This window comes from Equus quagga, chromosome 7, assembly GCF_021613505.1.
Source record: "Equus quagga isolate Etosha38 chromosome 7, UCLA_HA_Equagga_1.0, whole genome shotgun sequence".
Taxonomy (NCBI): Eukaryota; Metazoa; Chordata; class Mammalia; order Perissodactyla; family Equidae; genus Equus; species Equus quagga.
Genome location: NC_060273.1, coordinates 29,912,093 through 29,982,482, shown reverse-complemented (window position 1 = coordinate 29,982,482; position 70,390 = coordinate 29,912,093). Strand labels below are relative to the sequence as shown.

At 49.8% G+C, this 70,390-nt stretch overlaps 2 protein-coding genes across 8 annotated transcripts in view; both read left to right on the top strand.

Moving 5' to 3' along the window:
• Positions 1-43,921: 43,921 nt before the first annotated feature.
• On the top strand, positions 43,922-54,611 carry ZFAND2A (zinc finger AN1-type containing 2A). 6 transcript variants are annotated; one of them, XM_046668103.1, is made up of 7 exons: positions 43,946-44,153; positions 45,824-45,920; positions 46,390-46,484; positions 48,137-48,265; positions 51,769-51,920; positions 52,805-52,888; positions 53,223-54,611. In XM_046668103.1, the coding sequence occupies exons 2-7, from the start codon at positions 45,866-45,868 to the stop codon at positions 53,239-53,241; spliced, it is 534 nt and encodes a 177-aa protein (XP_046524059.1). In that variant the 5' UTR covers positions 43,946-44,153; positions 45,824-45,865; the 3' UTR covers positions 53,242-54,611. The 6 variants fall into 6 exon arrangements, 5 of the variants coding, with proteins under 5 accessions (XP_046524055.1, XP_046524057.1, XP_046524056.1 ...); XM_046668098.1 differs by lacking the exon at positions 45,824-45,920 and having other exon boundaries at positions 43,938-44,153; XM_046668099.1 differs by lacking the exons at positions 45,824-45,920; positions 51,769-51,920 and having other exon boundaries at positions 43,922-44,153.
• Positions 54,612-64,395: 9,784 nt separating this feature from the next.
• C7H7orf50 (chromosome 7 C7orf50 homolog) overlaps positions 64,396-70,390 on the top strand; it is a 148,345-nt gene continuing 142,350 nt past the window's right edge. Inside the window, exon 1 of one of the 2 annotated variants that reach the window (XM_046665788.1) lies at positions 64,396-64,435. The gene's annotated coding sequence lies outside the window, so the exon portion shown is untranslated. The remainder of the gene's footprint in view (positions 64,436-70,390) is intronic. The other variant, XM_046665787.1, reaches the window with a different exon arrangement.

Sequence of the window (70,390 nt, the reverse complement as noted above, 5' to 3'; positions counted from 1 at the left end):
GACCTACAACGAAGAATATACAACTATGTACTGGGGGGCTTTGGGGAGAAAAAGGAAAAGACAATAAAATCTTTTAAAAAAAAAAAAGTCACGTAAATAGGAAGGAAAGTACCAAACCCTACGAAGGATGGAGAAAATCAGAATAGGGTGTTCTGGTTCAAAACCGAGAGGGCGGCCAGGGAGGCCTCACAGGGGAGTGAATTTTGATGGGACATCCATGCGACAAGGGAGGCATCCACGTGTGGCTCGCGTGGCCCGCCACTGCAGGCAGCAGAAGTCAGGGAGGCAGGCCCAAGGGAGGAGCTCAGTTTCTGAACTCACGATCTGTAAACTGTAATGCATTCTGGGGGCTCCCCACCCCACCCCCACTGTCTCCTTCCTTCTCCAGTCCAGGAGGGGCAACTTTGGGAGAAAGTGGATTGGGAAATGTCAGCCACAGTCCAAGTCCCCTTACAGCATGTGGAATGTAGTCATAGGACACAACGATGGACCCCGGATTCAGCCATGAAATGGGAAAAGGCCCGCCAGCCGACCAGACCCTCCAGATTGGGTCGGTGATGCTGTGCGAGGGCAGGCCATGGGGCCCCACGGCTGGGCGCAATTCTGCGTCTGCCTCATCCTATTCTAGACACCTCGGACAGGTCCCTCGGCCCCTTGGAGCCTCAGTTTTCTTGCCCATCACGTCATGCCGACTTGCAGTTCTTGTAAAGGCTGGACAGAGTAAGGCGTTTAGGGCATGGAGCTCAGGCGGTTCAAGAAAAGGCAGGAATCATCGTTAGTATTATTAGACAAGTGTGAGGATTTAAATAAACAATTCCCCAACCAGACAAATTTCTTCCAGAAAATTTATTTAAGGTAAAGACCGCTTACCCAGGCTGAATGCTTCGCTCCATGAAGTGGTGAGCTCTGCAACCCATACGCCCTGATACGGCCCCGAGGAGCTGGTGGGAGACCCCCGGAGCCAGGGCCATCCAGGCGGGGTGCAGGGAGAAATGGGCCGCACCCACCCTCGCTCCCTGGACAGAGAGAGGAGCAACTGTTTGCTCCCCATGAAACTTGACTCGTTTGAGAACATGTTCCAGGGGCTCCACTTGGTTTTATCACATTCTCTGCATTTCCAAAACCAGACCCAGGAAACTCACTGACCAGATCAAAGATTTCAAAATGATATCTTCTACATCCAGCCCAGTTCCTGAAAGAAATTTCTAACTTTTGTTGTCAACCTACAACCATGTTGTTTTAAACTTAAAAATCTGTGCTGACCGAGACGCATTTGGAGGACCGACACCTGCATCCAGGCGCAGCGCCGACGCTGAGGCCAATGGCTTGCAAACAGTGCCACCCCATGGCACCCGGCTTGGAAATGCTCGACACGCCGGCTCTGCAAAGCCAGAACTCCTGAGTGAGTGGGATGGATGAATACCGCTCTGAGCTTCCATGCTTCCTACAAAATGCTGCCCAGACCGTGGGGGTGCTCGTCTGTGAGACAGCTGCTCCCGAGGCACAAGCCGGCTCTCTTTCTCCAGCTTACAGTTGTTCTCTGCCCGCAGCGTGGTCCCGAGTGTGGACACTCGGCACCTCGGGGACCCCTCACAGCAACCCTATGAGGGAGTCACCACTAGTATGATCTGTCTTTTGCTGATGAGGAAACGGAAGCAGACCAAGCTTACGCAGCGAGGCAGTGCAGAGACAGGATCCAAACCCAAGCATGTCTGACGCCAGAGGCCGTGCTCTGCCATGGAGGCCACAGTAGTTCCCGGGGAGAGATGCAGGGGGAGAGCCACCGCCTAAGGAGAGCAAGATGCTCTGTGGTGTCACTGTCGGCCCCTTCTTACTGTATGCGGGGTGTCTGGAAGGGAGATGCCAAGTGGGAAAGCTGATTAATTAATTACCCATCCATCCGTCCGTCCATCCATCTGTCAGTCCGTCCTTCCATCCGTCCGTCCATCCGTCTGTCCATCCATCCCTCTGTCCTTCCGTCCATCCAAACTTCTATCCTTCTATCCATCTATCCTTTCACCCACCCACTCACACTTCCTTCCTTCCATCCATCCATTCATCCATCCATCCTTCCAACCATCCATCCTTCCAACCATCCACACTTCCTTCTTTCCATCCATCCATCCATCCATCCATCTTTCCATCCATCCACACTTCCTTCCTCCCATTCATCCATCTGTCCATCCATCCATCCATCCATCTATCCACCCATCCGTCTGTCCATCCATCCATCCTTCCGTCCGTCCGTCCATCTATCCATCCATCCGTCTATCCAACTGCCCACAGCTCCCTGAGTGCCTATATGCGGGCACTGCCCTAGGTACTGGGGTGTAGCGGCCACAGTAGGGAATTGGGACTATCCTGACTGCCGCCCCGGCTTCCTCCTATTGTCCCTCTGGCCTAGAAGCGGCAACAGATTCTTGCTGATGTCACCTGGGTTGCCTCTCGATTGCCTCACCCCTGTGTAAACAGCTCCTCCCTTAGACTCCCCTGGCGATACTTGCTCCAAGTTGAGTCTGTTTTCTGGGTTAGCATTTGACCGACATAAAGCCACCAGGAAGTTTTAAACAGGCAAGTGACATGATCTGATTTCTGGTTTGGGCGGTTGCTGTTGGAAGATGGACTTTCCCAGGGCAAATGCAGAAACAGAAAGTCCAGTGAGGGGGCCTGGGAGAAGACGGTGGCCTGGACAAGGGTGTCACAGTGGTGACGGAGATGGAGAGCAGCCAACACGTCTGGGGGGTTGTCATTAGGACATGTCGATGGATGGAACTGGAGAGTCAGCGAGGAAAAGTTAGGAATCCACGTCTCCTGGGTGCGGGGTGTTGGCCCGAGCAGCCGGGCAGGTGGGGCTGCCATTTACCGAGATGGGTAAGAATGGGAAGCGGCAGCTTTGAGGAGGAAAAACAAGAATTCTGGTTTGGACACGCTTAGTCCAGGACGTCAAGGAAACCGCTGGATATTCAGGGCTCCCAATGGCCAAAGGGGAGGCCACGGGAGGCAATCTTCCCAAATTTGGGACTAAAGTTGACCCCTCCTTGAAAGGCACTTCTGAATTCTATGGGAAGAGTCTGTCCTTTTCAAAAGGCTCGCTCCCTGGATCATTGTGGAAACGTCCCAGAAGATGTCCCCGAGATGGTACATCCACTGTCTTCCAGTGAATACCAAGTGTGCTCAGATAGCAGAGCCTTTGGAATATAGCAATGGAGCAAAATCATGATGATTTTGTTAAACTATGAATATATTTTATTCCGTCGTAGGTACCCAGAACAATTTTACAGCAGGAAAGACTATTATGTGCGTATAGTTCTCTGCACTTAAAAAATGTAATATTTCAAGAAATCACATTTTAGCTAGACAGAAATAAATTAGAGAAGCTTATTTACTAAGTCTAATGTGCAGGCTGAGACGCGGAAGGCGTGATGTGGAACACAGGCAGAGATGGGGCTGCGGGCTGCCGTCAGAACGTCTGCCCTCACCAGCAGCCGGTGGGCTTCCGGAGTCTAAGAAAACGCTATGAGGAAAAAACCTTAAATTAAACGCATTCTACCCGTCAACTTAATCTTCTTTCCCCCCGGGAAGTGTCCTCTTCCTTTGATTTGGGAGCAGCTTGGCTGAGTTCCCCAAACATGAACATTATTCCACCTGGGTCGTAGAGAACAACCCATCTGGTGGGGTCCCCGCGTGGACAGGTGACGGAGGTCAGGTCGGGTGACCGCACGGCCTCGCATTGGAGGCAAAAGGCCGGCCCAGTAACGTCTTTCTGTGCAAAGGCTCCTACCTATTTCTTTTGTGCCAAAGAAAGGAGCTTTGCTACAATTCTGTAAATGAAGGAGATTTATCCCCTGTGGTTTCCTAGACTGAACTGAAGGCATCTTTTCCCATATTTTCATTCAAAGGAGCATCTCCACAAGGTACAAATATAAAACGTCCCAGAAGAACTCATAATGAAAAGCAGCAGTCCCCCGCTCCCGTGGGCCCCCGACTTCCCACAGTCAACCACTTACCTGCTTCTGTTGCTTCTGTCTTTGGGGTTCCCGGTCGAAGGGCTTTCACCGCTGAATTGGTGTGACCCCACCGGAAGGTCCAACCGCTTCTCCTGACAGCTTTAAGAAGCCGTAAAACCGCTCAGCACACCGAGAGCCATCAGTGAAGACAAATGTGCCAAGAGGTCGTTAAGAAATAGCTTTTTAAAACCCAGACAGAGTTCAGAACTCGAGTCATTCCTCTCCCTGCAGAAGAGAAGTTTTGCACGAACACCCCCAAGTTCACCGCGTAAAACCGAGCTGAGCAGGAACATATAAGCAAAGCTTTTAGGGTACTGACGGGTCTTACAAGGTGGTTGGGACGAAGTAAATTTGTCAGTCTGTTTTCCTTCGTAACGCCGTGCTTGTGAGATAGAAAAAGAAATCTCAGCAGGACGGACACGTGGGTGACACCTCCAGAAGAGCATGATTCTGAAGTCAGCAGCCGAAAACCCCTGTGAGCAACAGGGGTCGATTCCACAGGGCTTGGCATAGCCACATGCAATAATACTGGGAAATTACACACTCTTCTCTTTAATTTGGTCATGGAGAAATATGCCCAATGTGATGTTAAGTGAAAAGCGTGGGCATCAAAACAGAAGATTTTTCTCACCCACGCACGACTCTTGTTAAAGGCAGGGAAATACTCCGAGATGCTCCCCGTGGGTTTCCTGGGGCAGCGGGAGAATGGGTGCTGTGCATTTCGTTTGCTTCCTCTGGCGTCTGCGTTTCCAGATGCTCAATGGCATGGGGTTTCCTGCGCCTCCGTCGAGCCAGCCCCTGTGCTGTGTTGGGGGGAAGACAACGATGAAGAAGACGCACCTGCCCCATGGAGCTGGGTGTCATGGGAAGAACGGAGGACCACCCACCTATCCTCCCCGTGAGCTCCACAGGCAGCACAATGCAGGCCGAGGCCAGCACCCAGCTGTGACCTGCGCCCCCAGCACCCCTTCTCTCCTCTCCCTTCCCTCCGTCAAGTAAGAACACGGCTTTGACCCGTGGCTTAGACGACCTCCTGGTTGGTACTCAAATACAAAACAAAGACAAAAACTAAAGCGGTGACAACAACATATGACAGTAAGGAAGCCGGACATGACGGCCAAAATGCCCCCCAGGGTAAGCCCTGAACTATCCCAGAGTAAGGGACGGCAGCCTGGACACTGACACAGTTAGCCTGGCCACTGGAAGACGTGTCCTCGGGCTGCCATCAGCCAAGGGCGTGACACCCGGGACCTTCTGCACACACAGGACAGCTGTGTCCCAAGGATCCACCCCTCGTGTGCTCCGGGAACAAAGCCTGAGGATTTGGGCTCAGCCTCCTGTCTGACCCTGGGCGGCCGTTGACGTGGGTGTCCAAGAGGCCTGGACGCCAAGGAGATTTTTTGCCTGCTTTTTTTTTTTCTTTGAAGATTGGCACCTGAGCTAACAACTGAGGGCCATCTTTTTTGGTTTTTTTTAATTGCTTTTTCTCTCCAAATACCCCCAGTACCTAGTTTTATATTTCAGTTGTGGGTCCTTCTAGTTGTGGCGTGTGGGACGCCGCCTCAACATGGCCTGATGAGTGGTGCCATGTCCACGCCCAGGATCCGAACCTGAGAAACCCTGGGCCACCAAAGCAGAGCGCGTGACCTTAACCACTCGGCCATGGGGCCGGCCCCTCCAGCTTTTTCTAAATTAAGCTTTTTGTTGTGAGATAATTGCAGACTCACCTTCCATTCTAAGAAATAATACAGAGGGAGCCCACGTACCATTTTCTCAGTTTCCTCCAAGAGTAACATCTTGCAAAACCCTAGTATAACATCTCAACTGGGCCATTGGCACACTCTACTGACATAGCGTCGTCGATACAACGCACCCGTCTCGCTCAGATCTCCCCAGTTTCATGTCGGTTCCTTTGTGCGTGTTTGTGAGCGTTTAGATCTGTGGGTTCATCACGCGTGCAGGTTCCACCACCGCAGTCAAGATACAGAACGCCCATCACGTAAGGATCCTCTCTGCAACCACCCCCGACTCCCTCCACCCTCCCTCCCTCCAATCCTAACCCTTGGCAACTATCCATCTGTTCTCCGTTTCTGTGATTTTCCGTTTCAAGAATGTTGTATAGACGGACTCACTGGCTTTTTTCACTCGGTAGGATTCTCTGGAGATTCATTCAAGTTGTTGTGGGCACCAACAGTTTGCTGTTTTCATTGCTAAATAGTATTTTGTTGGATGAGAGTTTCAAAGAAGTTTTAAAGACCGTTTGCCCCCTCTCGGATGAAGGGGGTTCGCCCTGCCAAAATCTGTGTCGCTCAAATGCAGAGAAAGTTTGCGTATCTCCAGAATCTTACAAATCTTCTGGAATGACACTCGCCTATTGCATCTTTCTTAAGCATCGAACTCAGCCCTGATCGTGCGAAACTTCAGCTAAACTTTCTATCTTTTATTTTACTGCAATTAAATAATCTCTCCCCAAATATATTAAAACTTATAGAAGTCATCTTTATTATTTCTCTTTAAGGTTATTTATACGCAGGCTGTAACTTACATCTAATTTCTATTTTATTTCCTTTTCCTTTGGCTAAAATACTGTTCATTTGTCTCTTATATTGGCTTGTTTTTTACTGTGCTCCTGCTATAATATATGGTCTTTAGTTTATTAGTTTGTGCCTTATATTAAATTATGTTCGTATAAGATTTGCAAGAAAAACGGCTTTTCAGCTTCCTTGGGAATTTGGGTGACTTCGTTCGGGGAGGCTGATTCTCAAGAAAGAAATTACAGTCTGAAAGGTAAAGGGTCGGGGAAGAAAAGGAGGGTCTTTGAGGATGCAAACCAGACACACGGGCTCCTGGGGCCTCGCCCTTTCTCTGAAGCTTAAAGGCACCTGAAGACATTGTCTTCATCAAGAAGAGCGACTGGTGAAGGCCGCTCAAGAGAGCGGCTGTCGGGTGCAGGGACCCCGGGGGGGAAGCAGGCATGGACCGAGGTGTCCCCCTGAAGACCCCGGGGCTCCCTCTTCTCTGACAGTCTCCCGGCGTCTGCACATTCATCTCCTCTTCACCACACAGGGCTCAGCCCAGCTCATCCCTGTGCCCCCTCTGCCTGGGGCATTGGCTCAGATTCTGCTGCCTGGCTCAGCCCCGCTCTGGACCCGGGGACCAAGAATCGAATTCCCTCGCCTCTGCCCGCTCTCACGGGCCCCCGCAGATCCCGCCCAGCTTGCAGACCGGCCGCCTGTGCCTTGGGTGCCCACTTCTCAGCTGGTCTGTTGTGCTGTGGGCTGACGGTGGGACGGGAAGGGTCAGGCCACAAGGCCCACAAGACGAAGTAAATCCCCGTGGACAGGGCTGCGGACATGGAGGCGGGCAACACGGCCACCTTGGGACACGTGACCACACTGAGAGGTGTCGTCCTCAGTGTTGCACGGCAGATAGGGAGACTGAGGCAGAAGAGAGGTGTGCAATGAGGTTACAGCTCCCGGGGTCCTCACCTGCCATTTCAGCGACGACCAGTGGAAGCTCCTACAAGGAGGACTCTGCGGTCGCTCTCTGCGTCCTCCCCCAGGACGGGGCCTCCACGCAGTGCATTTTCAATACAAGCCGACCAGAAGACCCGAATCTGTCACTCATCGCGGTCGATGTGGAAACAACCCCATGTCCCTCAGCATCAGGACTTCATATAACTTACACCTAAATTTCAAATAGTCGTGTGTTTTAGGGGGCCTCACACCCACAACAAACCTAAGTATAAGAGGAAACGAGGGTCAATATTTTCTCGACTCCACGAAATCATCAGGGGGCCTCAGGTCTTCCCGTGACATTCTCATTTAACAGGTTTTTGGGTTTGTGGGCCAGAGTGTCGGCTCAAAAGCCTGTGAGGAGCGACCTGCTGGGGTCCCCTTTCTCACAGGCTGGAGGGCAGGTGGTGGCAGTGACCAGAGCTCTAAGGGTCCGGTGAGGCTGTTCCAGAAGACCCCAGAGTCACGACCCCAAGGCCCTGCCAGTGGGCGGCAGACAGAGACGGCGACGCGGCCCGTGGCGAGTGCTGACGGGCAGCTCACCAGGACGAGCGGGCGCCCAGCTCTTTCGAGGAGGACCCTGGGCTACAGTATTGTTTTTGAGGCCGGAATCAAAGCAATTGGAAAAGCTTCAAACAAACAGTGCTTTCTGAAAAGAGGATGTGAGCCTTCCCCCAGGAGCTACATATCTGAGGCTGACTTCCGTGTTGCCGTGAGCATCACATGCGGCCAGCCACGCTCCTTCGTGTCATGGAAAAAGCGATGTGTAGGTTGGATCAAAGAACCCTCGAACGAGCGAGATCCGTGCTCCTCAGACTCCCGGGAAACAAGCCAGAGGGTGATCTCGTGTGGCAAAGCCGCTATTTCCTGGCTTTGCAAGGAGCGGTCTGTATTAAAACTGTTTTCCGTGTCTGTCCACACACGGATAAACAGACGTGGTCTCTCCCCACAACGGAGTATTATCCAGCCACAAAAAGGAATGGCATGCTGATACACGCCACAGAGTGGATGAACCTTGAAAACATGACGCTCGGTGAGAAGCCGGACCAGAAGGACGCGTGTTGTGAGACCCCAGAAGAGGCAAATCCACAGTGATCGCCAGGGCCTGCAGGGACCAGAGAATGGGGAGCAACTGCTTACTGGGGGTGGGGTCTCCTTTTGGGGTGATGGAAGTGTTTTGAAACTGCATAGAAGCAAGTGTCTGCACAACACTGTGAATGTGCTAAATGCCATCGAATAGTTCACTTTAAAACAGTGGATTTTTGAATTTCACCTCAATTCAAAAAAGCAGTTTTATAAAGATCTTTACAGTATTCAGCCATTCATTCATTCAGCGGATGCTTGTGTGCTTTTCGTGTGCGAGATGTGTGCCAGGAGCGGGCACTACGGTGGTGAGCAAGAGCCGCACGGCTCCTACCTGCCAGGAGCGAACAGCTCCGCATGGTGGTTTTTTCAACCCGTGGAGATTTTCTTTTTTTTTGAGGAAGACTAGCCCTGAGCTGACATCTGCTGCCAATCCTTCTATTTTTGCTGAGGAAGACTGGCCCTGAGCTCACATCCGTGCCCATCTTCCTCTACTTTATATGTGGGACGCCTGCCACAGCATGGCTTGCCAAGCGGTGCTGTGTCCACACCTGGGATCCAAACTGGCTAATCCCAGGCCGCCAAAGTGCGCACTTAACCACTGCGCCACCAGGCCAGCCCCCTCTTGGAGATTTTTAAAATATGGAGACCGGGGTGGCAACCCTGAGATTCTGACTCAGTAGGCTGAGATGGGGCCCTGGTATCTGTATTTTCAAAACACCCACAGGTAATTCCGATGACCAGCCTGGTGTATATATAAGTGGTTGAAAAAGCGGTTGAGATGACCTCTAAGCAAGCCCGTGAAAAGGCCAGCTCTGGGCTTCGAAATACCCTCAGTAAAAGCAGGCACGCCACGCTCTGAAGACGAGGTGATGTCCGTGCCCTTCACGCATGGGAACGGCAGACGTGACTCCGTCTCCTCATCCGTCGGGTCTGGGACATCCCCTTTGAATGGGCGTCGTGCTTGCCTCTTACCACTTGGTGGCAGGAGTAAAATGGGTTTGACCTCCGGGGGTGCCTGCCACTCCCCAGAGTCTTCCAGGAGCAAATCAAGCTGGAAAACCAACCCTAGGAAAAGGACGCCAGGAACGACAGTCTCTGGAGAATAAGTGGCTTAGTCCTTAGGATTTACGGAGAGAGCTGGGCGTCAACAGAGGGCCCACGGCGGTTTCCGGAATGGCAACGTGGTCCTGCGTCGGCCACCCTGGGTTTCCGTGCTCTGAGTCTGGGCAGATTAACAAAGGAGGTGAAATTCGAGCTGAGTTGGATAAAAGACGGTGGGCAGAACCAAGTGGTAGGGTGAGGAAGACAAGTGAAAAAGGGACAAAGGGCCGATGCTGCTGCACGAATGGACTTTGAACGTATCATGCCCGGTGAAAGCAGCTGGTCACAAAAGACCGAGGACTGCATGAGTCCATTCACAGGAATCCTGAGAGTCGGCAAGTGGATTAGCCGCTGCCTAGGGCTGAGACTTTGGGGGGAAATGGATATGACTGCCAATGGGTGGGGAGTCTCTTTTAGAGATAATAAAAGTGTTCTGGAATTAGATAGTGGTGAACAAGAAATAATAATCTTGCTCCCCATTGTGGTGGGAAACACATCCAGTATATGGGATCAGCAAATGAAAGAGGTAGTAGGTTAAATCGTGAGAATTGCTGCAGCTCACAATAAAGGGATGCAGGGAATGCTGTGAGGGCAGTGATTCTAGATGGGGAGGTCAAGGAAGGTTGGCCTTACTGAGAAGACAGCTTTTTAAAAAAATTGTGGTAAAATACAAGTAACACAAAATTTACCATCTTAAATTTTTTTTTTTTTTTTTTTGGTGAGGAGGATTGGCCCTGGGCTAACATCCGTTGCCTATCTACGTTTTTCTGTTTGAGGAAGATTGTCAGTGAGCTAACATCTGTGCCAAACCTCCTCTATTTTTTGTATGTGGGATGCCACCACAGCGTGGCTTGATGAGTGGTGTGCAGGTCCACACCCGGGAGCTGAACTTGTGAACCCCAGGCCACTGAATCAGAGCCTGTGAAGCTAACCACTACACCACCACGCTGGCCCCTATTTTTAATTTTTTGGTTTGCATTTCCCTGATGATTAGCGATGTCGCGCATCTTTTCGTGTGCTTCTTGGCCATCTGCATATCTTCTGCAAAGAAGTGTCCATTAAAGCCCTTTCCTCATTTTTAAATTAGGTTGTTTTTTCTGTTGTTAAGTTTGAGGCGTTCTCCATATATTCTGGATATTAATCTCTCATCAGATATATGATTTACAAATATTTTCTCCCATTCTGTGGGTCTCCTTTTTACTCTGTTTATATTGTCTTTTGATGCAGGAAATTTTAAAATTTTGTGAAGTCCAATTTATCTATTTTTTCTTTTGTTTCTTGTACCTTTGGTGTCATATCCAAGAATTCATTGCCAAATCCAACGTTGTGAAACTTTTACCCTATGTTTCCTTTTAACAGTTTTATGGTTTTAGGTCTTACGTTCAAATCTTTGATCTATGTTGAGTTAATTTTTGCATATGGTGTTATGTAAGAGTATAATTTCCTTCTTTTGCATGTGGATATCCAGTTTTTCCAGCACCATTTCTTTCTTTCTTTTTTTTTTTTTGAGGAAGATTAGCCCTGAGCTAACTGCTGCCAATCCTCCTCTTTTTGCTGAGGAAGACTGGCCCTGAGCTAACATCCATGCCCATCTTCCTCTACTTTATATGTGGGACGCCTGCCACAGCATGGCTTGCCAAGCGGTGCCATGTCCACACCCGGGATCCGAACTGGTGAACCCCGGGCCACTGAAGTGGAACATGTGCACTTAACCACTGTGCCACCGGGGCGGCCCCAAGCACCGTTTCTTGAAAGAACTGTCCTTTCCTCATTTAATGGCTTTTGGACCCTTATCAAAAATCATTTGACCGTATGTGTGAGGATTTATTTCTAGGCTCTCCTATTCTACTCTATTCCATTCTATTCCACTCCATCCATTCCGCTGCTCCATATGTCTGTCCTTATGCCAGCGCACACTATTTTGATTACCGTAGCTTTATAGTTTTGAAAGTTCTGAAATCATGAAGTGCGAGTCCTCTAGTTTTGGTCTTTTTCAAGATTGTTTTGGCTATTTGGGGTCCCTTGAGATTCCATAGGCATTTAGGATGAGTTTTTCTATTTTTGCAAAAATGTCATCGGCTTCTTGAGAAGGATCCCGTTGAATCTGTAGATTGGTTGTGGTCGTGTTGACACCTTGACAATTTTACGTCTTTCGATCCGTTTATTTACGTCGTCTTTAACTTCTCTCAGCAACATCTTGTAGTTTTCATTGTGCAAGTCTTCATCTCTTTGGTTAAATTAATTCCTAAGCATTTTATCCTTTTTGATGCCACTGTACGTGGAATTTTTTTTTTGGAATTTCCTTTTCAGATTGTTCGTTGTTAGTGCGCAGAAATGCAACTGGTTTTCGTGGGTTGACTTTGTATCCCGCTACTTTGCTGAATTCATTTGTTAGTAATAACAGTTTTTGTGTGATGTTTTTAGGGTTTTCTACACATAAAATCACATCACTTGCAAACAGAGGTAACTTTACTTCTTTCTTTCCAATTTGGATGCCTTTTATTTCTTTTTCTTGCCTGCTTTCTGTGGCTGGAACTTCAGTGCCGTGTTGAATGGAAGTGTTGCAAGTGAGCATCCTTGTCTTGTTCCAGATCTTAGAGGAAGAGCTTCAGTCTTTCCCCATTGAGAGTGATGTTTGCTGTGGGTTTTCCTGTGGGGCCTTTATCATGTGGAGGTAGTTTTCTTCGTTTCCTAGTTTGAGGAGTGTTTTCATCATGAAAGAGTGTTGAATTTTTTCAACTGCTTTTTTGTCATCAATTGAGATGATTATGTGGTTTTTTCCCATTCCTTCTGTTAACGTGGGGGTATTACATTGATCAGTTTTCATACGTTGAACCATCCTTCCAGTCGAGGAATAAATCCCACTTGATCATGAAGTATAATTCTTTGAATATATTGCTGAATTTGATTTGCTAGTATTTTCCTGAGGATTTTTGTATCAATGTTCGTAAGGGATGTTGGTCTGTAGTTTTCTTCTCTTGCAATGTTTTTGTCTGCCTTTGGTGTCAGGGTCATGTTCATCCCATAGAATGAGTTAGGAAGTGTCCCCTCCTCTTCAATTTTTGGAAAAAGTTTGAGAAGGATTGGTGCTAATTCCTTTTCGGATGCTTGGTAGAATTCACTAGTGAAGCTTTTCTTTCTCAGGAGATTGTTGAATACCGATTCAATCTCCTTACTAGCTATAGTCCTACTCAGATCTTCTATTTCTTCATGATTTATCCATTTCATCTAGGTTATTCAATTTGTTGGCATACAATTTTTTTTTGAAGAAGAAGATTAGCCCTGAGCTAACATCTGCTGCCAATCCTCCTCTTTTTGCTGAGGAAGACTGGCCCTGAGCTAACATCCGTGCCCATCTTCTTCTACTTTATATGTGGGACGCCTACCACAGCATGGCTCACCAAGAGGTGCCATGTCCACACCTGGGCGCACCCTGGGCCACCGAAGTGGAACGTGCAAACTTAACCACTGTGCCACTGGGCCAGCCCAGCATACAATTTTTTATAGCACTCTCATAATCCTTTTTATTTCTGTAGAATTGGTAGTAACGTCCCTCACTCTCATTTCTGATTTTACTAGTTTGAGTCTTTTCTCTTTTTTCCTTAATCCATGTAGTTAAAGGTTTGTCAATTTTGTTGATCTTTTTGAAGAACCAACTTTCAGTTTCATTGGTTGTCTCTTGTTTGTCTTTTCTCTATGTCATTTATTTCTCCTCTAGTCTTTAGTATTTCCTTTTGATAGCATTGGGTTTAGTTTGTTCTTCTTTTTCTAGTTCCTTAAGTTGTAAAGTTAGGTTGTTAATCGGAGATCCCCCCTTTTTTGTTAAATGTAAATGTTTACTGTTATAAATTTCCCCTTTGACACTGATTTTGCTGCACCCCATAAATTTTGTTATGTTGTGTTTTTGTTTTCAATCATCTCTAAGTATTTTTTAATTTCCCCTGTGGTTTCTTCTTCTTTTTTTTTTAAAAGATTGGCACCTGAGGGGCCCACCTGGTGGTGCAGCAGTTAAGTGTGCACTTTGGTGGCCCGGGATTCACTGGTTCAGGTCCCAGGTGTGGACATGGCACCGCTTGGCACGCCATGCTGTGGTAGGCGTCCCACATATAAAGTAGAGGAAGATGGGCACGGATGTTAGCTCAGGGCCAGTCTTCCTCAGCAAAAAGAGGAGGATTGGCAGCAGATGTTAGCTCAGGGCTAATCTTCCTCAAAAAAAAAAAAAAAAAAGATTGGCACCTGAGCTCACATCTGTTGCCAATCTTCCTTTTTTTTCTTCTTCTCCCCAAAGCCTCCCGCCCCCCCATACATAGCTGTATATTCTAGTTGTGAGTGCCTCTGGTTGTGCTATGTGGGACACCGCCTCAGCATGGCCTGACTGAGAGTGCCATGTCCGTGCCCAGGATCCGAACCGGTAAAACCTCGGGCTGTCAGAGCGGAGCATGTGTACTTAACCACTTGGCCATGAGACCGGCCCCGTGTGGTTTCTTTTTTGATCCATTGATTCTTTAAGAGTGTATGTTTAATTTCCACAGATCTGTGATTTTTCCAGTTTTCTTCTATTGTTGATTTCTAACTTCTTCTTGTGGTTAGAGAAGATGCTTTGTGTGATATCCATCTTTTTAAATCTATCGAGATTTAATCTGTGGCCTAATATATGGTCTATTCTGTAAAATGCCCCGCGTGTACTTGAGAAGAATGTGTATGTTGTTGAAATTGGGTATAGTGTTCTGTTAGACCTTGTTGGTTTCCTGTGTGGTTTGACTCCTTTATTTCCTTACTTATCTTCTGTCTGGTTGTCCGTTATTTAGAGTGGGGTGTTGAAGTCTCCAACTCTAGAACTGTCTATTTCTCCCTTCAATGCTATCAGTTTTTGCTTCATATACTTTGCAGTCTGTTATGAAATGTGTAAATGTTTATAATTGTTATATCTTCTTGCCATGTTGAGCGTTTTATTAATATATAATGTCCTTGTTTGTGTCTTGTAAACTTTTTTGATTTAAAGTCTGCTTTGTCTGATATTAGCATACCCACCTCTGCTCTCTTTTGGTTACTACTTGCATGGATATTTTTTCCATGTTTTCACTTTCAATCCATTTGTGTCTTTTATGTCCCTCATTTCCTGCATTAGTCTTCTTTTGTGTTTAGTTGATTTTTTTTTGTGGTGAAACGTATAAATCCTTTCTCATTTCCTTTTAGGTATATTTTCTAGCTATTTTCTTTGTGGTTACCATGGGGATTACATTTAGCATGCTAAAGCTATAACACTAATTTGAATTAACAACAGCCTAACTTCAATAACATACAAAAACTCTGCCCTTTTACGGTTCTGTCCCCACCCACCCCTTTCAGTTGTTGATGTCACAAAATTACATCTTTATACAGTGTGTGCCCCAAAACATAAACTAATAATTCTCTTAAATGCATTAGTCTCTTAAATCATGCAGAGAAAAAGGAAACCATTGTTCCTGTAATACTAGCTTTTATAATCGCCCATGTGTTGACCTTTATTGAGATTTTAATTTCTTCACATGGTTTCCAGTTACTGGCTAGTTTCATCATTCCCTTTCACCTGGCAAGACTTCCTTGAACATTCTTGAAGGGCGATTCTCGTGGTAATGAACTCCCTCTGCTTTTGTTCATTTGAGAATGTCTTGATTTCCCCCTTACTCTTAAAGGGTAGTTCCGCTGGATATAGGATTCTTGGTCGACAATATTTTCTTTTAGTACTTGGAATACATCAGCCCCCTGCCTTCCGGCCTTCAAAGTTTCCAATGAGAAATCTGCTTATAATCGTATTGAGGATTCCTTGTATGTGACGAGTCACTTCTCTCTTGCTGCTTTCAAGATTCTTTGTCTTTGTCTTTTGAAACTTTGATTATAACATGTCTTGACATGGGTCTCTTGGAGTTCATCTTATTTTGAGTTCATTGAGCTTCTTGGATGTTTATATTCATGTCTTTCATCAAATGTGGGAAGTTTTCAGCTATTATTTCTACAAATATTCTCTCTACTCCTTTCTCCTTTCTCTTTGTTGGACCCCCATAACGCATACATTGGTCTGTTTGATGGTGTCCCACAGGTCCTTTAGGCTCCATTCACTTTTCTTGACTCTTTTTTACGTTCTGTTCCTCAGACTCAACGATTTCCATAGTCCGATCTTCTAGTTTGATGATTCCTTCTTCTCCCTGCTCAAATCTGCCTTTGAATCCCTCTAGTGAATTTTTCATTTCAGTTACCATGTTTTTCAGCTCCAGAATTTCTTTTTGGTTTCCTATCTCTTTATTAATAATCCCCTTTTGTCCAAACACTCTTTTCTTGACTTTCTCAACATCTTCCTTTAACCGCTGTGTCACCGGGCTGGACCCCCCTTTTGTTTTCTTGAGGAAGATTAGTCCTGAGCTAACTACTGCCAGTCTTCCTCTTTTTGCTGAGGAAGACTGGCCCTGAGCTAACATGCATGCCCATCTTCCTCTACTTTATATGTGGGATGCCTACCACAGCATGGCTTGCCGAGTGGTGCCATGTCCGCACCCGGGATCTGAACTGGTGAACCCCGGGCCCTTCCTTTAGTTTTATGAACATCTTTAAGACAGTTGTTTTAAAGTCTTTATCTAGTAGAGCTTTCATGGGGTCTTTTTCAGTAACAGTTTCTGCTGATTGATTTTTCTCCCTTTAAATGGGCCATACTTTCCTGTTTCTTTGTATAGTCTGTGATTTTGTCGTTGTTAAAAACTGGACATTTGAATCTAATAATGTGGTAACTCTGGAATTCAGATTGTCTGCTTATCAAGAGCTTGCTGGGTTTTGTTATGGTTTTTGTTTATTTTTTTTCTTTTGCTGCAGCCTGTCTGTGCCAAGGATCAGCCTGGGATGTAAACTGAAGGTCTTCTCGGGTCTTTTCCGAGCCCGTGTCTTTCCCTGAGGATGCACACTCACTTTTTATTTTTCCCCTGTACATGCAGTTGCTTTTGAATGTCTTAGTCTTTAATAGCTGCTTCCCAAGTGGGGAAAAAGAGAAAAAATGAAGGTGGGGAGGAAGGATGTCATCCCATTAAATCCCCTTGAATTCATTTCAGCTGGGGGTGGGGGAGTTACAAAAATGGGGAGAGTGCAACAACAATGGCCACTCTCCTCTTTGCACCTCTGTGATCAGAAACAGCAATCAGCAATCAGAGGACGTATCCTTGATATCTGGTGGATATCCACCCTGTCTGTCTCCTGCAAGCTGCATGCAAGCTGCTCCAGAAACCCTGCACGAGTACCTGCCACTGGGCTGGGGGTAAGGAATGGGTAGCTGCTACTGTGCTAAGAGCTGAAATTGACCCAAATGAACCACATTTTACTGTGTAAGCCTTCCCCTGGAAGTTGCAAGCCTTCAACAGACTCCAGAGTTCCAAAATAGTTACATGAGACAGAGTCGGCTGGTGCCATTGCTGTCTCGGTCTGGGGAAAGATCCCTGGTGCTTCCTCCTCTGCCATATTCCCACAATCCTCCAAGAATAAAGCTTTCTGAGAGAAGATTTGAAGGCAGTGGAGGAGAGATCTGTGTGGACACCTGGAAGACAAGTTTCCTAGACAGAGAGAACAGCCATTGCAAAGGCTCCAGGTGGGAGTTGGAGGTTCAGCTGCATGGTTCCCTTTGTAAATGCTGTTATGTTTTTAACTTCAAATCCTAATTACTCATCACTGGTGTATAGGAAAACAGTTAACTTCTGTCTATTAACCCTGTATCCTGCCGCCTTGCCATAATTGCTTATTAGTTCCAGGAGTTTTTCTGTCAGTTCCTTGGGATTTTCTACAATCATGTTATCTGCCAACACAGACAGTTTTGTTTCTCCCTTCCCAACCTGTATACCTTGTATTTCCTTTTCCTGTCATACTGCATTAGCTAAGACTTTCAGTATGATGTCAAACGGGAGTTGTGAGAGGGGACAGTCTTGTCTTGTTTCTGATCATGATTCAAATGGGTGGTATTCATTTCTTCCATGACTGTCTACTCCTGACACCTGGGCCACCTGACCATGTCCACTTGGAGATCTGGTTCTGCTCCTGGGCCCCATATTTCTCTAATGGGAACCAGAGAGTGCTGGATTTGTGAGTCAGAGAAGCTCCTACCACATGTGTCTTCTTGGCAGCACTGCCCTGATGTCCTGACTTAGGGACTTCGGACCACCTGCTGAGTGTCCCAGCTCCTGAAAGCCCAGATCCCTAGTCACTGTCCTGATTTGCCCAACGGACCACATTCCTGCCTCTTTCCATCCACCGATACCTGCTAGGATGAAGGTTCGCATACTCCTCGGTGAAGGTTCCCATCGCCCATCAGTGGCTCTTTCTGCCCAGGGCACATTCACCAGCTGTTTCTGCAAGAGACCCCATCGTTGGGCTAAGGATTCAGTAAGGACTCTGCAAAGATGCTCATCCCTCATGGAAAGAAGTCTTTGTTCTTTCCAATCAAAAGGAAGGGTGAGGAGAGTCATTTTAGCAACAAGTAGGAGTCATTCCTCCCTGCTTGCACTTCCTGTTTAAGTAGGTATCGGCAAAACAAGATTAATCTATCTGCTCACGCACAGATGAGTCAACAAGCCCCCGCTCTGTGCCAGGCTCCACGCATGGCGTGGGGGATGATCCATGATTCCTTCTCACTTTGCTGCCAACGTAGCTGGCATGAGCATCTGTGGAAGACGCACTGCTTTGGAAATACAGTATTTCTTTTTACATCTTTCCCCACTTCCCACCTTCAGAATATATCTTTAAGTAGAGCATTATCCAATTCTCCACAGATGCCGGAGACACGAGGCATTCTCGTTGTCTGTCATAAAACGTAATATCTTTTAAAATCTCCAGCACAACTTAAGGGCATGTCCCTCTCATAAATCTAGGCTGCCTGTCTCCGATCAAATTCTGCTTTTCAAGCAATTTTATAGCTAAATCCTCCCACATAATTTGTAATAGTTTCTTTACAAAGGACATGAAGCTAACTATGATCCTTTGCCGGCTTATCTAGCATTTACCACTTTCCTGTTTTTAGAATCCTTATCCCTTTCAAGTGGAATTCTAAAAATATTAGTTAAGCCACCAACTAATTTCTAATCCTCGCTTCTATTAATATTGACTGATGGGCACTTCGTCTCCTAGCCTTTGTCCTTGTTCGATTAAGCAATTCTAATCTCTTCCTGACAATCTGAGAGTTGACAGTATGGCTGAGTCTGACTGGAGCACTGGGCGGGAAGGCATGCTGAGTCCAGCTTAGCTCTGGGAAGCCCTCCAGGTAATTCTTCTATATTTTTTCCTCCCCCTCTCATTCTCTCTTTGGGCAAGAAACCCCACAATTCCTACCCCCAGTGCTGGGTTAATGTTTTTAAACATAGATAAGTTCTAAATTCTCCACTCTCGGTATCCTGCATGGTGCAGAGCCAGGCCTCCGGACGTTGTCATAGCTTCAAAGGTCTTCCCACAGCAAAGTGGCCCCGGCAAGCCACATGACCTGGAGCCTCGTCTATAAATGTAGAAGGCTTCTCTGATGACCGATGTGTCCGCCGAGATCCGGACAGTGTGGTGGATGCTGTGGTGCGCCGTCCGGAACCCTTCCCGATCAAGGCTCGTTCCCCCCGCTCCGAGGGAACTGCCCTGAGCTAAAGGGAACCTCCTCACCCAAGGCTACACTGCTTCTCGAGGGAGCCCACACCAAATAACTAGGTGATGCAAGGGTACAATGGCCCAGCCCCTCTGCCTCAACTTGGGACCACTAGGAAGGGGCACCCCAGCTCCAGAGCTCCTCGTGTGCCCCCTCAAGGAGCCTCTGCACACAGCTCTCCATCTCAGAGTCTGTTTCCGGGGACTACACTTGGTACCCAGTGTGATCGCAGGAAGTAAACTCCGCAATGGGATCTCTGAGCTGGGTCACCTGTCAGCTGGCCGTGAGGCTGGGAACGAGGAGCCCCCCCACTGGGGGTCTTTGGTTGAGCTCTGATCACACCTGGCGTGTGTAGTGAAACCGCAGTTAAAGGTTCTAGTGCTTTACACTTTTCACAAAAATCAGCACAAAATTGGTCATAACTTAAGAACACCTCATAGTAAAATTCAAAACTATAAAACTTCTAGAAGATAACATAGGAAAACATCTAGATGACCCTGGGTTTAGTGACGAATTTTTAAGACCACACCAAAAACATGATCTATGAAAGAAAATATGATAAGGTGGACTTTATTAAAATTAAAAATTTCTGCTATGTGAAAAACATGCCAAAAGAATGAAAAGGCAAGCCACAAATTGGGAGAAAATAACAACAAAGCAAGTATGTGACGAAGGACTTGCTCCCAAAATGTACAAATAACTCAAAATGCAACAAAGAAACAAACAACGCAATTGAAAAACGGGTGAAAAATCTGAACAGACGCCCCCACCAAAGAAGATATACAGGTGGCAATTGCATGCCTAAGTGTTCACCCAATTGAACTGGAAACGTACGTTTGCACAAAAACCTGCACACGAGCGCTTATAGGAGCTTTATTCGTGATTGACAAAACTTGGAAGCAACCAAGACGTCCTTCGATAAGTGAATGGATAAACTGTGATCCATCCAGACGATGGAATATTATTCGGCACTGAAAAGGAATGAGTGATCAAGCCATGAAAAGACATGGAGGAAACTGAAATGCATATTACTGAGTGAAAGAAGCCAATCTGAAAAGGCTACGTACTGAATGATTCCAACTATAGGACATTCTGAAAAAGGAAAACTATGGACAGTGTAAAGACAGTGATGGCCAAGGGGTTCAGAGAGGAGGATGGATAGGTGGGACACAGAGGATTTTTAGGGAAGTGAAACTATTCTGGATGATGCTGTAATGCTGGATACATGACATGATGCGTTTGTCCAAACCCGTGGAATTGAACAACATAAAGGGAGAACCTTAACATAAACTATGGATTTTAGTTAATAATAATATATCAACACTGGTTCATCAGTTGTAACCAATGTACCACACTAATGCAAGGTGGTAATAATAGGGGAATTGTACAGGTGTATATGGGAACACTCTGTATTGTTTGCTCAAGTTTTCTGTAACCCTAAAACCATTTTAGAAAATGAGATCTATTAACTAAAAAAAAAAAAAAAAAAAAGAGCCTTTTAACAGTGGTGAACTGGGCTGGGATACCAGCGGTGGGGAAGTCCCAAGTATGAGGACACTGGAACAGGATGGCCATTGCTGGCGCTATCGATGCACAGGAGGAAGGGGATGCAAGGCTGAGGCTGGTTAATCACCACAGTGAGGTGAAGTGTGAACACCCCAGGGCTCGTCTGGCAGCACATAGAGAGACCTCACATCATGCGGGAGGAATCGAGAGTCAGGCCCAGGACTGAGTGACAAGGACAGCAGAGCTCCAGAAAAGGTTGCATGCCCAACCCCAGCAAGTCTGCTATGCCAAGGTCAGCGCCCCAACTAGAAAGAGTGGGACCCTGAAACTTGGAATGGAAACAGCGAGGCTGATGCACTCAAAAACCCTTGAACTCCAGGTCCCTCTGAATGCTCTGGCCCACTCCACTCTCTGAAAGGCTGGCAGTCCCCACCTCCCCTCCTGGCCGTCAGGCTGATAATTAGGCTCAAACCACAATAGAACCCAGCCAAGGAAGAGCTGGGCCTGCCAAGGGAAGAAAGAGATGGTATCCTGCAGGCGCTGCAAGACCCAGCCAAGGTGTGCCCCCAGAATATCCTGGACCGAGCGGCGGAATGTTAGATAGGGCCAGAGAGGGTTTGTTAACACAGAAACACATTCCTGGGACACGAGATTTGACTCCCTGGGAGACAGTGCTAATTTGCTTCTAGAATGGTTCTTGGAAGTTTGGAAAAAGCGATGACCCACTCTAAAACATTAATGTCATAAGTGCTATGGCAAACGGTGGAGGAAAGAATCAAAAATCTCAGAGAAGTGGGCATGCTAACGTGGGCATACCACATAAGGCTGGAAAAAACCACCAGCCAACCGTGTTTCACAGCAGGGCCAGAGGACACTCCGTTTACCATATCAATAAGGACCAGGCTGAGGGGGCACCAGCGTTGATGAGGAGCTCAGCAGCTCTGTCCTCTGTAAGCCAGAGCAGACAACAGCAGGTGAGAGAATGGGCTCCCTTCTGGCAGTGAAGATATTAGAGTCTCAAATAATAGGTGGCAGTGCTTAATTATCAGAAGCATGGGGGTGGGGGGCTGGCCTGTTCGTGTAGTGGTTAAGTTTGCATGCTTGGCTTTGGCGGCCCGGGGTTCACGGGTTCAGATCCCGGGTGGGGACCAACACTTCGCTCATCAAGCCGTGCTGTGGAGGTGTCCCACACAGAAGAACTACAAGGACTTACAACTAAGATAGACAACTATGTGCTGGGGCTCCGGGGAGGAAAAAAAAAAAGAAGAAGATTGGCAACAGATGTTAGCTCAGGGCCAATTGTCCTCACCAAAAAGCATACCTTAAAAAAAAGCAAGGTGCGTGCAATTATTGTAAGAGCAGCAAGGTTGGAGTATAAAACAGGGAGAGGATGACCTGAAGATAGCTATGAAGATGGCTAATAAAACAGTATTCCTAGGGGACAGATGAATAGGCAACCAATAAAATATAGGGGCTGAGGGAACCACCCCAATGTGAAGACAAAGTCCTCTGCTCCGTTTCCAGGCCTGAGCTGGCCTTTGGCCTGTTACCCCCTGACTGAAGGAGGGTTGGGTCCTTCTGAGGAAGAGTAACACAGACCACAGCAAAATGCAAACTGTCATGATGCCCCTGGCTTTCCCCAAAGGGATCCCCGTTGAGCTGACAAACGCTTTCTTTTCTATCCCTATCAGAAGGAGGATGAGCAGCAGTCACATTCGCACGGGAAGGACGACAGCATGCGTTCTAACGTTGTGCACCACAGCTGTGTCAACTCTCCCGTCTTTATAAAATTGGCTGAAGGGACCTGGGCCATCTGGACATCCTGCAGACCATCACATTGGTCCACTGTATCAATGGCATCATGTTCCTAAGACCAGATAAGCAAAAAGTGGCGACTATGCTGAAGGCCTTCGTAAGACACCTGCTCCCCAGGGGGTGGGAGACAAACCCTGTCATGACTCAGAGACTCACCACGTTACTGAAAATTTAAGAGATCTCTTAGTCTGAGGCGTGTCCAAAATTCCTTCCAGAGTGAAGCACTGGGGACAAAAAGTTTTGCACCTTGTAGGCTTCCTCAGGTTCTAGAAAGAACATACTTTGGGCTCGGGAACAATGCTCCTTCTCATATCCTGGGTGACACCAAAGGCTGCCGGCTCTGACAGGGACCCGGGGCAGGAAAGGGCAGTGCAGCAGGACCAGGCCGCGGTGCAAGCAGCCGTTCCATTGGAGCCACATGAGCTGGCAGACCCTGTAGCACTAGGGGGATCTGCGGTGGGAAAGGACGTTGTGTGGAACTCATGACAAGCCTCGACGGGAGAAGCACAGCGTTGACCCCTGGGGCTCTGCAGCAAGGCCAGTCTCGCCCCACCCTCCTTTCGCCTGCAGCTGAGAGCCACATGACAGCTCCTGGCACCCTCCTTGGCCCTTATAGAGAGGGACCTCGGACTACGAGACAGGCAGCGACTGCAGCCAGAGCTTCCCTCGAGGGCTGAAGGCCGTCAGAGCCAAGAAGTCACAGGTGGGAGGGCCCAGCAGCAGCCCATCGTAAGACGGAGGGTCCACGGGGACCCGTTCGAGCAGGTTCGAGTGGCAGCGTGTATCATCTACCCCGATACACCCGTGCCTTTCTCTTCAGCCCCCACCTGTCGCCACATGAGGGGACCTTTGTGACCAGCTGATGGAGGAAAAAAAAGGCTGCACTTTGCTCCTGGGTGGCTGACTCAGTATTGAGTGCAAGGTGAAAATGGATGGCTGTCACACGCCGGGTCGCTAAGAGGTGGCCTGAAAGCTGAGGGACAATCTCCCAGCAGACAGAGCCTCGGGCAGCGCACCTGGTTGTCCCCTTTACGGGAAGAACAGGGACCCAAGGTAAGACTGTCCACGGGCTCCTGCGCAGTGGTTCATGGCTTGGCTGTCCTGTCAGGGGCCTGGAAGGAGAAAGATTGGAAGATGAGAGACAAGGAGGTCTGAGAAGGGGCGCGTGGATGGACCCGTGGAGGCAGGCACAAAACGCACGCCACACGTTGTCCCCCACCGGACAGCATCTACCACAGAGGGGACATCTGACAACCAGGAGACAGAACGACTTGCCAGCGGGTGTCACCCAGCCTCTGTCACTGCCCACTCCAGCGCCGCCTGGACAGAGCAGCCACGGAGCGGGGGCAGAAACCATGCGCGGGCCCGACAGCGTGGGCTCCCCCTCTCCACGGCTGAGCTACCCCTACTGCCCCTGAGTGGCCAGTCTGCCGGTCCCAAGACCCATGCTGAGCCCCCGAGACCACATCATGCCTCCAAGAGACCAGCCAGCCGATCTGTGGAAGGACCAGAAGCTCCTCTGGCCGGGGGCTGCTGAGCATTCGAGGTGGGGTTTGCTTTTCCTTCAGCAGAGCGCGGACCGCTCTGCTGTTCCAGGGATTGCAAAGCATCTGTCTCACGGGCACAGGATTCCCCAGAACACCACAGCAGAGGAGGGCCCCCTCTCCAGGAAGGAGGTGTGGCAGCGGGCCTCGGATGCATTGGTCCTGTCCCACCACGCATCATCCCGGATCCGCTGACCTGATGGAGCAAAGGATGGCCTCAAAGACACGCACACCAAGCTGATACAAACAACGTGCCCTTTGCTCTGGCAGGGATTTCCGGCACTCCCCAGGCCCAAGTCGTAACCATGACGTGGTGACTAAATGTTGAGTCATTATTTGTAACCATCAGGGAGAAAGGATGTCAGATCTCTAGACGGCTAGGAGTCCCCCACGCTTGGATTATCCCAGAGTATCATAAACACAAGAGAAGGACGTGGCTGTTTCTAGGAAAAGCGCACTTGCTCGGTAGAAAAAGAGGTGGAGACATCCCAGACAGAGGGAGGGACGTTGCAGAGGCGCCACGAGTCAGGGACCCAGGAGAAGTTCGGTACTGCCAACCTCAGGGTCGGGGGAAGAGCTATGGCCCCTCCATGACGACTTCCATCCTTTCTGCTCTGCATCTGGGCATTCGTTATGAAGCCCATGTCAAGTCTCCAACCGAAACTGACACCCACCCCGTTCTGTGTGCTGCGAGCTGACTGCCTGCCAACACGCCCACAAACACTGTCTTTCAGTACGTGGCCCTGTTTCCCCGTATTTCAGTTCTCACGAAGCATGGGGTGGGGGGGCTGCAAGCGAAAATACGGAAGAGCCATCAGGGAGAATTTTGGCTGCAATAGCGTGTGTTGGAGCCTCTTCTGCTTTTTTACAAAATTTCAGACAGTGTATTTACTGTAGATGAGTCATTTTCCTAGGGCAGACTGACACGGTCTCTGGGCCGTTTGCTCTGAATCTGAGTCAGAATAACGCAGTCCATCAAATGAGACGCACCCTCGCCCTGTGTAAACAGCTGCTTACCAACCAGGTTGTGGCAAGGGCCCGGCAGTGAGGCAGGAGACTCAGGGCTCTGGCATCCAGATAAACACAAGGAGGAAAAGGGGACGAAACTGCGCTTCTGGCCAGCACACCCTCCAGCCGTGTTGGGGCAGATGGGGCGTTGTTCACTCCCTGACTGAGACGTCCCGCGTGCGACTTGTTACCTAAAGCGAGGAGTGTGAGTCGAGCAGGGGCTATCTTGGCTGGGACCTCGCCCTGCCCTCCTGTCCTGCAGCTTCGCTGAGGACGTGCACCTTGAGAGGCAGAGCAGAGCGACAGCTGGCAGCCTCACTTCTCTTTCGATCGGATCACCTGCCCTCAAGGCTTGTTTTTCTGTTCTCAGGACCAAAACTGGTCTCTATTTCTACGGCCATCGAGAATTTAAAAGGTGGCTCCTTTCAGTTCTTTATTCTACTTGTCCTCACAGAGGAGGACTCTCGTTTCATCTAAACGGTTAGAGCACTGTCTCTACAAGGGTGTTAAAAACCGTAGTGGCACAAATGCTGGGTCTACTCCTCTTAAATGGTAGTAACAGAATATTGATACCCAAGAAAGTTCTTATTCAGAAAGTCGAGGATTTTCCTTGAAAAACAAGCAACTGAGATTTGCACACCCATGTCCACAGCAGCACTATTCACAACAGCCCAGTGGTGGAGGCAACATAAGTGTCCACTGGCGGATGATGGATAAATAAGATGTGGTCCATCCATACGATGGAATATTAGTCAGCCTTGAAAAGGAATGAAATACCGACACCTGCTACAACACAGATGAGCCTTGAGGACGTTATGCTAAGTGAAATAAACCAGCCACAAAAAAGACAAATATTGTATGATTCTGCTTATATGAGTTTCCCGGAGCCGTCAAATCTATAGCGACAGAAAGCGGAACAGTGGGCACCACAGGCTGGCAGAGGAGGATGGGGAGTGAGTGTTTAATGGGGACAGAGTTTCAGTTTTGCAAGACGAAAAAGTCCTAGAGATCTGTTGCATGACGACGTGCCTCTAGTTCACACTACTGTACCGCACACTTGAAAACGGTTAAGATGGAAATTTCATGTGACATGTTTTTTTACCATAATAAAAGAACAACAAAACCGCTAGTAGCCGTGTGCTCTCGGTGTGCATTCGGTGCCTTCTCCAGTGACCAGCAAACGGTCTCGTGTACCGGTGAGCTTCCTGCATTTACAATGTAGCCACCGATGTGTCACAGTATCTCTTGACATTAACAATGATGCTCACAGCGAGTGGAGCGCCTGCCTCCCTGTGCCCCGACAGAGGTCACCTACCTCCTGCCCACCCCTTGGAGCGCGCACGTGGGAACACACATACCCCATTTGCAGGGTCAGGAGAAAGCCTGGCCTTTCCGCTGGGTGACAACAATCGGGGTGTAAATGCAGGTGATTTTACCAAGGATGCCCCACTGTGTTCTTCCCATCGTCTCCTAGTTGACACCGGTTCAATGCAGCCACAGCCGGTGCGCTCCGATATCGGCAACCTGGTCTCCCCGTGTGCTCCTTATTTACGACACCCACGGGAGTTGAGTAAAAGCCAATTATTATTGTGAGGAAGAAGGGAAAGAGCCTGAAATGTGTTTTCTACCTTTACCCTGAAGGGGGAACATCCGGCGGAATGGAAAGGATGGTGTCCCGCCGGCACACGCTCCCTCTCACGGCGCCCGAGCCCCCCGGCACGCGGAGGGCTGCCTCCCCGCCTCAGTCCTGCCCCTGGATCGCCGGGCTCAGGAAGGCTTACGGCTGCTTGCTGAGTTCTGCGCCTGAAGCGCTGGCGGCGTAATTACTCCTTCCCCTCACTTGTGCCTGTTTTTACCGAGCTCCATTCTCCTCTTGCTGGATCTGTTTACCCTGTGCACAGTCGTTTCGCCTCTCCACCCACCTGCCTACCGTCCTGGCAGCCTCGGACCTCTCTCATGCATAAACTTAACAGGAGTGGATTCCAGTGACCGCAGTTTTTAAGATGAGCTCTGGGCCAGCTTACGGGTACTTGGGACGTGCTGAGTCAAGGACAACTGAGGTGACACGTCGAGGGGCGCACGAGGCACCCCGGAGCACTGAACGTTCTCAGAGAAAAGACAGGTCTCTAAGACACACGGGACCAAGGACAGAGAGGAGGGCTGGCACCAGGCTGGCTGTGCGGCTGAGAAGGGAGCGTGTGGTGGCTGTGTGGACCTAAGGGACACGGCACCAGCCACTCCCGGCCTCCTGCACCCACGCTCAGGGCCGCAAACACTATCCTAAGCCGGAAATTTAGTCTCGAGAAACCGTATGGAGAGTCCAGCTGTCCGTGGTTGACTGACGACGGACAGCTGTCGAGTGCGTCCACCCACCCGCACGCAGAGCGGCAGCCGCCCTGCCCAGTTTCACGCCTCCCGCCCTCTGTCGCCTCCTGCTCACCGCCAACCGCTCAAAAGCCTTCAGCCAGGCCCTCCTGCCCTCTCGGGAACAGTATACAAGGCCGGGAGATGACCGGAAAGGAAAGGAGCGTGGCCCGCACGGCGAACCCGAGGAGGGGTTGGCTTTGGACCACGTGAAGTGTGCCAGCCCCCTTGGTCCACTTGCCCCTCGAAAAGAGACGGTGGCATAGGCACGTGAGACGCCGAAACTTCCTCTTCAGCTGGACCGGAGTCATTACAGGACAGATTTCCAGATCCCTAACTAAACCCCTCTGGTTTCGTATGCATGGCGGGGGGAGCACAAGCTCCTTCGCTGTGAACACCAAACTGCGGGCTCCCTTCTGACTCCATAGCGGCAGCCGTCGGCAACTCGGGGTCTCGGTGACTCGGTGCTCCTGCCCTCCCCACAGGCTCAGGAAATCGGAGCCCCTTCTGCCCGGCTTGCTGGCTGTCCAGGGGGACCCTAAAGTGTCAGGGACGAAGCACACGTCTCCCCCAGCCAACGGTGTCTCACATCCTGGAACAGAATCCACCCGCTAACATGTGGGAACTCCCGCCAAGAGCTTGGGGAGAAGCCCGGCGGTCAGTGCTCACGGTGGGGATGACCCGCTGAGTGTGCAGGAGGACCCCGCTCACCTGAGCTCTCCTTGGAGGCGAGCTCCCGCACCCCTTGCTGCCTGTGACCCGGGGGCCTCTCGGGAAGGGCCTGATAATTTATCGCTGCAATAAGTGTCTGTTTTTATAGGTTCAGTTGCTGGCAGAGTAGGACCCGGAACCCTTTCCAAAGCATCATCCAGGGGGTCGCTGGAGCTGCTGGGGCCTCGGGGGGCTGGCAGGGGCTGCTGCTTAGGAGGTTCGCACCTGCTTCTTCTGTCCTCCCTCCTTAAGCGCCTACTCTCCCCCCCTTCCCTCGTTTCTTCTTTCCCTTCAGGCGGAACTCTCCAGATCTAATCACAGTGCTCTCAGAATGGCCAAACCAGCGCAGTTCAGCTCAGCGTGGGGCTTGACTGTCAGCAACAAAAAGGTAGGATGAATCCGGGTCTTGAAGGAACAAAGTCCGTATAAAGGACCCTGAAAATGAGCCTGAGTCCGTCTGGGAACAGTGTCGAGGGTCACCCCCTTCATTCGAATCTCAGACTCATGGGGATCATTTTCCTCAAAGATTCCGACGCCCAGAGCAGACAGGCCACGGCGGCCGGCCCCTCACGCTGACCGCTGATGTGGCTGAGCTCTGCCCTCGGGGTCTCGCATGCGAGGAGTGGTGCCCTTAGAGGGTCCGCACGCCTCTCCCTCTGCTCGTGTTGCATCCACAACAGTGATCACTCCTTCCCCTGCACAGATATCAAAGTCCACGACCCTCTCAGAGACCCAGCACATCCATGCCACCTCCCACAGGCAGCTTTCCCGGAAGCCTCCAGCCAGAGACGGGCTCCCCTTCCTGCAGACGTCCATGTGGTCAGCGGTCCACAGCGCTCACCCTCTCTGCACTGAGCACCGCTTTGGGTTGGACTGACATTTTTTTTTTAATACATGCTTTCAGGGGCCGGCCCCATGACCAAGTGATCAAGTCCGTGCGTTCCACTTCGGCAGCTCAGGTTTTGCTGGTTCAGATCCTGGGCGCGGACACTGCACCGCTCATCAGGCCGTGCTGAGGTGGCATCCCACATGCCATGACTAGACGGACCCACAACTAAAATATACAACTATGTACTGGGGGGATTTGGGGAGAAGAAAAAAAAAGATTGGCAACCGATGTTAGCTCAGGGCCAAGCTTTAAAAAAAAAAAAAAGTGCTTTCACTCTCCACGCAGCTTATAAGCTCAAATCTTAAGCTTTTTCTTTTCCCCAACAGCATCCGCTAAAGTATGTTGTATGAACTGGGTCTTCAACAGACCCTCTGCTGGCAGAACCTAAGTGTCCCTGCCGGGTTAAAGAGAGGAAAGTGTGGGGTGATGCAAAGATCACCTCGTCTGTGCCCAATATTTTTGGGAAAAGAAACATCTCAGTTCCAGCCAATATGCATAGATTAAAATAATGAACAGACCCAGCAGCCAACTGGTAGGACTTATTCCTCGAAATCGCCGCCGCCGCCTCCAGAATGGAGCCACCAGGGGTTTTAATATTTAATGGAACGTTCGAGGGGGTAGCAGAGCAGAGCAGCAGAGGGGCCCGGCCGGGAACGGAGCATCGAGTCACTGGGAAATCAGGATGACAATTACTTATTTAGAACCCGCTCAGGAACCGACACAAAGTCGGAAACAAACAGGTGACTTTGCGTCGTCGTTGTTTCGTACCAGACTAGATTCTCCTGGTCCCGAGACTAGGAATCCTGAGACGGTGACAGCTGGGGGCTCAGACCACACTAACGTTTTAAAATCAAGAATGACACCTGTGAGGTGGGGCTGCCATACGTGATTCAGGGTGAGCACAATCATTGCCGAGTGATAAGAGTCAAAGCAAGAGTCACTGTGCGTCCTGAACAAAGACATTGGGAGTGGCCACAAGTTGTCCCCAACTTGATCCAGAACAATTTTCCTATTTCCCTCGATTAGCACAGCATAAAGATTGAAATTCAAAACAAAATTCTGCTTGCAAAAGAAAGGAAACCCTTCTTATCTAGTGGACAGAGGCAGCTTCTTTCTTAACTTTTTATGCCGAAATCCTTTCGGATTGACAGCAGAGCTGGAGAGCAGCTCGGAGGGTCCCGTGTGCCCTCCTCCAGCTTCCCCTACTGTTAACGTTTCTGTAAAAACTCAGTGGGTCTTCCACTGTCTCCCACTCAAGGAGACACACACACAGTCCACGTCGTGGTCTGCAAGGGCTAGAACATCTTTTCTAGAAGCTTCCACCTTGACCGCCACTGGGCCAAAGTTTCCTCTTGGTGGGAAGAGTGCTGTTTGGATCTCTCTCCCGTCGGTGAACCAGCGCCCGTGGAAAGGACGTGACACTTGACGTGAAAGGAAATTGATGCACAGCCTTGGCCGAGCGGAGTCAACGGAGGAATTGCTCTGACGGGAGGTCGAAAAAATCCTTACGAGGGTGAGTGTCTGGACCACGTTCTCGATGCTGTCTCATCTTTCTCTTCTCTAATTTTGTGTTTGCGTCTCAAGTCATATACAAAATCTTACACGGACAATTGCCAACAGGCAGCCCTTCCTCCCTTACTGTCGGGGACGCAGTAGGCCCTGAACAAAGGGCCCTCCAAGGTCGTCCTTTCTGACAGTATTTAGGAGGATATTGGAACAGAAACCCTTGCGCTGGGTGATTATCAACGGATGGTGTGAGCAAGAGTCACGTGACCCAGATTCTGTGATAAGAGGGGTCCCATATGCTAGATAACATCACATCCGAAAATTAAGAGATGAAAAACGTCAGGCCATCTCTGCTCCATTCGGCTGCTTTGCCCAGGAACCGGCGCGCGTTTATTTTTATTCCGCAGGGCTTTGCTTACTTAAAAATGTGTCGTCAGGCAAATCGTAGGCTGCCTCTCCTGCCGTTTGTCTTATAATCACTTTCCAGAATTAAAAATCTCTGTGTAGCTGACTTTGTGTCTATGAAATATTTATGCTCTGCATCGCACGTCTCGGGGAATACAGAGTTTGATTTCTGTTGGCAATTTCCACTCAGAGCATCACACCTCCCTCGGCGCCTTAGACTCTCAACGCCAAGGCTGGCGGCAGCGACCTAAGGAAGATGTCAGAGGACAAGGTGCTTCCGCTGGCGTGGCTCGCGGCCCGAGGCCGAGGGCTCAGCAATCCCGCCCCAGCAGACCTTTGCTCGTTAGGAAACAGGGGCTCCTAGGACTGGTTCCGGCGGGAAAACTGGCCTAACCAGAGTTTATGGTCATGGTCATCTTCATTATGAGGCCATAATATGCAGACAGATATGTGGCCACTCAGAATCTAAAGAGACACACTCCTTTCCCGTGAGGCCACCTGGGGTTACTTCCCCCTTGATGGCTCTTCCTTCAAGTCCTACGGTGAAGCTCTGACGTCATCTGAGCATCTCCCTCTAGTTTCGAGCCCGGAGGAGCCGAATTCACATAACGGGGTGCACAAGCATCACCTACGAAGGCTTAGAAGCCACCATCCTCGTCCTCAGGGGGCTCGTGGTCTAATTACCAAGAACAACGTCGCTAACAGAGCAGATACCACGATGGACTGTCGAACGTGCAAATTCCACCGTGTACCCCTCCTTCACCCTGACATCCTACCTCCACCACTGCTCTTCATTTTCCCTCTTTAACAGCTTTTCCGGTTCTCTCCTTCTGGGCACGAGGTGAGACTGTACCTCCCGGCCCCCCTGGGGTTGGATGTGGGACTGGTCGTGGCCGGTGAGCCGTGAACCTGACAGGTGGGAGAATCTAACAGCCAGTGTGAGGCCCCGGAGCCGTCTTTGTCTTTCTGCCAAGGTGATGGGCAAGCCTTCAAATAGTGATTGCTCTGTTGGCCCAGGTCTCAGAGGTGCGGACAACATGGAGCAGAGCTTGTCCACCCTTCGTGGACAGGAAATGTGAGCAAGAGAGAAACCTTAGTTGTTTTCAACCACGTCAACTTTGGGGTTGCGTGGCCAGCCTAACCCAGCCCGTCCTGAGTGCTGTACCACTTTTCCAAAGGTCATCAACATCCCTCTGGCCACACTCCTTGAAGGATTCCCGGTTCTCACCCCAAGTTCAGCAGAGGGTTCGACGCTGTGGGTCCCTCTTTCCCTGCTCCTTGATACGGCCGCAACACTCTTCTCTAATCTCGGGGTTGTTTCCTCTGTTTCTGCTTCCTCCCATTGCTTATCTGCAGGCGCTCCTCGTGCTCAGTTGTGGCCATGTCTCACTCTCTTTTTTGGAGACTTTATCCATTGTCTTGGCTTTAAATAGTATTCCAATTCTAGTTCTGTGTTTTCTCTATTCCTACAGCTTCTCCAAAACTCAGCATGACCTCAAACAGCCTTATCCCATCTCCAAATTTCTACCCTTGGGAACCTCCCTATTCCCGCCCGTTCTTCTGGTTCTCCAAGCTTGAAACTCAGTGCGCCCTCCTTCTCTGTCCTTCATGCCCCATCAGCCAAGAAATTCTACCGATTCTTCTTTCTATTCTACCTGATTCCTGAATATATCCCTTTCTTTCCACCTCCACCATACTGGTACATTAATACAATCTTAGCTCCTCTCTGAACCTTCTCAATATGTCTGCAGCTCACTCCCAGATTTGTCTCCCCAAACGTCGGTCTTATACATCAATTTCTTGGACAGCGTTCTGCCTTTCTTCCCAGTCAAAGGAAGTTCAGATGTGTCTGCCTTGCATCCTAAGCCTTCTGTCTTTATCTGGTTCGCTTGACTTAAATCTTTGTGATTTACTCTTTAGGTTTTCTCTCTACCTTGCCCTGAATTGCCAACTCAGTGTGAATAGTGGACACTTGTTCATTTTATGATTCCAGTGTTCTCGCCCCTCCTTCATCTGTTAGTGGCACCTTAACACTGGAGTCCTGTCTCTCCCCGGTTTCATGTAATTACGGTGGGGCTGTCAACCAGTGGCCACGGAGAATGGACATATGATTATGGCCACCTTGGATCCTAGTTTTCCTGGGAAAGTCCCAGTTTATGCCTGTTACCCCAAGAAAATTATTAACAGCAGTCCATTTTCACTCTCAACAGTGTCTCAGTTAGGATCACGTGTAGTCACCCTACACACGACCCCAGAAAGCACATGGGAATCTATCCGTGGGATGACGACACGGGTGCTGCAGGAGAGACACTCACGGTGTTGGCCAGCTGTAGCCCAGGCTGCTGGTGCCTGCATCCCGTCCCAGGGAGGAGGCAGGCTGCTCAGGGCAGCAGAATAGAGAGGCCAGAGTTCAGAGGTGCAGGTGTCGAGGACCTCATCTGACTTCCTGGATCCAGGCACACCTGAAGTCTAGGAGCCAATAAATTCCCCTTTTGGGAAAATCTATTTCGAGGTGACTTCTGGTCATTTGCAATCAGGAGTCCCGGCTGACACACAACTTTGGCTTCAGTCGTCGCCTCCCTGCCCAGCCCACTTCCCCCGTCTTTAGTGCCTGCTGGAGCCCCCTCCTACTGTGAAACGTTCCTAGACGCTCCAGCCCAACTTCTTCAGGCTTGCTCAGGCAAACTTTTATTCTCTGAATTCCAAGAATGATGACAGCCTCTGCCCTGCAACCTCATAAGTACGACGTTTACACTTAACGTCCAGCTGTTTCAGAATGTGGGGTTTTTGTTTCCTCTCCGAGATAAAGACTATAAGCTCCCGGGAAGAGACAGGGACCCAGTTTAATCTCTTCTCATATTTTCTTGAGACCTAACAGGGTGCTGCGCACACAACAGGCACCCAATAAATATTTGTGGAGGGTATGAATTATAAATGTAAAGGCAATATTGACTGTGTGTCCCAGCAGAAGAGAGAGTCCCGTGGGAAACGGGCGGTGGGAAGTCACCTGTTTGCAGGCTGGACAAGCGGGGATGGGGCAGGGAAAACATGTTCTGTCCTATTTCTTTAGGCGTAAAAGCTTCTCCTGCCTAGACCTCGACTTCTGTTACCCAGACTCCATTTCTTCATCTTAGACTCTTCACCCCATTTCAGTCTGGCTTCTGCCTCCGTGTCTGGGACCATCCTAAAGACAACAGTGACCTGCCTGTTACTAAACCCAGCAGACACTTCCAATCTTCCTCTTGTTCTCTCAGCAGCAGGAGGCAGCTAACTGTTTCCCCTCCAGAAATCTCTCTCTCCTCTTGGCTTCCATGATGTCGTCTTCTCCTTATTTTTCCAAAGTTCTCCTCCCATTTTCCTCCTAAGTTGCTCGTGCTGCATGGATGAGGGCAGTTCATCGGTCTCTCATCTTTAAACGTTGGATTTCCCTAAGGCCAGGCCTGGGCCTTCTTCTCCTTCAGGTTACATCCGTTCGCTGGGAATCTCATCAACACTTATGGATTCAGTTGCCATCTTCACGCTGACGATTTCCAACTTTATTTCTCCAGGTCAGACCTCTTCTCTGAGTCCCAGACTCATGCATCCAGTTGCTTATTTGCCAACTTTTCACTTTTGTCTCGTGGTTGATATGTCCTAAATTGAAATAATCCTTTCTGCTTATCAGTAAGAATTCTTTTGGCTACTAATAATAGAAAAAAGGAACAAAAAATGCCTTGAACAATAAGGATGTTTGTTGTCTCATGTTATAAGAGGTCCAGAGGCAAGCACGTTGATCATCAGCTCAACAATGTTATCAACAACCTAGACTCTTTCCATCTTTCTTCTCTGCCATCTCAGCATTTTGACCTGGTGCTTAAGCTTGGCCCTTCATGTTAGCAGGAAGGCTGCTGTTTGCAAGCATCACAAAAATATCTTCTAGAAGAGGGCTATGTCCTCATGGGTTTCTCTTTTTTATGAGAGAGGAAGTCTCTTTCCAGAAGCCCCTCTGAAGGACTAGATCACATGCTCATGGCCCACCTACAAGGGAAGCTGTCAAGGTGGGTGAGGTTTCTGCATTTCCACAGTCACTGTTATCTCTTACCTCGACTGCCTCTCCTCAGTCTGTCCTCCGTGTATTGCCGCTGAACAAGTGTTTTAAAGTACCATGCATATGGTGGGCATCACGGCCATGTATTTTCTCTTCTCCATAACTGAGAAGCTTCCCACCATCGAGACTAGCCGTGAGGTGACACACCTGCATGGAAGGGGAGAGCACAGAGGGTCTGCCTAGAACAAAGATGTCATTGCTCAGTTTTGAGTTTTAAACCTAAAATGTAAGAGTTCCCAGCAAGCCACAGTCTTAAAAGCAAGGCTTTCAAGAGAGAGAAAAGGGAGGCTGAACCTAAAAGCAAGATACGATGTAAGAGCAATTTCCTGCATCACAGGGAGAGGACTACCTCTGGGGCTGGGGAGGAGTGTGAGGAGCTCTGAGAGGGAGGACACCGAGGTTTATGATGCGCCTTGGTCCCTGAGAATGGACTTGAGATGCTAAACAACTCAGGTGAACACAAGGAGGATCTGAAAGCAGAGGGATCCATGCCTGGTTTTCCAGGTGCACCTCCAGGAGAGGCCCACGACCTCTCTGTGCTAATGCAGGGAGACCTCAGTACATGATCTCTGATGGGTGGTAAAGCAGCGGGAGGACCCGAGGTTGTCCTCCAGAGCCACACTCCCAACACATGAGCTACAAGAGATCCCAAGGTCCCCATGTGCCCTGGTGGGAAAGCTGAGAAGGTTGCTGAAACACGTGTAACCTAGTGTTGGGACAAGCTTACATTGCATGTAATGAGTTCACGATCAGAGGCCATGGGGGGAGCCACAGCACCAGCGGCAATGACAGCACATGACCAAAGGCCAGTGGGACGGATGTCAGGACCTGCAGAGGCCAGCGAACACCTGGCTGGCATGTAAACCAGAGCGTCTGCTCCCACTGCCATGAGAGTCTATACGCTCCCCCTGACCCGGATGCCACTGAAAGAGAAGGCAAGGGGGAGTCGTAGGGAGAAGCCTTGAAATGATTGAGATTTGAGCTAGATGGTGACGGAGGTCATGAGCTGACCTGGACTTAAACAGACAGAAAAAGCCAGAAGCACTGGAGGAGACTGGACATCCTATAATGGGCTGGAACCAATTGTCTGCCTGTGGCCGTCTGTGGTCTCCAAAGGAAAGTAGGGTTCGATTGTAGAAAATAGAGAGAGTTAAAATTATTTTTTGTACGGCTGTGTAAAGTATACATATGTTATATAAATTTTGTTCCCTGCCCACCCCTCAAGGTCGTGCTTAAAACTTTTCAGCAATACCCCTTTGCACTCAAGATAAAGTCCAAAATCTTTCCACGACCTTCAAGGTCCTGCTCAGTCTGGCCCCTGCCTGCCTCTTCGCCCTCACCCCTAGCCGGTATAGACAGCAGAGGAAGAGTCAAGAACGTGGACTCAGGAGGCTAGGTTTGAATCCTGGCTCCTCTTGGGCCTGATTCTTAACACCGCTGTGCCTTAGTTTCCTCATTCATAAAATGGGATCATAACGGCGACTCCTTGGTGAAGGACACTGTGGTCCCTTTGACACGGAACCTCTTAATCTCAAGTTCCTGTGCCCAATGTGCAACAACCACTAAGACACCAGTGCTCAAAGATGGAGAAAGGTTTATTTGAACAGCCGAAACAAGAAAGCAGGAGGATAAGTTCTCCTAAATCTACCTTCACGAAAGAAGAAAGCAGGGGTCTCTAGAGAGCTAAGGGGCTTGGGAGGAGGAGTTTGAGAGAAATAAAGGGGAAGTCCATGTTTCTTTCACTCCAGATAAGCCCTCAGGCAACCAGACTTCCAGGTGTCAATGGCAGCTGGGGGCTGGTTATCTGGTGGTCGTAACTTCCTTAAAGGCATTCTTTTTCTTCTGCAAAACAAGATCATAAATCCTTGTGACCCTTGAGTCACCCCTCAGGTTAAACAAGAAGACAGCGAATTGACAAGATCAACTTCTTTTCATCTGTGCTTGTGTTGGGAACAAGATGGAAGGGTAATCGTGTTCTTATTGAATATTTACAGTAATCCTCGGGTACCCGGCTTCACCTTGAGAGAGAATCAGTGTATTATTGGACACGCACCGTGGCTTCTTCCTTTCAAGTAGACTTGTTGAGGTTTGCTAACCAAGGCTCCAAGGTCTGCCTCCCTTTCCCTGGGGAGTCACGGGTATTACAAGGTCCTTCCTCCCCTGCTGACCGTGAGGCAGTTCTTAGAGACATCTCAGCAAGTCCTTAACTTTGATGTGCTAAGAAACTTAGGTGTGTGCTGGTTGCCCAACTTATGCTTGGTGGCCCCTCTCTTTGTACGAATGCAGATGTTCAGTGAACGACAAAAGGCTACACTTCAAAATTTTGACTTGACACTCTTTCGCTCCCACGACAATTTGGTGTGGTTTTGGCCAGATGGGGACCAAAAAGAAGAGGAGTGGTGGACCCTAGGCAGTGGACCAGGTGTACTCCTGGCAAAATCCCTGGGTGTCCACTTTCACATCTTCTCCTGACTTCCCTATGCATCAGCTGATGCTGTGGGTGAATTCTGGTTCTAAAAAGGCATGCAGGTGCTCATCTGTGTGTGTCTGTGTCTGGGGAGGGGAAGAAGTAGCGTCTAACCAATTACATTTCTCTTTGTTGGTTAAAAACTCACTTATGAATCTTGTTGTTTTTTCTAAAAGATTTATTTGAAATTTGTTTTTTGTTTTTTTGGGTTTTTTTTTGCTGAAGAAGATTCTCCCTGAGCTAACATCTGTGCCAATCTTCCTCTGTTTTGCATATGGGTCGTCACTACAGCATGGCTGCTGACGAGTGGTGTAGGTCTGTGCTCAGGAACCGAACCTGGGTCGCTGAAGTGGAGCATGCCCAACTTAACCACTAGGCTGTGGGGCCCGCCCCAGGGATGTTTTTTATTAAATATTTCTTACATTTGAAAAAGGAGATTGAAAATGCTGTATGATAACACTGACAGATTTTAACATTTTGCCTTTATTTTAAAGAATGTAACCTTTTTTTTCCCTATGGCAGTGTGGTTACAACCTGTGCTAGGCAGAATTATGCCCCTCACCCCCCAATGATGTCCACATCCCAATGCCCAGAACCGTGAATTTGTTACTTTTCATGACAAAAGGGACTCTGCAGGTGTGATTGTGTTAAGGATCCTGAGAGGGGGAGCTGGTCCTGGATCAGCTGGGCGGACCCAGTGCAATCATCGGAGGTGAGAGGAGACGGAGGAGAGTGAGAGTCAGACAAGACTTGGCAAGGAAGCAGAGGTCCACGTGACGTGACTGCTGCCCGAAGCCACAGGCCACGGAAAGTGGGCAGCCTGCGGAAGCTGGAAAAGGCAAGGACGGTATTCTCCTGAAGCCTCCAGAAGTAACACTGCCCTGTGGACACCTTGATTTCAGGCCTGTGAGACGCATTTTGGACTCCTGGCCTCTAGAACTATAATATAGTAAATTTGCGTTGTTTTAGGCCACTTAACTTGCAGTAATTTGTTAGCAGCAATAAGAAACTAATATACTACCAAATGCAATATCATGAATTTGGGGCACGGCATGTTTCATTCTATGCAAGAATATGGATTTTTGCTCTAAAACTCAGCAGTTAAAGCTTAATGGAGGGGCCGGCCTGGTGGTGCAGCGGTTAAGTACACACGTTCTGCTTTGGCGGCCCAGGGTTCACCGGTTCGGATCCCGGGTGTGGACATGGCACCGCTTGGCACACCATGCTGTGGTAGGCATTCCACACATAAAGTAGAGGAAGATGGACATGGATGTTAGCACAGGGCCGGTCTTCCTCAGCACAAAGAGGAGGACAGGCAGGAGATGTTAGCTCAGGGCTAATCTTCCTCAAAAAAAAAAAAAAAGCTTAACGTAAACATAATATAAAACTTTACATTTTACGTGTGTTGCAATTGGTTCTAGCAAGACCAGAATATCTGGGAAAACATGGATCTAAAGATGACCTTTCACTTCAACATTTGGGATAAAGTTTACAGGAAAAGGTAATATCTAACCCATTTTTCTGATAGTAATTGATGAATTGAATTGTATTTTATCTTTAACATTCTGGTTATTTAACATTTTTAACCGACTTGGAAATTTGAGTTCCTATAGCATTAAGGTAATAGATATTTGTAGTTATCAAAAGGGCTGAGAAATTAAAGTTCTATACTAGGGCAGTTGATAGTAATAATAATAATTAATAATACACATATGATTTTTGATGCATGAATAATGATAAAATCTTAAAGGCTTGTATTTGTATTCATATTTCCTTAGCAAATGCTCTTCTTTAAAAAAAATCCTCCTGGAAGAAAATTAAAGGCTTTGACTGGCATTGGAGTTTGACCAACTCGGGGAAGGGGGGCAGGGGAGGAGGGCTGTGAAAGCAGGGTGCCTACGGTTGCTCAAGGTGTGGGGTGCTGAGGGGGTGGGTGGAGGTGACGGCCGCAGTGGTTGGTTACATTAAGCAAATAAATAAACTGACTCAGAAAATAAGAAAATCTATTGAGGATAATGAAAGCCAGGTTCCTTACTGCTGGAGGCATTTACAAACACAGAAAGGGAGACGGTTACAAAGAAATCCTGAGGTGTTGGATTGGAATTGAAGATATGGACATGGATTTGTTTTTTAAAAAACAGGCATAGACATAACTATAGATGTGTCTATGTATACAAGCACATATATACATACATTTCCTGGCCTGTGCCCACTGAGAGGGCCTAGAGGCAACGACACCTTAGTAGCAATAAGCACACCACACACTCAGATCTTGGTTTCTAAATACCATCCTCCACTAAAAAGAAACACTGCTCCTTGGAGAAATAGCTGACTCCAGGGCTGGGGCAGGAGGAGTACAAAACGAGCTTGGAACATCCTGTGCCAGAGGTAAAGATGGGTGTAAAGAAAGATGGTGGCATGTCAAAAGGACTCAGGAGCCAGCTTGAAGGGGCTCTCACTGACCAAGTGGGATGACTTGAACATCAAAATAAATAATGATAGCAACAGAATACTACCCACTGAGTAAAATAGAAATCCATGTGTCCATATTGATATAAACAAATGAATAAAGGATAAACAAGGAAGGGGAATCTCTCCCAACTAATGTAGAAGAGATGATGGAAATTTTAAAAAGTACTATTTGGCAACGATCATAGCGATTTAGGCAGAAGTCGTTGATGGAGGTTAAGGTTGGCAGGCAGACGTCGGTGAAGAATAAGATAACGGTGGAATCGCAGAAGATCTCCCCACACAACACTAATCAGTTTACAAATGAAAAAATGGGGAAACCTAACAGACAACAATATGACTAGGTCATCAAGATTAATATTCCACCCCATCACCCCAAATTAATATTACCCATGGTAGGATGGATTGCAATTCTGTGCCCCGAATGAGCACAGCACCATTTCTGTGGCATTCCTACCAAGAAAACGTGACCCGAGTCTGGTCCTGAGGAAACAACAGTGGACCCTGAGAGTCATCGTTATGTATGAAAACTCCGTGATCTTTAATAAAAAACCATCAGTGACAGGAACCACCAAGGATCTGTTCCAACTCGAAGGAGACTGAAAGTGTGACGGTGGATGGGATTCTGGAGCAGAAAGGAAAAAGAGGCATTGTTGACACAGTTGGGAAAGTTGAAATGGGATCTGCCCAATGGGACCTTAACATTGTTTCAAAACCGATTTCCTCATGTGGATGGCTGGAGAGTGGTTATGTAGGAATGTCTGCTTTGGGGAAATACACACTGGAGTATTTAGGGGGTGACAGGGCATCATGTCTACAGCTTGCTCTCCAACGGTTCAGAAAAAGACTAAGGAAAATGGGTATCTACATGTAGAAATACACACAAAGTCGATCCTCATTATTTGTGGGTTCCATGTTTGTGAATTTGCCTGCTTGCTAAAATTTATTTTCAACTCCAAAGTCAATACGTTCGGTGCTTCCACAGTTATTTGCAGACATGTGCACAGTGGTTGAAAACCTGAGTTGCCTGATGAACACATTTCCAGCTGAGGTTGAACAAGACGACACCTGCCTTCTTGTTTCAGCTCTGATACTGTAAACAAGTGTTGTTTTCTCGGCCGATTTAGTGCCATGGCTTCCGCATTTTTGCGCTGTCTGTCGGTGAGTTTGCTGTTTACAATGGTCCCCCAAGCTGGTGCTCAAGTGCCGTCTAGTTTCCTAAGTACAAGAAGACCGTGATGTAGCGTGTGGAGAAAACACTCGTGTCAGATAAGCTGAATGGAGGCATGAGTTACAGCGCTGTTGGCCGTGAGTTCACTGTTAACGAATCAACAATACTCATTTAAAATGGAGTGGGGGCCCAGAAGAGAGAGCTCTCAGCTCTACCACTCCACCTCACTTGCAGATCCAACAGGAAGCAGCCTTCTCCACTGTCTCAGCAGGAGGGCTTTCTCCTTGCCCAGCAACAGCCCCAGCTAATGAGAGACTGTCACAACTCAGCCAATGACAAGCCACCACACTTGGCACTCCAGCTTCCTCCAATGGACTCTTAGTTTATAACAGCCCCTCCCAACACCCCCCTCCATAAAAGAGTAGTCCTCTCCTTTGTTCTCCAGATTCAACTTCAGTTTGCCATAGAATGTGTCCCAAATTTCAAGTTTTTGTTGTTCTCCAATAAACCCATCTTCTTGGATGATTTGTTTTTTTCTTTCTTCTCCCCAAAGCCTGAGTGCATGGTTGTATATTCTAGTTGTAGGTCATTCTAATTTATGTGACCTGCTGCCACCAGAGCATGGCAACTGACAGGTGGTGTAGTTCCGAGAGCAACAAGCAAACCTGGGCCACCAAAGTGGTGAGCGCCGAACTTTAACCAGTAAGCCATCAGGGCTGGCTCCCAAATAAAACTAGTTCTGCTGGTAAAATAACTGCCATTTTTAAGGCCAACAAATGCATATTAAATAACCTGTCTTTAAACAGAAAAACACGTAAAATAAGGTCAAGGACAAAATAAGGTCGAGTGATTGCTTCATGAAAATGCTGCGACCAGAGGCTCTGGGGAACCCAGCCCTGTATTTCAGCATTTGGTAACTCAGCATCCCCTGGGACTTGACAAATAAAAATGGCAAGTAATAGGATGTATTGGAGTATATGAGGAAGCCATTTTGTGTAAACCTAATTTGGCCTGACCTTGTCTTTCCAAAAGGGCCTGACCGTGACCGTTGAGCGTGCATTGTATATCTGCTTTAGAGATTCCCTATGGCAAGAGCAAAGGCCCTTGAGATAAAGGTGCAACTTCCCTCCGCCTCCCAACGTTGGCATCTCAAGGATTAAGCATCTTTCCTTAGGCTAGAAACTGATTGCTGCGCTCACCTGTGACCGCCCAGCTCGAGACAATAGACTTGCCTCCTGCTGCACCCACGAAGATAGCAGACCCACTACCTGCTGTGTCCATCAAGCGCTGTGATGACAGGGCAATCTCGTGACTATTGTGGGAGGGACATTTCAATCATATGTGAAACATCCTGTTTGGGGGTATATAACCACTCTGTATACCTCACTTCTCTGGTGCCCTTTCTTCCTTCGGGAAGAAAGGCCCCAGGCCATGGTCCTCAGATTTCAGCTCAGAATAAACTCACCCAAATTTTCATTTATAGATTAGTTATGGATTATTTTCGTTGACAGACTTTATAAAACAGAATGAACTCCAACACTAAGAATCAACTGTGTACCTATTTGCATACAGGTGTTGATGCAAATAATCCTTAAGCAATCTATAAATCAAAATTTCAAGGGCATGTATTGAGAGCCAGGTCTGAAGACTATAGCCTGGAGCTTTGTTCCCCAAGGAAGGAAGCACACCCAAGAAGTGGGGTGCACACAGTGCTTATACACCAGCTTGGAACAAAGAGCATCCCTCACCTGTGACAGCAGCATCTCTTTTACTACTGTCAGGAGATGCTTAGCTGGCATGGCATGCCTGTGGTCAGCAGGTCAGGGGTCACTAGGTGTGCACAGCAGGTGGGTAACTAATCCTCAATTTCCAGGAAGTACCAGCTATCCTTAAAGAAACGCAGATAGGGGTGGGAGCTACGTCCCCATCTTTAGGGTACCATTCCAGTCTTGGGGACATCCTAAACGTTTAAAGCGGATGGACAAGGCAGGCCAGTCCAGCCCTTTGGAAAAACAGGGTCAGGCAGAGTTGGTTTGACCCTGATCGGCCTCCCGCTACACCCCACTATCCTAGTGCTTTTCACGTATTCACGGGGGAGGGTGCGATGGCGCAAATAAGGGGACACGGTAACATCCGGGCATCGGGGAGGCGCCGACATCCAAGTCCCCTTGGCGCCATTCCTGCCACGTGTCTGTCAAGGCCGCGGTCCCTGCAAACATGTCCTTTCTGGGGCAGACGCTCTGGGAAGCCGGCGCCCCGCCTGCCCGGACCTCCCCGGGCGCGGGAACGGGTGGACGCGGACCCAGGCCGCCCCCGCTCCTCCTCGCCCTCCCGAGCCCGCGGCCCCTGCACCCGCCGTGGGGCCCCCGCGCGCGGCCTCTTCCGCCGTGACGCAGCTTTCCCGCGCGTGCGGCCGGCCCAGTGCGCCTGCGCAGAGCAGCCTCACCGTGACTCGGCGGCTCCGAGAAGCGGCCGGACTGTTCGAGAAGAGAGGCGGAGGGGCGAGGAGTGGGCGGGCCCACGGGCGCCGCGGCGGGGCTTGATTGGCCGGCCTGGCGGTGACGCTATCGGGGCGCGCCCAGGAAGCCGGGCCTCGGCGGGGCGGGATTGGCCAGCTCGGCGGTGACGTCGTCGGGGCGCGCCGGGAACACGCTGGCCACGGCTGTGAATAAATGGCGGGGAGCTGGGAGCGGCGATATGCTGCGCTCTCCCGGGGGCTCGGACAGGTCTCGGCTGCCGCTCGGGTCCCGGCTTCCTCGTCCTTTCGGCCGTGTGCCGTGGGGCTGACCACGGAAAGGGAGAGCCTGCTCTCCGACTCCGCCACCTTCTGCTCGCCTCCGAGGCTGCCCGGCCTCCGACGCGAGCCAGGTACGGGCCGGGGCCGAGCCGGGAGAGCCTGCCGGGGGTCCAGGGCCAGGACTAGGGCTGGGGCCGAGCCGGGAGACCCTGCCGGAGGGCCAGGGTCAGGACCAGGGCCTAACCGGGGGCGCCTGCCGGGGGTCCAGGGCCGGAGCCAAGCCGGGGGCGCCTGCCCAGGGTGAACCTGTCTGGAGGCTAGGGCCAAGCCGCGGGAGCCTGCCGGGGGGCCGGGGTCAAGACGGGGGAGACTGCCTGGGGTCTAGGACTGGGGTCAGGCCGGAGGAACTTGCCCAGGGTCCAGGGCCGGGGCCCAGGGGTCTTGCCCGGGGTCTGCATACGGGTCCAGGGCTGGGACCATGCCTGGGGAACCTGCCCGGGGTCCAGGGCTGGGGCCGGCCACGGGGTGTGTAGGGCCACGGTCGTAAACCTTGCCAGGCACGCGTGCCCCGGCTTGGATGGACGGCTAGGGCGTTAATGCTCCAGCAGAAAGACCCCCAGTCAGCGGCTCTCACTCTGCTGCTGTGGTATTGGGAGCAAGACCTCGTCGGGATTGACGTCGGATTCGCGTCAGTTCTTGAATTTGAGATCTTGGAACACTCTTTGGGTGTCGCACGTTTGCTAGGCCCTTCTGGTGCAGCGATGGGCAAACCCGGCGTGGTCCCTGCGCCTCTGGAGTTGGGAGTAAAGAACGAAGCTGCGATTGGAAGCCCGGTGGATGGGTGCTAGGAAGGGAATGACAGGGACCTTTAAGAGCAGAGGATTTGTGATTTAGGCGAGGCGTGCGAGCTGTTAGGAAAGGCCCTTTTGAGGAAGTGACACTTGTGTGGCCAGTCTCCCAGGCTTAGAGGATGGCATAGGAGACGCTCCCAGGAGTGGAGAGAGCTGTTGGGAAGGTCTGGAAAAGGCCCTTGGGACTTGAATTCTGGGAGGGACAAGAGTTTGGAGAGGCTTGGTGGGTACATGGCCGGGGGGGGGGGGGGGGGGGGGGTGCCACGGACGTTGTGGCGTGTGCTGTGGACTTCAGTTTTCTCCCAAGTGCACTACCTTCCTCGGTTGTCTGCCTATTTTCCAGGGTGAATTAACACCTTGCTCCTCTGTCTGATCAACTCCAGGTTAACTGTCATTAAAGGATAAGTTCTAAGTAAGACTCAATGCCTAAGGGAGTTAAAGGGAGCGGCGAGGGACAGAGTTGAGTCTCTTTGGGGTAGTGTCGTCCACTGATGTGATTTAGCGCCTGGTAACAGAGTTTTGTTTGTGTCAACAAGTGTATTCAGTTGATGAGATTGTGCCTTAAGTGTCACCGAGGCTGTGACTTTCACTGGAAGCTGTGTAAAATTAATCTGGGACGCCTCTGTCAGTATGAGTCAAATATGGTTTAATGAAAACTTGAATTCAGGGTGAGCTTCATAAAGTAGGAACTAAAAGGACTGAAAAACAATCCGTCTGGTAATGGGGTTGGTTCTGAATGTGAGCTGGTGCTTGTGCCCAAACTTCTGTTTTCCCCTTTGCTGAAAGACAAGAATTTGTGACATTTTAGTCCCCCACGGGGCCTGGGGTGACTTGGGCGGTTAGTGCTGCCTGCAGAGCACATTGGTTTACCCTTTTAGCTGTAAGTTACAAATCCTGGTGACTGGGCCTGGGAGGCATTTCCTTCCTCCTAATTGTTCTCATTCTTGTAGGGGACACTTCGCTCCACTCTCTGGCTTGGACACTTTCTCACAATGGAGTTCCCTGATTTGGGGAAGCATTGTTCAGAAAAAACTTGCAATCAGCTAGGTAAGCACTTTTAAGAGCATATTCCTAGGAAATGGGTATTTTTTTCCATGTTTTGTGGGGGAGAACTGGCTGTTATCTGAATTAGCTCCTGTTCTCTGGGTTTTGGCCTTTTCTGGTTTTCCAGTGTGGGGAACTGGCCTGAGGTGCGGTTCTGTTCAGCATTATCGCTTAGTATCTATAAGGCCTGAGAGGAGGCTGGCTGCCAGGCCGAGTGGATACCAGCGTGCTGCTTGAATGCTTGTGATACCGCCAGGTGGGATCTCTTTTGAAAAGATAGCTTTATAGATTCTTCAGTGTAGCAGGTGGAATTCATGTCAGTTTCATGACCCCCAATTTGTCTCTCCTGTGATAACTCGAGGATGTATTTGATGGCATAAAGAACTTAGTGTAGGTAAATGCCTGTTTAATATGCTCTATAATTCTTTTGTTCTAGTTTTTAAAACATGTTACTGTTTTTTCTCTTTTTTAGATTTTCTTCCGTTAAAATGTGACGCATGTAAACAGGATTTCTGTAAAGATCATTTTACCTATACTGCGCATAAATGTCCCTATGCATTCAAGAAGGTAATTGATCATACTTTATTCGCAAGGTTCTTATTCTTTGCTCTCTAAAGCTGTGCTGTCCGTAATAGTAGATGCTAGCCACATGTAGCTAATAATTAAAATTAAACAGAACTTAAAATCTAGTTTCTCAGTCACATAGCGGCATTTCAGGTGTTCACTGACCACTTGTGGCCAGTGGCTCCTGTAGTGGATGGTGCCACTACGGGGCATTTCCGCCGTCACAGGAAGTGCTGGATAGCACAGCTCTTAACGCAGCAGGTGGTGCTTTCAGGGACTGGGGGAGTCAAATTGTTGTATCCAGACCTCCGAAGCTTACTTTACGTGTCACATGCTTGGCTCCTTTGATCCATTACACCAAGGGAAACACAGCTGTGTCTTCGTGGGGTGTGAGAAATGGTTTAATGCTTGACGTGGAGTCTAATCTGGGAGGTGTTAAAAACGCTCACTTACGTGGGTAACTGCAGCCTCAACATCACGTGTAAGTGGTTCAAATGGTGCATGAAGGAAACTGGAAGATGACTTCAAGAAAACTGACTTGCGTAAGTCCACAGGTTTGAGACTGTTCTTAGTGACTTTTCACATGGTTCCAAGCCTGTGTCCACTTTGTTTTGGGGTGGCTCAGAGATTATTTTAGTGACCGCTTCGTGCCAGCACTCTGCTGCTTCACCATGAGGGCAGTTAGAAGCGTTACAAACTTCGATCAGTGGTGGCCAGGCCCTGACCCTCCAGTGTTTCCTGTGTCATCATGGGGTGGGGGGAGGGTGACTCGCGTACCAGACACTGATGACCAGGCCACACTACCCAGTTTATTTGTTGACTTGACCCTCCCTTGTCCCTAGATAGGGAGAGTCTGGCTGGAGATCATTGGTAGTGCTTTGTTTCCTAATTTGGCAGACTTGCCACCTGAGGGAGTACCCCTGGGTGACTCCTGCAGCTCAGCCCACAGACAGTAGGCCCCCATAATGCTCTGATTACCTGTCACCTGCTGGGTGTCGGTTGTCTCCTCAGTTTCCTCCCTGAGCTAGGTTTCCTCAGCTCCTCGCTGGCCCACAGGTTTTTAACTGCGCTGGGCTTTCAGCTGCTGGGGGCTCTGTTGCCTCCCTCCAGAGCCCCAGGTGAGCTTGGCCCGTGATCAGGTACCTGCGAGCTCCGCCCAGCTGTGTGCTCCCGCATCAGCTGCTGAGTGTCTCCGGTGGGTGAATCATGTGGGAGCCGCAGAAGCATCAGGAGGTGTGGGCCGTTGGGCGCTGGAGGAGCTTTATGGCTGGTGTGCTCTGCTGTCACCTCCACTCTGGAGGCGTTTGGGCAGGTTCTCTTCTCATCCGGACGGTGCTGGACGAGCAGCCCTGCTGTCCTGAGACCATCGGATTGATGTCACCAGCTTCCTTCCTTGGCTGCCTGTGACGGACTGTCTTAGGGTCATTTCTGCCATTGATCAATACTCCGTCTGTTTAAATTCTGCTAGATTCCACTTACAGCTCCTTTATCCTCCAGCTCTGGGGATCCCTTACCGTTAATCCGTTGTACTGACGACACCTTCTTCTCCTGCGTGTTTACACTCGGCTTGCTTTTGAATGCGCTGTACCATTGGACCTTTCCTTTTGCGAGTTTTGTCTGAATCTGGAATATCATTTTATATCCATTATTTTTAGGATGTTCAGGTGCCAGTATGTCCACTTTGTAACAACCCAATCCCGATCAAAAAGGGACAGATCCCAGATGTGGTGGTTGGTGAGCACATCGATCGAGATTGTAAATCTCACCCTGGGAGGAGAGAGAAGGTAAGGACGTGGCTGTGTCAGCTCTGGGAGCATTGGGATGTCCTTAGGGGGAAAGGCTGGTGACCTACCAATGCAAATTATCCCTCATAGTTGGTGTGCAAAATGTCACCACACTGAAGCGTCAGCGTCTTCCCGTCTTGGGAATGGCACGGGCGTTTACAGTCATGTAAACACGTTCTTTATATGTTAGGGTCTACTTTAGGATTTGCTTTCTTTGCAGGAACTTCACACTTTCTCCAAGATGGAGAGTTAATGTGGTTTTCTAGACTCGTTCTGTTAGTGTGCACTTTCTCCTGAGCTGCTCCTGGGGAAGCGTCAAGCGTCTGGCGCTCTTGCTTTGGTGTCATTGGTGATTTTATTAGTTACACGCGTGTTTGTTTGGAGTCAAGCATGTTAGGAAAACAGCAGGCCCCTGCTCCCACGGCAGCCGCTTGCCACCTTCAGCCAGTTGTGTCTGTGTGGGCGTCTGCTTCTCTCCAAGTGCGTGTGCTGTTACACCTGGGGGTGTTCTGCGCACCCTTCAGGTGGGGGGTTAGCTGTTTCCCGCAGTGTGAGCTGAGCACTGAGCTTCTGTCTTCCCCGACGTTGCACGTGCTCTCCCTGTCCTCCACCCTCCCAGCAGGCTCGGAGTGTGCTTCTGGCTGGGGGTTCCAGGCCTCTGACCTGAGGACCTGGCCAAGAGATGCCCTTGGCGTTTCTCTTGCGATGGACCCTCGTTTCCTGTGCCTCCCAACAGTGGGTCCTGCTTCCCTGTGTCTGTTTCTTTCCCTCTTGGTTTATTCCCTGCACCTGCTGCCTGGGAGGAGCGTGGGAGACAAATTGAGAGCGTGCTTCTCGCAGTCTGCCTTCTCTGCTTCTGCTTGGTCAGCTGCTTGGGGGTGGCGTTCTCTCTTTGGGTTCTCCCCGGGTGTTGGCAGGTGGGCTTCGTTTTCTTGTTTGGGCTGTTGGGTTAGAGAATCCCAGGCCGCTCTGCCTTGGTCCTCTGTGGGCCAGGCTTCCTCCTGGCAGCGTGGAGGCTCTCCTCCTCGGCCCAGAGTTTGGCAGCTTCACCCTGAATGTTCTGTGTAGGCCCATCTTTATCTGTCGTGCTGGGCACACAGTGGACCCTTCCGAACTGGAGACTCCAGGGCTTCCGTCTGGACCCTCATCTTGGATTCTTCGGTTTTCTCTGGACTCCTCTGCTTGGGTGCTAGACCTCCTGGACGGGTCTCCTTTTTCCCTCTTAAGTTTCTTTTCTGTAATCTGCATCCGGGTGGTTTTTCCTCTGTCACAGGAAGTGTCCTCCTCACATGCCTGGTCTGCAGCTGACTGCTCGTTTGCCCACTGGGCTCTGGCCTTTGCTGTGGATCGTCTGTCCTGGCCATTTCCTCAGGGAACCCCGGGGCCTGTGACTTCAGATCTTAAGCTGATCAGATTCCCCAGAAAAGTTGTTCCCTTCCTCTGTCTGGAGGGTGCACTCCGGGCTTCCAGAACCCTGGAGCCAAGTGGAGAAAGCATGAGGTCTCCCCGTGGAGCAGGGCTCTGCGCTGTCCTCTGAGGCCTCTTCCATGTTTCTCGGGGTCCCCCACCCCCTGCTGCACTCCCAGGCCAGCAGCCTCTCTGAGCCTCCGCAGAGCATGAGTCTCTGCTGGCGCTGGGGAGCGGTCTTGGGTCTGTTACACAGATCTGCGGTTGTTCCTCCTGCTGTGGTCCCACGTCACCCTGAGCTGCTGCTACTACCAGCTTCTGAGCCTCTGGGGGTTTTGTTTCATAAACAGGAGAAAACCTGTCTGTGGCCTCCCTGCCTGCTCGTAATTGGCCTTCTCACCTGCGAGTCCCTTACCCCCACCGTGCGCTTCTTTCCTGAAATCTTGTGACTGTTTTTATTCTTTGCTCTGGTAGGTTCATCCCTTAAGGAAGTCTCTTTTCTGTCGTTTTTATAGTTTTTCAGGAGGAGTCAGAGCCAGTGTGTGTGTCTAGTTCTCCATCCTTAACCAGGAGTCCGAGGAGACTCAAGGAGAACTTTGCCTTCGGTAGCTGGCACGCAGCAGACGCTTCTCTCCTCTCGGACTGCAGATTTGAGAGCTGCTCGGGCCTTCCCCAGGGCCCCCACCCGGGTGTGGCCGGCGCTCTGCAGCGCCCCTCCTGAAGGCCCTGCAGGTTCCAGCAGGCCGTTTTCCAAGGCCGGCTGCCTTTTGAAATGCGCCGCTCCCTCTTTGCTGCCCTGTTGCTCTCCGGAGCACACACACGGGCTTGGAAGGAGCTCCACTCCAGGGCCTGGGCCTCCATCAGTTTCTTTTTTTTGAGGGGGGGAGAGGAAGATTGGCCCTGAGCCGACATCTGTTGCCAATCTTCCTCTTTTTTTCCTCCCCAAAGCCCCAGTGCATGGTTGTGTATCCTAGTTGCAAGTCATTCTAGTTCCTCCACGTAGGATGCTGCCACAGCATGGCTTGATGAGCAGTGTGTAGGTCTGCACGCAGGATCTGAACTGGCGAACCCAAGGCCAAGCGCACAAACTTGACCACTCGGCCACAGGGCCGGCCCCTCAGTCACACACAGTTTCTAGTCATGGATCCTGGCCTGTAGCTATCAGCCATGTTAATATGTTACATTAAATACATAACAGTTACAATTCCACTAAATGAATGTAAGGCCTGCTAACTCCTGCTCTCTGTGTCAGCCTCAGACGGGAGAGTGAACTCTGTCTTCCTCAGCCCGGCGCACAGAGCCCTTCCTGCTCCCTCTGTACGCTGGATGCTCTGCCCTCCAAGCCCGCTGGAAGTTCTTGTGAAACCTCCCTGCCTTCTACAAGATCAGAGCTCCTCCTGAATGTAGAAGGCCCCCCTTATTCTTGACTCAGCAGATCTACCACCTAAGTCTGCTGCCCGGCCCCCAGGGTGTGCCCTCCTTTGATCTCGCGTGCTTTGCTGCTGCTCCCTACAGGTGGCTAGAAGCAGCCCATGCCTCCTGTCCTTGCCTGAGGGCTGCCTGCCCTCCCTCTTCGCTGACATTCTTACCTGCACAGAGTCCAAAGTGCCTGGGAATTTCTATCACCACCATCCCCCCACAAAAAAAAACCCTCAATCAGTAATGGATAGAGGGTTTATAGACACGTATTTCAGCTCCCTTGTTCCTGATGGGGACAGCCCTGTCCCCAGAGCCCCTGGTGCCAGCTGCCATCTGTGGGACTGTGCATAATGCCATAGGCTTGGCCTCCTTCCCTGCCATGTCCCCAGTCCCCACTCCCCTGGGTTTTGTTTTTTCCTTGAGAACACCTCCAGTCATCTCATGTGAATCCCCAACTTAGCTGCATTTGTATTTATCACTTGTCAAAACTTTTCTGTCTACTTGATTAGTATTCCTCTCTTTGTCTGGCAGTAAGATGTTTGAATGAAACCTTGACGTCTTCATTCAGTGCAGCTCAGAGCTGTTTCTAGTTTAAATGGTAATTGTCTTGTTGGGAGCTTGTTAGATAATTGCTTATTGATGTGGTTGAAACACTGAAGCACCTGTTGCTTTCTCAGATTTTTACGTACCGCTGCTCAAAGGAGGGATGCAGGAGGAAAGAGATGCTGCGGGTGGCCTGCGACCAGTGTCATGGCAATTTCTGTATCCAGCATAGACATCCTCTGGACCACAGCTGCACACGGGGGAGCCGCCCCATCACCGCGGCCGGGTGAGAAGAGTCTTGGGCCCGGCGTGCTGGCTTCAGCTGTGCAGTGACATAAGCAGAGCCAGCTTCAGCCCCCAGCGGGCAGGACATCTTTGAACTTGGTTCCGTACTGAGTCGTTGATGTTAAATATTTGCTGTAGGAGTTTTGACAAATATAATCGAAATTAAACTTGGATTCTAAATTAAAGTTGCATTTTAGTTGCATTGTTTCCTGTGACCGCCATAGCAAAGTACCGCAGATGGTGTGGCTTAAATGAGACATTCGTTGTCTCGCAGTTTTGGAGGCTGAAGTCCCAGATCGAGGTGTCGCCAGGCCGGGTCCTCCTGGAGGTTCTGAGGGCATCCACCCCAGGCTCCCCTGTCACTGCTGGGGGTTGGCGTCAGTCCTCGGCGTTCCTGGGCTTGCAGACACCTCACCCCGATCTGTGCCCTTCACATGGCTCCTCCCTGTGTGTCTGTGTCCACATGTCCCCTCATATAAGGACACCAGTCATTGAATTAGGGGCCCACCCTGCTCCGCTGTGAGCTCATCTTAGCTGTGAGCTCATCTTAACTGTGATCATATCTGCAATGACCCTACTTCCAAATAAAGTCGCATTCTGAGGACCGGGTGTTTAGGATGTCAGTCTCTCTTTGTGGGGACACAGTTCAGCCCACTGACTGAGTTATTGACCAGAAGTGCCTTCCTCGGGTTAGTGGAAACGTCTGCCTCAACCTGCAGTTGAATAACAATGGAAGCAGAAGTTCCTTTTCAGTTCCACCTGATTGTGTCTCGTGTTGTCTGTCCCCGGAACCAGGCTGAGGGTTCCCTGTGTCACCACGTATGTGGCTTTCTCGATAAGTGAATGAAGGGGTTGGATGGATGCTGACCTCACCTTTCCGTGTAGGTGTTCCGCTGCGGGAGCCTCTGGGTCCAAGCCGTCGGCCGCTTTACACGCCCTGTCTTCCAGCTGGCTCGCCCAGCGATTCAGGTACCAGTCCGCGTGGCGTGCATGGTTGTCGTCATGTTTGTGTCCAGTGTGGCAGCTCGTTGTCCGGGGTGACGCTGAAGAGTTGTTGTGCAGTTCGTCCCTGACGTGCTCCACTGCTGTGCAGCTGAACCCTGAGGGGTGATGCGGGACCTGCCCTGCGGCTCCCTCCATCCCCAGGTTACGAGCGCAGGGCACCCCACGCAGTGGCTTCCAGCGCCGCGTTGTATAGCTGCTTCTGAAATGCCTTGTTTGGCCGAGATCTTTTATGTGATTAACCACTTCTAGTTAATCCAAACAGGTTCAAAAAGTAAGCCGTTCTTTTGTTCTCTTTCAGGTGGAAAGTAAAGAGATGACACGACTGTTCAAACTGGCCCGTTGGCTTATTTTTGTGTCTGGTTTTAACTTTGTGGATGACTCTGCTGCTGTGGCACTTTCACACTTTTCACGGCAAATAGTCTGCAACTTTATGAAACTTTTCCAATAAAATGCACCAATTCCGACAACCGAAAGGTTACTACTGTCCTAAGGGAGGCAACGCTACTGTGACAGCCTCCTTCCCCCGAAATTAAAGTGACTTAAAGGACAACGGACTGAGTGTGCCACGTCGGAGGGCGGCTCTGTCCTAGGCTCAGGCGGGGGGACTTGGTCTTCCAGAAGCTTTCGTCACTTAAATAGCTGATGGTACTGTCTTCATCATGTGGCTTCTGTAGTGATTGGCCGTCTGAGCCCAGAAAGGGGGTAGGACCGAGGCCTACCTTGTTAAGGGTCCTTGTCCAGAGGCGGCCCCCAGCCCACCACTACGATCCCAGAGAACAGCCCTGTGACCATGCTGACTCCACGCAGGACTCTTACCCTCCAAGCATGACGGCCTCGGTGCCTGTGGACAGAGCTCTCCTCCCCAGGGACTGTGGGTCTTAGGAGACGGGGTGAGACAGAACGCCATCGATCTTAGCCCACTGGTCATCCAGCTGTCCATTCCAGCCGTCCCATTGCGCCTGGATTAACAGGAACCCAAGCAATTACTCTTTTTTCTGGTTTCACAGCCTCAAGATATAATGGGGCTGGGGGCTTGTATTCAGTTTCCATTCTGCAGATACGTGGTCAAAGCTATTTCTGCGCTCTGTCTTCCTGAGTGGTCTTTGTTGTGGACAGTGGTTGTCACGCTCCTGCGTGTGCCAGAAGCCCCCGAGGACTCGTCAGAACGGCACTGGGTCCACCCAGAGGTTCTCAGTCAGTGGGTGTGGGCTGGACCCTGAGAGTCCGCACTTCCTGCAGGTTCCCAGGTGATGCTGATGCCGCTGGCCTGGGGACCACGCCTGGACAAACCGTTTTTTCTGCACCTCTGCTGTCCAGTACGGCAGTCTGTAGCCGTGTGTGTTACGGAGCACATGAAATGTGGTCAGTGTAACTGTGGAGCCGAATTTTTAGTTTAATTTATTGAGGTTTAAAAGCTATTAACTTGATTTAGTTACTACAAAACTTTTAAGTGTGTTAGGAACTTGGGTATGTGAATCCATGTTTTCATCTGTAAATTTTATGAACTTAAAATACAGATCAGGTCTTCGTAGTGAAAATTTAGTGTCCAGATTGAGAAACTGAACCACACTGGACTTTGAAGACAATACCAAAAAAAAAGTAAAATATTTGATTGTTAAAAATATTGTTTACATGTTGAAATGATACTATTTTGGATATGATGGATTAAATAAAACATTAAATTTTACCTGTTTTTGTTTTGTTGTTTAACCGGCTGCTAGGAATTTTAAAAATAGGTAGATGGCTTGCCTTATGTTTTTGTTAGATAGCGCTGTTCCTGATCATCCTAAAGGACACAAACACCCACATTTGTTCCTCCTCCAGACGTGATTGGAATGTGTAAGCGCTGTACTTAAGAGCTTTCTGAGAGGCGTGAAGCACTTAGCATTTTCCAGTAAACCCTGTGTTAATGGACCTTCAGACAGCCCAAGAGGGCGTGAAAGGTTAGGGAAGCAGAAGTCTGCTTGCTCCTCCTCACACTGCAGGACTGAGTCGTGCTCACTGTCGTTCACAGAGGCCGAGGTCCTGGCGCACCTCCCTGCCTCCCTCCCCGCTTCCCTCGGCTTCCCCCGAGAGCGTCTCCACAGCAGCACCGCAGGGCTCACAGCCTCCCGGAGGTTCTGCCATCGGAGGTTCTGCCATCGGCTGGGGAGGCGTGAGAGCCGTTTCCTAGGAGTGTTGTGTGCTGAAGGGGACGTGTGTTCTAAAATTTGATGGAAGGTTCGAGTTGCCGTCCGAAGAGTCATCCCAGCTCCGTCTCCGTCAGTTTCCCCACACCCTCATCAACTGTTTTATTCGTTTAGTTTTTTCCTAATCTCATGAAAACATGGTGTCACCTTCCTTTAAATTGGCACATCTTTAATAAAGTTGAGCATCTTTTCCTGAGAAGTGTCCTTTTGAGGAGTTTCAGCTGAGGGACTCAGCTGCCATAGGTGGCCCTGAATGAATGGCTCACAGTGGGCCAAGGGATGGGGAGCCCACAAGGGTATTTTAAATTTTCATAGAAATTGCTAATATCCACATAAGTAGAAAGTTTGGAGAATTCCTTTTTTAGTGTTGAAGGTCTGCATGCGTTTTTGAGAAAGGCCTTAGCGGTAAGCTGTGCTGTCTTCGTCTGTCCGCGGTGGGGAGGGGTTCACTCTCCCTGGCTGCTGGGGCGCATTGGAACTGTTGAGAAGCACCAGGTGGTAGAAGGAGCTTTGGAGTTGTGACACGTGGAGTTAAGTCGCGTCTTGGCCACTGATGAGTGATCCTGAGCAAGCTGTGGAGCTGTCGGGTGTAGTTCTTTACCTGCAAACAGCAGCCACAGGTACGACTGGGCATGAATGGCGCAGTGTGTCCCAGACACCATGGGAGGTGCTGGGGGTGTCTCATCTGCTGTGTCCCCTGGCTCTTGGGCATCTCCTCCAGGCTGGAGAATCCTCAAAGTCTGGATTGGAAGTCCAGGTTGAACCAGAAGGCTCGTTGAGAGGGGAGTGAGCATCACTGTCCCGCCTATGCGCCCACAGTCCCCTGCTGGACCAGTGCCTGGCCAGCCCACCTTGCGACGTTATCAGCCTTCTCCTTGGGGAGGGCTTTTGGGTCTGCCTGACGTGGGCAGTGAGTGAGAGCCGATGCATAAGCTGAAGCGTTGCTCTCGCTTTGCTGGCCGGGACAGGCTCGGCAGCAGGGGCCTGAGGTCTTCAGTCTTGCGCCCCTCCCTGCAGCGAGCGAGCAAAGCTGCACCTCTCCCTGCTTGTCCTGGGCTGGGCTGGGGCTGGTGTGGCCAGTGGCTTTGGGGCAGGGCCCAGAGCCAGGTGCTGGTTCCCGATGTCCAGCGTCTTTACAGCCAGAAGGACTGGTGGCTGCTTGTGCTGGTGTGCAGGCTGCAGTCTCAGACGTGCTCACCAGGTGTCACCAACAGGCCTTCCTCTGAATCCAGAGGAGGGTTGATGAGCGTGTTAGTTCCTGGTGAAAAACTGGATACAGTATCACAGGGAGAATGGATACAACCAGCCCTTCCATCCCAAGGCAGTGTCTGCAGGTGACTCTTGTTAAAAGGGATTGGGGTATTTTTAACGTATTTTTAATTAGCCTTCCAGATTCATTCTTTGCTCTAAGCCGAGACCAAACTTGAAAGAATGAGTTCCTGAAACGGGTCAGCAGCTGAAATATTCTCAGTTTGCAAGTTTTAAGCTTGGGACTCAGGATCTTCAACGTTCGCTAAGTGTGGCGAGCATGGTAAGAGAGGCGGTGTGTCTGGGGAACATGGCGGGAGCGCGGCTGGTCTGACTCCTCTCTTCCATCTGCTGGGAGCTCTCCCCAGATAAATGTTGATTCGCTTTTCTGTGCTGAAAGGATATAAAAACCTGCAATCACAGTTTGCTGTGCAAGGTGAGTGGCTGTTGTGGGAGGAGCGAGGAGGAGAGTGTTTGGGCTGCGACGGAGGTGAAATGTTGCGTAAAGAGGGCGTTTGCAGGGCCGGCCCGGTGGTCCAGTGGTTGTGTGTGCATGTTCTGCTTCTCGGCGGCCCGGGGTTCGCCGGTTCGGATCCCGGGTGCAGACATGGCACCACTTGGCAAGCCATGCTGTGGTAGACGTCCCACATAGAAAGTAAAGGAAGATGGGCACGGATGTTAGCTCAGGGCCAGTCTTCCTCGGCAAAAAAGAGGAGGATTGGCAGCAGTTAGGGCTAATCTTCCTCAAAAAAAAGAGGTGGTTTGCTGTCTGTTTTTAGTTTCTTGTGTTTGAGTGTATCCAGCTTTGACTCCTCCCTCCCTGTTGTTGGGACGTCTGCTGGGAGCGCTACTGAAATCCACATTTGTAGAGTTTTCATACAGCTTTCATCTATGTGATGAGATCCCCTTAGAATGCATTAAAAGCTAAGACTGTCTTGCAATAAATGCTACGAAAATTACCTTCTAAAATGGTCCTTTTAAAAAAGCACACCTATGTCAGAGCAGCCGGTTAATTTCACTTTCTGGAGATTTCATTGTCCTTCTGAACTAAACTGAAGCTAGTTGTGTAGATAGCTTTGCTTTGGCTTAACCTTAAGAAGATAAGAGGGGCCGGCCCAGTGGGGCAGTAGTTAAGTGCACACGTTCTGCTTCGGTGGCCCGGGGTTTGCCTGTTCAGATCCCGGGTGTGAACATGGCACCGCTTGGCAAGCCATGCTGTGGCAGGAGTCCCACATATAAAGTAGAGGAAGATGGGCATGGATGTTAGCTCAGGGCCAGTCTTCCTCAGCAAAAAGAGGAGGATTGGCAGCAGATGTTAGCTCAGGGCTAATCTTCCTCAAAAAAAAAAAAAAAAAAGATAAGAAAGCACAGTAGGAAGTGTCAGAGCTCCAGTGTCTCCCTTTCTGGTTTGACGTAAACATTCCCTGGAGAAAAAGAGCAATTAGAAAGGCTGCTGTTTCCTTGCTTGTGGGATCCTGGGGAAAAGTCAGATTAGCTCAGGGGAGCATCGAGGTGTGGGCGCAGACACGGGGCCCGGCTGTGAAATCATTTCGTCCGTGGTTGTTGGCTGTCGTTTGGCCGAGAGTTTGCTTCCTTAGCCTCTCGACTTAGGCCCGTCCCCCTGTGCTGCCCCCACGCTGCCAGGCACGGAACACAGGTGGGCAGTCTGATTCTTTGGTCTGTTGAAGCCACGTCCACCCCGACCTGCGTTTCCTGTGCTGCACACCCCCCGGCTGATGGAGGACAGTGACCCTTGGAGGTTCTGTCCACAGCCGTGGTCCTTAGACTTGCTCAGGTGTCAGGAACCCGGTTCGTCCTGGCGTTCTGTGTGTAACAGGGAAACTCTGTTGAACTGAATGCTTCATCAGTGTAGTTCTCTGGCAAAATCATCAACTGGAACCCAGCGTAAGAAACCAGTAACATCACCCAAGGTTAAGATAAAGTTTGCAGGAAGAAAGACAAGTGGAGAGAGTGCTATCACTTTAATTTTGGCCGTAAGTTAGAAAAGCAGCTTTGTTCAAGTCGAAGGCCGGAGATCCTGGGGGATGGTCAAGAGTGTTTTGCAAGAAATGGGCTCGATCCACAATGGTTCAAATTCTTGTTAAAACAGGTAGTAACATGGCAGAATTACCATGTTTCCTGATGCTTACTTATTGAAGCTGTAAGCCTGGCGCAGGATCATTGGTGATTTGATTTTTTTTTTTTAATTGATAAACTTTATTTTTTAGGGCAGTTTTAGATTCACGGCAAAATTGAGAAAGTATGTCGTATATACCCCGCCAACCTCCCCTGCTAGCGACATCCCTCACTGATTTGTTTCTTATAATTCTCCGAAGAGTAGTAAAGTCTGTTTAAATATGCATTTGCTTCTAAAAGTATAAACTCCATTGTGTCCATCATGGTAAAGAAGGCCAGAGTGGTGTCATTATATATAAAACTGCTTCTTATGTAGAAAAGAACAATTTTGTGAAAATTAATAGTAATACAGCAAAAAACAGCATTGCTCCACTCTCCTGTTTTGAACGTGTTATTTCCGTGGCTGCGTTGTTCTCTGGTTTGCAGTTCTGAAGACGGGCCTCCGAGTGGTTGTGGAGACCTTGGAGGAATTTTTAAATTACAAATATTTTACCCTCAAAGCAAAATGAATATTACAATGATCTGATCCACGTTTTAGAATGACCTTTCCGGCCGTGGTGTGAGGTGGAGAGCGGATGAGAAGGACACAAGTGGGCGTGAGGTCATTGACAGGCTGTGGAAGTGACCCGCCGAGATCCTGGAGGCTAGGATCCTAGACTAGGTGGCGGCGGGAGGGACAGAAAGTCGTGAGCTCACGGGCATCATTTGCTCTTAAATTAACGAGATGTGCGGGACGAGGGGCAGAGAGGAGTAAGGATGACACCCAGCTTTCCTCACTGCCTCTTACTAGGCCAGGGAGGAGGGGACGGAGCAGGATGAGGAAAGGGACAGGTCTGGAAGGAGAAATCAGGAGTCTGAACGTGTCGTGTTTGAGATGTTTATGAGGTATTTCCTCACGATCATAAAATGTACGCACGTCCTCAAACAATAAAAGAATTTTGTAAGGTAACAGTATAAACCTAACACACAGCAATCAATAGCCTTCATTCCATAAACGAAAATCAGAGGATACGATGGAAGAGAAAATCCCATTTACAGTGGCAGTAAAGATAAAATACTCACGAATAACCTTAACAGGATATATGCAAGACCTACATTGGATAAAACTAAAACACTCATGAAAGGCACACAATTAGACACAAATCAATGGAAAGACAGTCCTTGTTCTTGGAAAGGAAGACTCCGTGTCATAAACGTGTCCCTTTTGCCTAAATTAATTTTAAATTTAAGAGGATCCCCATAAAAATACCAACAAGCTTTTTTCTGGAACTAGACAGACTGCTACTCAAGTTCACACAGAAAACTAAACATGAAAGGATAGCGAAAGAAATGTGGAGAAAAGAGCTGTGGGGGAGGACGGGGGGTGGGCCCGCCCAGTGGCGCAGCGGTTAAGTTCGCACGTTCCACTTCGGCGACCCGGGGTTCGCCGGTTCGGATCCCGGGTGCGGACATGGCACAGCCTCCTCCGTGGGCAAGGCTGGGAGGCAGTGGGTACTTCCACACAGCGCTGGCGGGAATGCCGCGTGACACACCGTGACAGAGGAGAACGTGGCAATATTTAGCAAGTCTAGCAGATATTTAGCAATCCCACTTCTCGGAATCCACCCTGATTATACCACCGACAATGTTCAAATACACGTGCACAAGATTATTCATCCCAGCATGACTTAGAACTGTAGGACCGGAGACGATCTAAACGCCCGTATACAGACAGTGGTGAAATGACATGGCAAACCCACCCCAGGGAGTACGGCAGAGCTGTGAGAAAGAACGAAGAGGATGTCTAAACGGAGAGAAGATGTCCAGGGTATATTGTGGGCTTACAGGAGCACGGACAGTGCAGAAGAAGAACGTGAGGAATGCTGCTCCCTTTTGTGTGAGGAAGAGAGGAAGTAAATATCCATCCATCTGCTTATTTTTGCTAGAGGAAACACAGGAGAAAGCAGAAATGAATGAAATTGGGTGCCCACGAGGGGTGGCGTGGGCGGGAATGAGTGGAGGGTTGCAGGGGGAATGACGCTTCTCCCAGTATGCTTTCAGGTGCAGCTTTAACTTTTGGATCCATGTTAGTGTTTTACATATTCAAGAAAATTCAACACAGATGACTGGGGCGGGGGAGCCCGGAGCTGAAGACAAACAGAACAGATGAACACAGCTATCTTTTACACGACTAACATAAGCACATTACAGGAGGAACACGCGCACTTTTTTTTATTGCAGTAAAAAACACATAACATAAAATTCACCATTTTAATGTGGATAATTCGGCGCCATTCAGTGTGTTCACAGTATTGTGCAACCATCACCACCATCTAGTTCCAGAACATTTTCATCACCCCGAAAGGAAACCTCATGCCCATTATCAGTCACTCCCCATTCCCCACCACCCCCACCGGCCCCAGGCAACCACCAGTCTACTTTCTGTCTCTGTGGATGTCCCTAGTCTGGACTTTTCATATAAATAGAATCATACAGTATGATTGACAGGCTTCTTTTATGTAGCATAATCTTTTCAAAGTGCATCCATGGTGTGACATGTGTCAGAACCTCATTCCTTTTTGTGGCTGAGTAATATTCCATTGCATGGGTACACATTTGTTTATCCATTCATCAGCTGAAGGACATTTGTGTCCACTAGTGTCTCCTCAGAGGGACTGATGGCCCTGAGGAGCAATACCCCAGAGAAGGGCGATACCCAGAACTTCTGAAGGCTGTTGGATACGAGGTTTGGGTTGATGCTGGTTCCAGGGGGTCCTGGCTTCCCTATTAGAGTGGATGGGACAGTGTCCAGGTAGTAAATGGACTCTTGGCCCCAGTTCGTCTCACAGCAGATCCAGTGGACCCACAGACTCATGCTATGCTCATTTCCCCACCTCTAAGTGCAAACCGGGATGGGTATCCTTCAGAGCTGATAGAACCTTCTCATTAGAGGTCTGTTCTGTGGAATGAGAGTCATTGTGGTAGGAAAGGCCGTGTGGAAGCCACTCAGAACTGCCCTTACTGGCCAGGGGTGTCCATTAGAAGCAGTACCTCTCCTGGGTGGAACCACACAGATTAGCGCCCCTCAGACACTTAGAGGATGCGTGATTCCCAGATTTATGGTGGAGGACAGGAAAGTGCGGCCAGCCTAGAGAAGTGGTAGCCCCGAATCACAGCCGTTGTGATTATAAATTGTGTTGTCGTGTCTATTCAAACAGATCAACACAGCATTTGGCACCTGGTACGTGACCACTGATCTGTTGCCACCAAGAGAGAGAATTGAAAACCATATGTATTCACATGGGAGGGACAGCAGTTCACATTTATTGTCTGGTTAGGGGCTATGGTAACTCTCCTACCCCCTGACATCAGACAATGTCCCCAGTGGACAACACCTAAGGGACATCGGATGCTTGACATTTCACTGATCCGCTCTATTGATGGCATCATGCTAATCAGACCTGGCGAATAGCAAGTGGCAGGTGCCTGGATGCCCCAGTAAGACACATGTGTGTCAGAGTCCCGAGCTTCAGGGGTCTGCCACACGACTGGGGCTTTTAGGCATCCAGTGGTCTCGGCATGCTGGCACACCCCCATAAGGCCAAGACCACGTTATTGCCCCCTTTGCCCCTGAGGTAGGAAGCCTCTCAGATGACCCTCAATGATCCTCGTGCTCTCATGTAATCCCCTCCCTTTGAGTGTGGGCTGACCTCATGACTCGCTGCTAATGAACAGAATATAGTGAAAGGATGGATGTCCCTTCTGAGGTTAAGTTACAGAGAGACTGTGACTTCTGTCTCGTGTCTCCCTCTGGCTTGCTCACCCTGAGGAAAGCCAGCTGCCTTGTTGTGAGCTGCCCTGAGGAGAGGCCCACAAGGAACGCAGGGAGGCCTTTGGCCGATAGCCAGCGAGGAACTGAGGCCTTCAGCCCAATGACCTTCGAGGAGTGAATCCTTCCAATATCCACGTGGGTGATCTTGGGAATGGACTGTCCCCCAGACAAATCTTCCAATGAGACCACAGCCCTGGCGGGCACCTTGACTACAGCTTTGTGAGGGAACTTGAGGCGGAGGCCCAGAGCTGACCTGCAGAGAGTTCAAAATAAATGTTTGTTGTTTCAAGCTGCTAAATTTTGTGCTAATTTGTTGTGCGGTAATAGAAAACAAACGCAATCTTCTTCCAGGAAGAAACGGTCCTACTTCCTCTGCTTGGCCCTTTTGGATTTGGGAAGCAGCGTAGATCATGTTTAATATGACCACCACCCATTTACTGGGTAACTTGGAAGTCTGCTCAGTCTGAGTAGGGCCCAAGGCAAGAGAAAGCTCTGCAGCAGATCCAGTTTGTATTACCAGTGGCCCTGCACTTGGCCGCATGACTCGGAAGATCCAGTAGTCTGGAGATGGACATGGTAGGTGAGGCTCTGCCCGCGTCTTGGGCACAGGCCCCCAGGGTTGGTGTAAAGCCGTGCCCTCTGCTGCAGAGAATTTCACGCCCTGCTAAGAAGCTCCCAATGGGCTACCAGGCCTTAGTGGAGACTGGCCACCTGACCGTGGACACCATGTTAGCAAGTGACTAGTTGGAGCTGTCCACTATGAGCTGGACATTTTCAGTCCATGAAGGTATAATGTTGGGTGAGCGTGTCAGCAATCCATTGACAATGATATATTGTTTTTCTTGGTTTTCTATCTCCTTGTCTTGTCCCCTTATGCACACAGCTGTTTTCTATTGTGTGCTGGACGTCACACATGAGCAATTATAACTGGGGACATAGGACATTATCATCTTCCAGAAAGAGTTTACCTTTCATCTTTCAGCAGGCTAGTGGCACCAACAATAAACCCTGAAGCAGTCACTTGAAGGCAGTTTCAGAAATCGAGATGAATTCAAGATGGATTTTATGAAGTCCCGGCAAGGGCTGGTCTGCTCCGGTTCATGTCCACTCCTGCAATGTAGCCCTTCAGGGTTTCAACTCAAAGATGGCGGGGGGGGGCATTTACAAGAATCCTAGTTTGAAAACAGAATGGTTTTTCCTGTAGTCGGTAAGGCTGGACAGGCTTACACCTGTGGTCCAGCAATCCTACCCGCGCGTGTGTGCCTTAGAGACTCGCGGGTGCACAAGAGACGAGCAGGGTGTTCACTATAAACGGTCTGTGATAGCGCACAATTAGAAACGAGGGAGTTATCCGAAGAACGTGCAGCCAGAGGATGCTGGCTGGCTGTAGGCTCTCCCACATTAAGCATCTTCCCTGTTTGCACATCCCCGCCCGGCTGACACCCCACTTCACTGTCCCCATCTTTAAGTGACTCGCACGCGCTCCCTCCCTTTCCTCCCATTCTCAAAGTGTCTAGACCACTGAATATTTCTAAGAACCGAACAAGGACGTAACTCACGTATCTGCCACCCAGACGGCTAATTTCGCTGGTTTTCCTTCAGACTTCGGCCCGCCTCCGCCCTCCACCTCCGACCTGGAGCTGACCGCTCATCCGAATTTACAGCGTCCTTGTGGACGCGTCTCTACCGCACTTGAACACCTTCGCAAACGCACTGTGTCGGTGACATTTAAACACTGCACACGGTTTTTAAATTACAGCATTTATGATTCATATAAATGTATGACGTTTGAGACGAATCCCTGCGGACCCCGACAGGCCTCGTCCGCCCGGTTAAGTCCAGGAGCCCCGCACCGGGTCGCCCAGCCCCACGCACCGGCAGGAGCCCCACAGCCCACACGTGGGAGCGTTGCCGGGCAACCGGCGGCTCCAGTGCCCAGCGGCGCCCAGAGATGACGCCACCGGCCCGCGCCCGGGATGGCCCCGCCCCCTCGCGGCCGCCGCTTGCCATTGGCCGGCGGGGAGACGGAGGCGGGCCTCGGCCAATGGGCGGTGCCGCTCCGGAGGGCGGGACCGTGTTACCGGGGCGCCGCGCCTGCCGGAAGCCGGCGTCTGCGACCACGCGCAGGTAGGCGAGGGCGGCTGGTCGCTGGGCGGTCCCCACGTGGGTGCGCGGGCGGGCGGCGTGCGGGGGCGGCCGGAGGGACGGGCGGCGGGCGTGGTGGGCCTGGGAGTGGCCTGCGGGGCGCGCGGGGACTGGGGGCCTCCGCTGCCCCGGGCCTCGGTCCGGCGCGTCTGCTCCCCGCGCCCCTTCTCTGAGGAGCGTCCCCGGGGTCCCTCCTGCGTGTCCGCGCGGCCCGGGCGCGGGCGGCAGATGCGGCCTCTGATCCGTTGCGCTCGTGCTCCGCGGGGGGAGACCGAGTGAAGGAGCGAGGACCGCGGGGAGGATAAAGCAGGACGGGGCTGGCGGAGCGAGCCGCGCTGGTGCCAGGAGAGCAGCCCGGGTGGAGGGGGCGTGGGTGCGGGGACCAGCCGGGGGCGCGGCGGCCGAGCCGAGCGAGCGCGGGAGGGGAGAGCGAGGAGGGCGGGGCGGCCACGTGGGGTCTGCGGGCCTGGCTTCTCCGAGTGAAGCGGGAAAGCCTAGGGAAGTTTTCAGCCGAGATCAGACGTAACCCGATTTAGGTATTTCAGAAGTCGTTCTGGATGCGATGTTGGAAAGGGGCTGCAGGGCGGGACGAACCAGGGTACTAATGGCAGACGAAGTGAAAGGTGGCCGAATTCTGGACGCGTGTTGGCGATATGGCCAGCGGGCTATACTGGTGGGTTGGATGGTGTGTGAGAAAGTGGAGTTGTGGGTGACGCCATGGTTTTCAGCTTTGAGCTAAAATCTCCCATTTCACCAGATGACCATTTGTTGGGAGGAGGGACACTGCAGGAAGCTCACGTTTGTCAAGGATGATCTGGAGTTGTGGTGTGACGTGTTCGGTTTGAAATGGCGCGCGTGCGCTTGTGTGTGTGTGTGTGTGTGTGTTTGTGATCTATGTGCGGTAAGGTTGAGTTGCCAATGTAGTATTGCAGTTTAGGGAGAGGTTTGGAAGTTCTCAGTGTGCAGTTGGTATTTAAAGCCACAAGGCAGTTGGGATCCCGGAGAGAGTGAGAATAGGTAGGCAGCTGAGCACTAAGCCTGGGGTCCTTCAGTGTGCGGAGGCCAGTGAGGTGAAGAGGTAGGAAAAGCAGGAGAGTGTGGTGTCTGTCTCCGGAGCTGACAGAAAAAAAGCATCTCAGGAAAGGAGGCAGCATCAACTGGCGGATGTTGCCGTTCATTAGGTCAGATAAGATGAGCACTGAGCATCAGCCGTGGTGAAAAATTAATAGGAAGCGGGAAGGGGGTTGGGTCCTGTGGAACTGTCTGGGTTTGTTAACCAGCCTTTTGGAAGTTAGGCTCCTACTCTCCCACGGAGGCTGGAAGACACCTGTCTTCAGGTGTTGGCTTTTGGCAGCCTTGAGTTTTCTCAGGGGGCTGGGGTCATCGTAGGGATGCGGCCTTGAGCCCTTAGAAACTGTGTTAGGGTTTTGTTCAAGTCTCTGTAGGCCAAGGCTGAGGCCTAGTGGCGAGAGGGCTCAGAGGAACCTGAGTAGAGTTAGTCACGGAGAGAGTCCTTGTCCCTCACACATGGGTGTCATTGGTGGTCTTGATAAGGACAGTTTTGCTAGAGAGGTTGGACGAAAGCCTGATGGAGGAGGGTAGAAGACAGAATGGAGAGGAGATAGAGGAGGAGAGGAGATAGAGACAGTGCAAAGAGGGGCAGGTCTTGAGGATTTTGCTGCAGAAGTAGCAGAAATGGGGTGTCCGTTGAACATGTGGAATGAGAGAGTTTTTAAGATGTGGGCACTTGGAATTGATTCAGGGGAAGGAAAGAAGGAATAATGCAGGAGGGGTGTGGCTTGGAGTGATGTCCTGGAGTGGGCAGGGGATGGAACCCAGTGCACAAGTAGAGGGTTTGGCCGTGGTGGGAGTGGGGACCATTTTCTGCTGTAACAAGAGAGAAGGGGCGGTGGGGAGATGTGGGAGCCTGTGGGAGTCGAGTGATGAGGAGTTAATGTCCTCTCCTGAGAACGGAGAAGGGCGAGGAGGTGCTGGAGGTTTGGGTGATTAGGAGAAGTGAAAGAATGAACCGGTCAGTGGTCTGGGGGAGTGGCTGGAGTCAGAAAGTGGGGTGGGGTTTCTGGGCATTGCTGGAGATCCCCCCTGAGGTGAGGGGTTTTCAGTTTAAAGTGAGACTAGTCATCCTGGTCCTGGGCTGTCTCACCCAGGGAGGAGCATATACCAGAGGAGAGATTTCGCCACGCGAGTACCATGAAGGGAGTTGAGAGTGTGCGAGGGCCAGATTATAATGGTGGACCATGGGAATTAAGTTGTGGGAGTGGGAACGTGAGAGCAGTGAGGGACACTGAAACGTGTGGGGTCAGTGGGTTGCAGGTCTGGGTGAGGTTGAAGGATTATTGGACCCCAGGGTGCCGAGAGGTGGTAGCTGGAAAGATGGGAGGTGGGCTTGGTGAGTGAGATGCTTGGTTATTGTAGTAATAGGGTTGGAGCTTGGCCCTGGAAGGGATGGGGTGGGGAGGCAGTGGGGACGGGTAGCAGGAGAGCAGAAGCTGGCGCCGTTCGTCTAAGCGGGCGAGTCAGAGCTCAGAGTTGTCCTGGATCAAGTGGACGGGAGCAAAGCCACAGTCCTGGCGCAGGAACTGGGATTCCGCTCCTGGACCCCTTGGACTGACATCCCGGACGGTTGTGGATTGTGAGGCCCAGACCCTCCTTCAGGGGGGCCTTTGCCCCGGGAGTTGGGCAGTGCCCTTGCCTGTCACCTGCTGAGGGACCTCGGATGCACTGGGTGCGAGGGGACGTCAGGGGCTACAGGTGGTATTTTCGGATTTAAGAAGAGGGTTTTTTCCCTGTAGGCTGACGTACTTTTTTAAGGTCGTCTGGAGTTTCTTTTCAGCCCCAGAGCCCTGGCAGCCTCCGCCTGCTGGTACTGACTTGTCCTGATCCGTGACCGCAGGCCAGCCCGGTAGCGGAGGGTTTCCTCGTCTGTGTCTGACCCGGGCTGTCCGCTTTCTGTTGGTGGGGGTAGTTATTTGCTTCCCTGAACACTTTAGAGCTGGTATCTTAAAATAAGTTTTTTTTCCTTTTCCTGTAGAAATCACAGAACAGTATAAGGGAAAAAAATAAACGTTCTTATCATTGTACCCTCTAAAGTGTTAATACTTCACTGTATTTCCTTTGTGCGTGTTTGTGTGTGATTTTTCTTACGAAACGAGGGTCGTCTTGTGTACGCGTCGATTTACACCCTGCCTTTCAGTGGACGTTGCGCTGTGAGCGCGCACTGACGTCCTCTGAGGGCACAGGTGTGCGTGCTTGGGCGTGTTCCTCTCTCGATTGCCTCCTCTGGTAGGTGTGCCTGAGTCCCCTCATCTGTGTGCGTCCCTCAGCGGTCACGAGAAGTTGAGTTAATTTAGGTAAAGCTTAGGGCAGGGCCTGGCACGTGGCAAGCTCTAGAGAAATGCTGATTTACTGGTAATTATTATGATTAGCTTTCTTAACACACCCCACCCCCTCCAAATCCTCATCCTCCCAAATATAGGGAAGACTTAGGGTGGCTTTGCTTTATAGACATTAATCTGAGTCACTAGGTTTTTTGCAGAAAGGCTTGTAAGGAAAAAGAAATAAAGAGTCTTGGTGGTTTCTGACATGGTGACGTCAGGCCACCTGCAGACGGCTGACACGCAGGGTCAAGTCAGTGACCGTCTTGGTGTAAATGTGTGTACGACTTTAATGGCACAAATATGGTTTCCTGCACCAATCTTGTCAGCGAATGTGTTTTTCCCTTTGTTTGTTTGTTTCTTTTTAAAACAGGACTTGAGGAAGCTGGAGAACACTTGTTAGCTGTGGATGTGCCAGATGCTCTCCACACGTAATTTCATGTTCTCCTCACAGCCACTCTGTGAAATAGGTTCATCTGTAAGAAAAAAAGAGGAAAAACAGTACTGGGGCATTATATTCTTAGATTTATGACACATAATTTGAGAGAGATCAGAGTGTTTTTTTGGTTTGTTTTTTAGTATATTCACAGGGTTGTGTGACCGTCACCGCAACCTAATTTCAGAACATTTGCTTCTCCCGAAAGAGACCCTGTGTCTATCAGCAGTCACTCCTCACTCCTTCCCCCGCTCCCAGCCCTAAGCAGACACTCTTCTACTTTTCTGTCCCTATAATCTACTTCTTCTGGACATTTCACATAAATGGAATTGCACAACCTGGAGCATTTTGTGTCTGGCATCTTTCGTGCAGCGTAATGTTTTCAAGGTTCATCCACGTTGTAGCAGGTGTCAGTGCTGCCGTCCTTTTTATGGCTGCGTTGTATTTCACTGCATGTGTTTATCCATTCCTCCATCAATGGACATTTAGGTTGTTTCCACCTTTTGGATAATATGACTAATGCTGCTATGAACATCAGTGTTCAGGTTTTTATGTGTGGATATGTGCATTTTGTTGAGTAGATGTCTAAGGGTTGAATTGTTAGGTCACATGATAGCATGTTTAACTTTTGGAGCAAGTGTTAGACTGTTTTACACGCGGCTGCACCGTTTTATATCCCACCAGCAGTGGATGAGGGTTCCAGTTTCTCCACATCTTCACCAACATTTACTATTATCTGTCTTTTTGATTGTAGCTGTCCTAGTGAGTGTGAAGTGGTGTGTCATTTGATTTGCATTTCCCTAATGACGAATGATGTTGAGCATCTTTTTTTTTTAATTGCCATTATTTTTCTCTTCCATCTCTTGATTTTTTTTTTATTGAGGTCATAATAGTTTATAATATTGTGAAATTTTGGTTGTACATTACTATTTGTCGGTCACCATATGAGTGTGTCCCTTCACCCCTTGTGCCCACCCTTCAACCCCCTTCCCCCTGGTAACCAGTAAACTGTTGTCTTTGTCCATAAGTTTATCTTCCACAAATGAGGGAAGTCATATGGTGTTTGTCTTTCTCTCTCTGACTTATTTCACTTATAATACCCTCAAGGTCCATCTGTGTTGTTGCAAATGGGACAATTTTTTGTCCTTTTTTATGGCTGAGTAGTATTCCATTGTATATATATACCACATCTTCTTTATCCAATCATCAGTGGATGGGAACTTGGGTTGCTTCCATGTCTTGGCTACTGTGAATAATGCTCCAGTGAACATAGGGGTGCATGGGTCATTTGAATTGTTGATTCCAAATTCTTTGGAAATACTCAGTGGTAGGATAGCTGGGTTGTATGGTATTTCTATTTTTAATTTTTTGAGAAATCTCCATACTGTTTTCCACAGTGGCTGTATCAGTTTGCATTCACACCGGCAGTGGATGAGGGTTCCCTTTTCTCCACATTCCCTCCAACATTTGTTGTTTTTTGTCTTGGTGATTATAGCCATTCTAACAGGTGTAAGATGATGTCTCAGTGTAGTTTTGGTTTGCATTTCCCTGAGGATTATGATGTTGAACTTCTTTTCATGTGCTTATTGGCCATCTGTATATCTTCTTTCGAAAAATGTTCATATCCTCTGCCCACTCTTTGATTGAGTTGTTTTTTTTTGTTGTTGAGTTGTGTGAATCCTTTATATATTATGAAGATTAAGCCCTTGTCAGATATAGGATTTGCAAATATTTTCTCTCAGTTGCTGGGTTATCTTTTCGTTTTGATCCTGATTTCCTTTGCCTTGCAGAAGCTCTTTACTCTGATGTAGTCCCACTTGTTTTATTTTTTCTTTTGTTTCCCTAGTCTGAGAAGACATGGTATTCGAAAAGATCCTTTTAAGACTGATGTCAAAGAGTGTACTGCCTGTATTTTCTTCTAGAAGTTTTATGGTTTCAGGTCTTACCTTTAAGTCTGTGGTCCATTTTGAGTCTATTTTTGTGTGTGGTGTAAGACAATGGTCTACCTACATTCTTTTACATGTGGCTGTCCAGTTTTCCCAGCACCATTTATTGAAGACACTTTTTTTCCTCCATTGTATGTTCTTGGCTCTTTTTTCGAAGATG

Coding starts and splice junctions, on each gene's coding strand:
- ZFAND2A (XM_046668098.1), top strand. CDS start 43,958: ATGGCGGGGAGCTGGGAGCGGCGATATGCTGCGCTCTCCCGGGGGCTC. Junction 44,154..46,389: donor CGGCCTCCGACGCGAGCCAG/GTACGGGCCGGG, acceptor TCTCTTTTTTAG/ATTTTCTTCCGTTAAAATGT. Junction 48,266..51,768: donor ACCCTGGGAGGAGAGAGAAG/GTAAGGACGTGG, acceptor TTGCTTTCTCAG/ATTTTTACGTACCGCTGCTC.